This window comes from Podarcis vaucheri (genome assembly GCF_965113315.1).
Source record: "Podarcis vaucheri genome assembly, chromosome: 8".
Lineage (NCBI taxonomy): Eukaryota > Metazoa > Chordata > Lepidosauria > Squamata > Lacertidae > Podarcis > Podarcis vaucheri.
The window spans coordinates 55,382,280-55,454,368 of NC_138766.1; the positions used below are offsets into that span (position 1 = coordinate 55,382,280).

The following is a 72,089-nucleotide window of genomic DNA, read 5'->3' on the forward strand; positions in this document are numbered from 1 at the left end:
ACATAAACTACATGAATTTCTTTAGTAAATCATAGAATTATAGAGTTGGAAGGGGCCCTGAGGATCATCTAGTCTACCCCCACCCCCCGCATTGCAGGCATACACATACAGGGACTGAATCAGACCAAACATGTATATGCTTAAGTACTGACACACACACACACACACACACACACACACAAACACACACACACCACACAGGACATAACAAAGATAATCAGATACTGGGGACAAACCAATCATGTTTATCAGAGGTATACTATCTTTGAACATGGAGCTTGTCCCTTACCCACCATGAATGTTCCTAATCTTTAACCTAGTAGCCAGTCATTATTAAGAAAGATCTTCAAGTTTCTCCAACAGTTCAGCTGAAGAGAAATAGTTTTTTATGATGAATAGTTAGATGAGTCTTTTCAGCTATTAGAGATGCTGCTATAAAAGCTGCACATGCAATTTCTCACATGGATCATATAGGTTACTTGTTTGAACAATTAGAATTCTAACTCAAAATTAGATTAAAAAAAATGTTTAAAGCACAGTTATAATTTGGCATCAAAAAGGAGTCACCAAAATAAAATTAACAATCTGAGGAGAGTGTGCTTATATTTAGATTTAAGACTTTAAGTGCTATAAAAATGACGAGACAGAAATTAGCACCATGTATATAATAAACATATGTCAAATGAGCAAGTTAATGTGTTTTGCTACTGAGAAATGTTACTTTTGATTACTTGAGTATCCTGTTCTCTTCAGTCAACATGGCAACATGGAATAGTACCCAAAAAATGAATTCTGCAGTAAATGAAGTCAAAGTTTGTCATGTTGCTGTTATTGTGAATATGAAAATGAAAAATATTCAGTTATCCATTCCATGTCAGTTTTTTTATCTTCTGAAGCCATGTTTAGTAAAACTCACGTTCTAATAGATTTGTTTACTATACCAAAATATAAATGATTGTAAGAACTTTGCTTTTCAGTATTTCCCTAACAGTCAGAGAAATATTCTAACAAAATGCCACCCAAACAGGTGGTGAAAAACCATAGTTTTATTTTTGACCTCAGGTCTAAGAAATCAGCAACTCTACATGTAAAAAGAGCTGGTCATTAAGAGTTCACAAGAACTAATACCACTATAAATTTGTAAAGATTAGCTTTACATCTTCAGGTAGGCAGCATACTACAGAGCATCTTTGTTCATTTATAGAATATAAAAATGAAACTAAACAGTAAGTTCAAATCAACCATTAAGGAATTTCTCTAGAACTAAATACAATATAATAAAGCACATGCTTCAAGACTGCACATTAAACTGGATAGAGCAATGCAAGTTTCAAAAACATAAAAAGTTTGATTATCTAATAGGAGGTATGTGTGTGTTACAAATAATCAGATTTTTAAATGAAGAATTGAGGGCCACTGAAAAAAATGGTTTATGCAGTCTAGTCACCCACACAAATTATAGTTTATTATGAGAGTATAAAGCAAAACTATTTGATCTAACACACCAAAATGGTTAAAAAGGAATGTACTATTAAATATGAATTTTATTCTACAATAAAAAAAAATCAGCTGGATATGCCAAATGCAGAGATATACAACTCTTTGTTCACGAAGTTAAGAAAAAAGCAGTTACCCAAATGTCATTGATAAAAGTTTAATGTAGACTTGCTTATAAAAATGGGGGGGGGGAGGGTATCGAATTTACACCATACAATTGAGCTTCCTGGCTCTACAGACTATTAACTACAGGATGGCTGTGTCAAAATCCAAAATTTAACTTCAGAGATGTCTGCATGAAAGGAAAAGGAAAGCGAAAAACTTTTGCAGGAATCTAGATGCTTGACCTAGTTCTTAAAGCTAATTATAAAATCCTCTTTCATACTGGTCCAGATTTCAAGAATTTCTTCTAGCAGAACTGTCAAAATAAAAGAAATATTTATGACTTATATGCATATAATATCACCAGTGAGAGTAAGCAAATGAAGATCCTACATTTTGTTCACATTCTTAACAAGCATGGTAGCATAACTTTCATTCACCCATTTCCACCCCCAAAGTGTCAACACTGATCAGCAGAAAGTACATGAAAACCCTAATTGCTAGGGTGTTATATGTGGAAAAACCCTACAGATTGTGCTGATGTTCCAATGGTGCGTGTGTCACTTCCACCCATCTAACTTGAAAAGTTAAGCTAGTAAAAATACAGGGGGGTGGGGTGAAAGCATAAAACATGGGGTGTGTACATTCCTTCCCAATCCATATGAAATCCCACCAAAGCAGTGCAATTTACTTCTGAGTGAACGAACTTGAGATGCAGCTTCATACTTACTTGAGAGTAAGTCCTATTGAAACCAATGGGACTTCTCAGTAAACATGTATAAGATCAGACTCTCATTTCTAGCTTTCTGCTGTTCTCTCTACCAGGGTGCCTCTTTACCTCTCAAGCAGAGGTAGGCGGCCCTGTTTAGGGAAGTTTTAAATGTTTGATGCTGTATTGTTATTTATATTTGGTTGGAAACTGCCCAGATTGGCTGGGGAAACCCAGCCAGATGGGCGGGGTATAAATAATAATTTTGTTGCTGTTGTTGTTGTTGTTGTTATATAAGCAATTCAATGTTGCCCAGGGCATGGGATGATTTCTGGGTTAATATAGGCCCCCTACTACAGTCCTACCCCACCTAGTGGCCATTTTATTACAGATTTCAGCATCCCTTTTCCAACAGAGGCCAGTGAGGCCACTGAGACCATATGACTGGGCAATGGATTGGCATCTGAAGCCTCTCTCTTTTTACATCTAGACTGCAACACTGTTAGCTCATAAATAAAGACACATACCCAGAATGAGAAAAATACAGTTCTTTAAAAAATCAGGTAATATAACAGAAATTGTTACATAAACAAAACGACTTTTTTTTTACCTTCCATCTGTTTCCACATTCATTACACACAACAAATGTTGTCATAGGTTCATCAGCACTTCGAGTTTGAACCTAAAAGGGGAGAAAAGAACTCCAAGCATAAACTGACTAATATTATGCTACACAATTTGTTTATGAATTACTGCTTCTGCATATTTATTTGGAAACCAGACTCACTGTGTTCAATACGGCTTACTTTCTGTATGTGCGTTAAGACCACAGTCCAATTCTCATTTTTAACCCAATATTTACCTGTGTGTAAAGACTAAGAGGGTGGAATAGAGGGACAATCTCCCTCTTCAACTTCTTTGCCCATCTCTTTTCTCACCCACTCCATTTGTCATTCTCTTCTTCTACTCAGTGCCCTAATATATAATTTCCCACCCTCTATTCATCTTTTGATAGCTGGAAGCAGATGGCACTGTTTTCTTGCAGAAGCTCCTTTTGAGTGACACATCTTATTTGCCCCAATGTAGGTGGAGAAGGAGTAACGAGCTAAAGGGCCACTGAAAGAACAAGAAGCAAAAACGGTATGCTATAGTATACCCCAGCCTTAGGTAGAAATGGGAAGGCCTGAAAAAACCCCAGAAAAATTGGGGGGGGGGGACACACACACACACCGTTTTTTCCGTTTTTTTTCCAAAGCTGAAAAGAATAGTTTGATATAGTTTGAATATTTCACACACTTTTTTTTCAATTTTTCCTGAGAAAAACGGCTTTGGGAAAAAACCTGTCTCTCCCCCCCCCCTTTTCTGTTTTTCTTCCAGGCCTTCCAGCTTCCACACTTTGGAGCTCCCTGCCAACTGACACCAGGCAGGTGTTCTCACTATACTCTTTCCGGCAACTGCTCAGAACATTTTTGTTAGGGCCAGCCCATCTGAACACATAGAAGCTGCATGCGATTTACTTCCTTTTAACCACTGCTGACTTTCATCATCGTTTGAATACTCTTAAATACCTGCTTTTAACTGTGTTTTATCAATCATTTTAATGTTCTGTTGTATATTTTTGTAAACTATTTAGAAGCTCTCTTATCATCCTGCGGTTTATAATATATAATAACAAATTCAATTAAAAACACACACACTCCTTTTCCTTTCAAACAGTTTGAGCCTTAGTGCAACGTACTATTCAGTAACCGGATGCTGGTTACTTCTGAGCCTGGCATGCAAAAAAATTGCCTTATGCTTTGCCCCGGCTGTCCTCAAGTAGAGATGGGAAGGCCTGGGAAAAACCTGGGAAAATTGGGGGGGGGGGGGACAGGGTTTTTTTTCCTTTTCTTCCCCAAGCCGTTTTTTAGAAGTCCATGAGAAAAATGACAAAAAGGAAGAGGAAGAAAAAATGGAAAATGATAGCAGTAGTTCAGAAAATGAAATAGAATAAACTGCATGTATAGGTTGTTTCTTTTATTTTATTTTCTTTAAGCATTACTCAAGCATTACATTCTGTGGAGCTTAAATATTGAGGTGGACCTTAACTTTATTTGCTGTTGGTGCTAAGGGGCATATCTGATTATTTTTCATGTTGGTGGTTTCTTGCTTTTTTTTGTTGTTGCTTTTGAGGAAAAGGGGGGTGGTTACCTGTTTTATTTCAAGCATAATGCTTTTATATACACCGTATTTCACACAGTTTGTAAAACTACTCCATACTGAACTTTCCCATTTTTCCAAAATTTCTATTTTTCCTGGGGGGGAAATGGGGGGGGGATGTTTTCCCCCCTCATGGCTTCAAAATTTCCAGAAATTTTACATCTCTAGCCTTGGGGGCTGTGTCAGTCCAACGGGCTTTGATTGCACATCATCAGCATATATCTGAGGGATTGCTGTGGTGGTAGTAGGACAAGGCAGGTTTTTACAGAATATATAAACTCCACTCCTAAAATTTAATATCAGAAATACTAAGCCTCTCTAAAACAATCCCTTTCTCCACCTTTGGTCCCCACCATGCACTCAGCTCTCACCTCTGGCTCCTAAAAGCTGCCAGCATGCAACAGTAGCCACATCCCGGGAATGGCTTTGACTGGCCGGCTAAACCAGGTGAGGGTAGCCAATGGGTCTCAAGCCCTTGGTGAGTTAGGGATTTCCCCTGCATGCATGACAGGCTCCGGCAGATTGAGCAGAGGAGACCAATAGTGGGTCCAATGGTCACGAAGATGGTTTCTGTATGTCCTATCATTCTGGAAACGTAGCCCATCTAGGAGAAGGAAAATTCTGATCCTAAACCTCCACTGCCTCATGCGATATCTTGAGGAGAAGAAAGGGCTAAGGAGTAAACCCTACACAAATCAAGAGTGGAGTCTCTAAGATGGTTGGATGGCACCTAGTATGCCTCCTTCCGGTAACTCCTGCAGCCCTGCTGGTGCCAAATGTATTGTTCTGCCTCACAAATCAGTGAGGCCGCAAGAGGTGTCTTCTTGTCTGGACAGCCCAGGACCTCCATATACACTGCCCAAGCTTGTGCCCCGGAGAGGTCATTTTGGTACTGTTAATGCTGTGGTTTGACCTCACCCCCGGAGATGCACTCAACAAAAAATTGATGCCAAAAATTATGGAAGTCTGGCCAATGGTGAGAACTGAAAGGAAGTGCAGTCTAACAACATCTGCACAATATGTCCTATCCTTGTTTTAGAGGAACCAACAATTTTCAAGCAGCTTTTGAGAACAAAGGAGGTGGATGGGTAAGGGGAAGATGAAAAGGCCTAATGCATAGCAAGCAACTAAGGCACAGTGAGCGTCTCTACCTAAAATAATACCCTCTTGCTTACCTTGACTGATTTCTACTTCCCTCAGCTACTTGATGTATTCAGCTACCCACTCACAAACTAGCCCCCAAGGATTCTACTATTCATATTCCATCTTAATGTGAACAGCACTTCATACTCCAAGGCCCAGGCAGCTCCACATATCCATAATATCTCGATCATTTATACTTAAAAAATTAAGTAAACCAGTTCCAGTAAAACGGAAGCACCAGACAACAGACACTCTGAGTCACACATTTCTACCAAAAAAAAAAAAAATCCTGACAGCAGATTATGAGGAGCCTTAGCTGCTTCTACTATTTCAATAAGATCTAAAAAAAATAATAATTTGTAAGGATAACAAAAGTACCACCTGTAAACACTTATACATTTATGGCTACAACCAAAATATCTAGATTTACTGCTGTTACTCCAAAACAATTGGATGCTCTCAAGTCCATTCAAACCTTGACCATCATACACTCATGTTGTTATTTACCCAAGTACATACACAGCCTCCACTGTCTAACCACAATCGGCACTGCTTTCACTGCTCAGATAGGGAATCTTTCATAAGCAAGTCCTGTTGATGGTGAATGTGGTGAGGCTATGAAGGCTAAATGTTGGAGAATATCACTTGCCATACCTGGGTGTAAGTACAATTCTTCTTTTTACATTTGCCACATGTAAAGAGATCGGTCGGAGTTCCTCCTGTTTTAGCCATTTGATGCTCTCTTATGGCTTCTTTGGTAAGATTTTTTCTCATCTCTTTCAGTTCATCGCTTGCCATCTCCTGTGGTAAGGATACACAGAGTGATGATGAAATAGGCTTTTATTTTTTATTTTGTACTTACAACTTTCAAATACAAATTAAAGGTTAGTTATTGTGTAGTGTGTGGTATCCAACAATGTCTGTCTGCTGATGGAAGGAATCTGCCATAAGAAAGGAGGGAGGCAATTTTTGGCTCCCTGTGCCCCATCTGGAGTGCTCAGCTCCATAAGAATTATCCTATATGTTGCACAAGATCACAAGATTCCATTTTGCCTCCCATGTTTTGGGAGCACCAATATGCAGTTGCTAGGACCGATAGTGTATAATTTTGGAATGGTGCCATTGTTATGCAGATGGCATTCAACCTCATTCTTCATCTTTAAAAAATCCATAAAGAGACATGGTACATCTGAGCAAGTGCTTAGCTGCTGTTAGAGGGTGGATTAGGGGGGACAGATAATAATAATAATAATAATAATAATAATAATAATAATAATAATAATAATAATAATAATTTATTTATATCCCGCCCTCCCCAGCCGAAGCCGGGCTCAGGGCGGCTAACAACAATAAATTTAATCCAGACTGCACACAGGTAGTTGCTAGTGGATCTTACTACTTCTGGGAGGATTTAACCCATTTTGAGAGAACTAAAAACATACTTTTACATTAATGCTTTCTGGAAGATAAGCCACACATAAAAGACAACGTTCCTTTGCCTACTCAATCCCAACATGCAGACAGTATAGCTAAGGTTTTGTATTCAAACAGCACTGTTTGCTGCTAACATTTTTAGTACATCAAAGTATATTGTTTCCAAAATATCCAGCTCTTAGTTGAATGGAATTACACTCACATCTTAACCATGAAAATCAAAGAATGAGCTACTTACCTCTGCTGTCATTTTAGCAAACCTGTCAGGAGGTATATTCCCACATAAAACATTTTTCCTTAGATTAGGATTCTTAGTGTCCTTAAGATTTGCTATCCTGCTGCGTACCCTATTTTTGTATTTCATGTCTGTATTTTTTAGTTCTTGAAATATGGGTGCTTATGAGTTAAGGACAACACTTAGGAATAGCACAACACTGCACTCCATTCTTTTATGAACATTTCACCAAAGCTAGCCCTACATCTACATCTGTTTTTTCCTCTGAACTGACAAGAGCTTCCTAAAAATACAATACTGGCCTGCTGAGACTGAAGATGAATGTTAGACCACATAGTGAATATAATCTTAGTCCAGGAATGTAATCTTAGCACAGCAAAATTTACCACAAATCTGCAGATACTAGGCAAAGGTTCAAAGGATGTTTCTGTACAGCTGCTTCACTGAAATGAATGAAATTTGCAGAAGGCGAGTGCTTGGCAAACTGCACCCTTTACGAAGTCACAACTATGGAATGCCCTGCCTGGCACCTAATTAATGTTATTTAGTAGCAGGCAAAATCCTTTCTGATCTCTCATACCTTTTAAGGTTTTTAACAGCAATTATTTTAAATTTCTTGATTTAATTCTGCATTCCTTTAGTTTTTTATGTGTTGCTATTCTCTTGTTTGCTGCTTGATAATCGGCTTTAGCAGCATTTTATAATTGCTTAATGTTTGTATATTTGTTTTTGTGCATCTTATAGTGTTTTTAATGTATCTATTTTTCCTTTTGCCAGTGCCTAGAGAACACATGCCATTTGGCATTTATTAAGTATAATATATAAAATTTCATTTTAATATGTTCATTTTTTATGCTGTGTTATCTTTAGGCTTTTAATAATGCTTTGTAAAATTAAAAAGGAGAGGTCATTGTTCCAGCAGGGTTTTACTCAATAGTATAAAAACTGACATAGGAGTTGGCTAACATAGTTAACTATATTGCCTTCTGCATTCAAGGTGGTTCATAAAAAGAATTATTAATTATCAATTAACAATAAAGACAATCACAAACAATCAGAGGCACCTGTGGAGCACAAAAGTCACAAAATATTTTAAAAGGAAGCTAAGAGTTAGCATCAGCCTAGTGAACCAAAATAGATGGTAAAAAACTGATTGGACAGATAAGGATATCTTCTTCAATCTGAGAACCCAGCTCTTCCTCATCAGCACCAATAGCAATATAATCATCTGAAAGAGAAAGTGAGTTGTATGACTATTAATATGTATTAAAACATTTATTCAACACATTTCTCTAGCACCCTTTATCAAAATTTCTTCTAGAGCACTTAATGTGATTCTTTTGTCCCATCTTTGTGCCTACTGTCTAACACAGTAAGTGCATTAAGAGATGCTTTGTGATGCTGCATTCACATCAGCCATTTTGTGAACTCTTATTTGAGTTAATGAACAACTCTCAGGTTGTTAATTGGACCTGGTGACTTCTTAATTTTAAATTTAGCAACCTCTACACCTCTCTAGGTCCTCAGATGCTCTCCCTCCAAAAAGCAGATCATACATGCTCATCTGTCCAATATCCTTGAGTGAAAACAAAATTTATTCAGATTCTCTTTAATCTTCCCAACTAGAAAACTTCACTCCTTTGTTGTCAAGTGTTTGAGCAGCCTTCCTTGATAGGATCCTGCTGATAATATATTTTCTTGTGCAACACTTCCATTAGAAACAGTCCTTCTGTAGCTGAATGCAACTTCAGCTTGTGAAGAGCTTTGGATCAACTATGAGATCAGTCTGCAGAAGAGGATGAGTGAAGGGGGACTTTCCCACCCCTCCTTGCCCTGCCAACCCCAACAGCCTATCCCCCAAAAGCCTCCAGCTCTGAGAAGATGACTCTGCCTGCTCTTCTGTGATTTCTCCCTTTTCCTCTCAGTCTCCTCCATCATAGCCCAACCCATTAATAAAAATTCCCAAGTGGTTTCAGGAGGTTCTGGAGTCTGGCAGGGAGAGGCAAGAAAATTACTCTTTCCCCATCTCCTTTCTGTGGGTGGATCTCGAGACCCAACTCATAAAACTTCAGAATTAAGCATTCCTAACACAGGGTGAAACCACAGCAATCAAAGGCGGCTCTCTGAGAAGAATACAATATTATATGAAGGCTTGTCACAAAGAGCATTACTTGCTTCCAATGGACATATATGCTAGGGGTTAGTTATATTCATCTATCAAAAAACTACCTCACCACTCACACTGCAAAATAGCCTTACAACTACAATTGTAAGTAACACTAGAGAGGAAATGTCAAGCAGGATGACCTGCAAAGGTGGTAGTACAATCCTTACCTCCTGTTTTGAGAGCCGCCGCTAACATTTCTCGGCATTTCATCCGTACAGAATCTGATGTGCTTGGAGCTCGAGGAAAGGAGGTAATAAATGATTCTGAGGAAGCATTAGCTTCTTCTTTCTTACTGCTTGAGTTGCTGCTGCAACTGCTAAACAAAGAAAAAAAAATTTTTTTTAGTTTCATTGTATTTCTGCAATGTAACTGGTCATTGGTCAGTTTCTCTTTCTCTCTTTATTTAAGTATTATTATTGATTAAAGCTGTTTTCATTATATGCCAAAAATATAAAGATAAAAAAGAGGAAAGGGGGAAAATATTAAATATTAAAATGTAAATAGTAATAACAAAGGAAATAATAAAAACCATCACTGTACAGAGTTGCATCTAAAATATGAAACAGAGGTTGGGGCATAGCTAAGTACAGATACCAATAAAATAAAATAAAAATAAAAATGCAGTATTACATAAAGCTATTATTAAGGCAGTTTCATTACCAATCACCCTTTAGCACTAATTATATGCAAGCCAAAGTATTAGAAATGGCTTACATATTTTTATACTCTAATCTGAATAGAAATAAGAGGCGGCATTTGACACAGTTCCACAGAAAATCTTATTTTTTAAGGCCTCAATCAACCTTGTTAAAAGTTAAGTAATGCCTGTGTTTTGACTTATCATGAATGAGCAGTATGCTGGTATACTCACGTTCGCTCCTCTCCTCCCTGGCACAAGCAACTAACACAAGCCTTGGCTTAGCATCAGTTTAAATCATTGCTCATGGTTTGTTTCTCTCCAAAGCACAACTTGAAGGCAAATATCAATTTGGGCGTCCCAATCACTAGTATTGGTTCAGATGCCATGGTAGGCCAAGGCTTATGGTTTGTTGATCCTGCTCATGGTAGAAGAGGAGTGCAGCAGGAGTGCTTCAGCAGCAACTGGTTATTTACCATGTCACCTGTGTTAAGTCACAAATAAAAATGAAAGTACTACCTAACATCTGAGATGTTCTAGTTTGACCTACTGAAAAGAAAATGACACCAGACACACAAATTATAGCTGACATAACTGCAAATAACATTGCTAGACTCCACTGCACTCACACAAGTAGCAGAAAAGTGACTAGATGTATTCATTTTGGAATTTATGCTGTTTTACATTATAGCACAAGACAAAATCTACATTATTAGCTGTGTTCCAATACAAACTCCCACAGTTCTCATAGTTGCTGTGTCAAATATCAAGATATTATATTGTGTAATTCTAATGCAAGAAGTAAACTAAGATATAAACAGGGTAGGGTCTGTGGCAACCCTTACCTACCTGGTGCTCTCTAAATGTTATGGGCTACATCACCCATCAGTGCCAACCAGCATGGCCACACTAGCTAGGGCTGATGCAATCTGAAGGACATCAGTTTGGTGAAGAAAGGCCTATAGTCAGTTCATAACCTTTGCTATATGGCACAGGATTTTAGCTTTCCCTAGTATTAAATGCATCTTCAAAATACATGGAAAAACAAATCCCCCTCTCACAATGAATTTCTGTTATTTGAGACTCCCAGAAAGCATTGTTAAACCTCAGGATGGCTCCCTTTCTGGAGCAAACAGGCAGAGTCAACATCTTCAATTGCTTTTCCACGGGAAGGCTTGCTCTACTCCTTCAGACCAGAGAAAACACTACCCCTCCACTCCTTACTAGAATATAAATTATACTCTTGAGTGACAATAAAACTACAATAAAAAAGATAAAGAACAAAAGGGGGGCATTGGAAACGTCCCAAGAGGCACTCTCCACCACTCTCATATGTGTAGTGAGGCAGAACCCCTGAAAAGTTCCATGTACTGGTCCTGAAAGAAAGAGAAGGGTAGAATGCCCTTTGGGAGTCCCAGAAAAGAGCAAGTCCCGGTAAGAAAATTTCTGTTTTCTCTTCTGATTCCTGGAGGGCATTCCTCAATCCTGGGATGTAACAGTGTGATAATATTTCAGGATGATCTTTCTTGCAGACCAGCACCTTACTGTACTATGACTTTTTGCACAACCCCGCCTATCAAAGACTGTCTGCAAATACATATTTTATAATGCTTTCTAAATGTATTATAGTTGTTGTCTTACAGACATTTTTAATGAGAAAATTACCCTGGAATGTTGCTAATGCAGACACCCTCACCAAGAGTGAACTGTGAAAGTGGAAAGTTCCAAGGATGAACTTCTGAATTGTGACATGGCCTCTCTAATGCATGTGTCTAAACCTGCCCTGGAGCTGGGTCTATTTCCCCTGTCTTTTGTAAGGGAATTGGACATTAGATTAGGCATAAGAAGCTCTGTCTGAGACAGATGGATAAGCCCATTTGATTGCCTAGGAGACCTTCACTCAGTTCATAAATCTGGGGAGAAGATCCCTTCCCAGTGAGATCAGGAAAGGAGTGGTGAGGTACTCACCCACTCTATTTCACATTGCCTGTCTGCCTGGTGCCAAAAACATGCTGTGCAGGCAGGATGGGCTCTTCCAGGCCTTCCCATTTCATCTCACTTGGCACTGCTTGGTTGTGAGGCATAGTGCTGATAGGCTCATCTTCCAGCCATTTGAGTGTCTGACTGAGTGGTCATGCTTTGTCCCCTACCTGCCTGATATGAAAGTGGAGGGAGTCAGGACAAAACATGAATACCTGCTGTGGCACCATGGTGCCATTTCCTGTAGCTGCAGCATTCTCAGCAGCTGTGGCAGAGCTGTGGCTCATTGGTGACACTACTTCCTGCAGTAAAAGTTCCTCTGGAAACCACCAGCCTAGCAATGTGCTCCCTGTGACCATATGGTTTCCAGAGCTCCCTTTCTAATACATGCTGGTCAAAGTGGGAAGGTGGAAAGGGGGTGCAAGAACTTGAGAAACCAAAAATGTATGAAGGTTGGGTTTTTAGGAGCTCTAACTTAACCCAACCACTCTGCTCACTAGGAGGCAAGGCAGTCCATTTCCTTGAATAAGCACAGAAGATGCTGACCCTGACCAACTGCTTCTTTTCTACCACCAACACCAAAGATGGAAGACATACCTTTCTTCTCTTGCTTCAGGACTGTTTTGTGATGAAGAAGCTGCTTCTTTTTTCTTTTCTTCAGAATCCTTATCATTTGCTGGTCCATCTGAAATATATATTTATAAATATATATATACACAGACAATATGTATCATTTATAGAGCAAAGTGTAAGTACTTAATATATATTATCTCAGTAATTCATTCAACTACCCTACAAGCTAAGTCACCTAAAGCACAGAAAGTGAGGTTCCAAAATAAAGAAATAGTAGGTAGTTTAATAAAGTTTCTATATCAGTAAAGTACTTTCTTGTAAGAGCAAGTATGCACTTTATTGGATGGCCCACAAATGTCAAAACCTCAAATCACTGTGAAGGTTTGTCAATGCTAATCTATGGGTGCTGCTATTCCTGCAGTAATGGGGTGGAGGGCACAGAGAGGATCAATGACATTCATATAATATAGTGACCTAACCCAAGACAGAAGAAGAATATGAAGAGAATAAAGACTCTGAGACAAGGCTGTAGTATACAAGCCTATTTCATCAACTCAGAGGAAAAGTGTAATCTTACTCATGTATTTTATATAATCTAGATCAACAATTATAGATTTACAGTGTAAATGAAGCATGAAAATATCTTCTATATCTAGACTATTTTTAAGATGCTGAATGGTCGTATTTTATATACTCTTAATTTGTGCTCTACAATTTTAGTGAGAAACTTATATTTTGATTGATATAACCAATGTGTTATATATATATATCTTGCAAATAATATAAGAAATTTGCCTGCTCTTAATTGTTTTCACATTCCTCAATTTATGTATTTATTTTTGGAATAACTGCTTTTTACAAACTATCCACTATTGGTTTCTATAAAATAGTCTGATGTGCAACTATACATTAATATATATCTAGAAATATATCTAGAAATAGATATAGATATATAATAGTGTTATTTTCCTATTGTGCAATCTTTCCAAATTGTCCAATGAAAACCTCACTGATACTGTAGAGCATTCTCAATAACATCCAGCCTCCACATTCCACCCACAACCATGTCCCCCACCCATAACAACCAATTTGTTGCCAGGTTGTTTGTATTGCTTGCCCCATTGCATTGGAAATATCTGTCCTCCACTAAAAAGACAAAAGGAAGTTCAAAATGAAGGGAGGGTTCATGTATCAGAGTTAGTTGGTTTTGCAAGAACGACAGAAACAGACAGAAATCTATTAATCTGGAAGTTGTAGAAGGGGAAAAAAACATAGTTATACCTAATAACTTCTTCCACGACTTAATGAGAGATTTTGCTAAGGATGTAACTTCTTCATCTGTGCTTTGCTTGCGTATTGCATTCACTGACATTCCAATTCTTGTAGACTGAAACCAAGCACAAGTATCAACATTTAAAAGCAGGTACAGTGGTACCTCGCAAGACGAATGCCTCGCAAGACGGAAAACTCACAAAACGAAAGGGTTTTTGGTTTTTTGAGTTGCTTCGCAAGACGATTTTCCCTATGGGCTTGCTTCGCAAGACAGAAACATCTTGCAATTTTGTTTCCTTTTTCTTAAAACTGTTAATACAGTTGCGACTTGACTTTGAGGAGCAACTCATAGCACGCGGTGTGGTAGCCTTTTTGGAGGTTTTTGAAGACTTTGGTGATTTCTGAAGCTTTTCCAAAACTTTTCCGACACCGTGCTTCGCAAGACGAAAAAAACCGCAAGACGAAAAAACTCGCGGAACGAATTAATTTCGTCTTGCGAGGCACCACTGTATTTATATAATGATATTTAGAACCACTACAAGGATTTCAAATACAATTGAGAGAATACAAAACTGCATGAAGTCATCAGATATGGGGCAAAAACAGCAAATGATTTCCAAAGTAATTTATTTATTTTTTTAAGCCAAAGCCAAACATTCTATTTTTTCTATTTAAGAATTCTCCACATATACAAGAACTGGCATTAAAGTACTGTTTGCAGTGTTGAGATCCAAGGGAGGTTAGCTAATATTCTTGCCTCTAGGGCTTTCACCCTCTCTCTCTTTAATTAAGATCCTCTTCAACAACTACCTGGTTAATTAACAAGCATGCCTTTAAGAGCAGCAGAATTGCATGTTTTGCACTCCTTGCTGCTAGCCTTCGAGGGAAATTATTTTAAGAGAATCTGGTTTACTGAAAGGAGAAAGCCTTGATGGAAGCTGAGTTTTATCTGAAATTGTTTTTTAAATTGTTTTCTAATTGTCAGAAACTGCTGGTTTTAAATTATACATACATCCCTGTTTAATATGGATATAGTTTTAAGTATTATGGAGGCAGGTTGATCATAAGTAACTTGACAATATGGTTCTAGAACAGCATCTGTTATAAAGCAATACATTAGGCAAGTGTGATTTCTAAACTCAGCAAAGGCTTATAGATCTAGATCAGGGGTCTGCAACCTTTAAGACAAAAAGAGCCACTTGGACCCGTTTCCAAAGAGAGAAAAAAAACTGGGAGCCGCAAAACAAGCCAAATGTAAATAACCACACATTCTTCCCCTTCCCCCATTCTCTCTCTTTCCCCTGAGTCTATTTCAGATAGCAAAGAGGGGTATGGTACCTCTCATATCCATTTTTTGCAAAGCACTATGTGCATAGAGGGCATTATACAAATTAATACATAGAAAAGTGTCTGTCCCTCCCTGCAGTTCAAACTCCCTCTCTTTTTACTAACAGCACATATCCATTCCTTCTGCTGGTGCAACTTTCTCATCATTTCTACATAGCATTTATAAACCAGTGCCAGAGAAACTGGGTGAAAGGAAGGTGAGAGGGAAGAGATATGAATATTTATGTGTGTATATGTATACATACATACACCTACACAATTACAGGTTTGAAGCCAACTTAAAATAAAAAGAGCTGGTAAGCAAAGGAATCTGTGGTGCTTTCCATGGGATCAGGGGACATGTCAGCTAATACTCTTCCCTTTCTTCTTCATTTGCTTGTCTCTGCAGCAAATCTCGAGGGGGAAGGGAGAAGGGCAGGAATTGCATAGGCACGAGAGAACAGGGAAATCCCGCATGCAGGATTTTGGTGCCTAATAGCCCCCCTCCCTCTGCAATTGCTCTCGTGCTCCCCCGCCTCTCTCTGAGGCCGAGATGCTGCATCACAGCACCTGCTGGCTACCTCTGGACCCCCTCCTCGTCTCTGACGTAATTCACCCCTTCCTCCCTGACAGGGAGGGCGGGCCCATTTTGTAGTTCACCTCAGGTGCTCTCCCTCAACTCGCCGGCCACTCAGAAGCAAGGCACGGAAAAGGATCCCAAAGCACCACCGCCACCCCTCACACACACACACACACAAACCCCACCCCGCCATTTCCCTCAAGCGCACGCGCTCTCTCTCCCTCGCCTCAGGTGCCTCGCACGCGGGGCTGAGGAGAGCATGGCCTGGGTGGGCGGCTCTCGACGTCACGCGGCGCGGCCCGCGGGGCCTGAGGGCGGGCGGGCTGCTGACGGCGAAAGGGAGCGCGCCTGCGTGTGGACGCGCCTGTGTGTGGCCGGCGGTGGCAGTGGCAGTCCACCTGAGGGGAGAACCGCCGCTGCGCCCTGGCACGCCTTCCTGCCGCCGCCGCCCTCCTCTTCTTCCTCGCTACCTGCACCATGAGGGAAGAGGCGCCCAGAGCCGCGGCAAAGGTGTAAAAGAGCCACATGCGGGTTGCCGACCCCTGATCTAGATGATTTATAGATTTTTATAACTACTTGAGCCAAAGTCTTCACACTAAGAGTTATGAACTCATAAGCAAATCTTTTTCCTTCAAAGAAAATACACACACCGAATAAGGATAAAGTCCCTCTTCAGTGCAAAATTACAAACAATATCTTTCTTTTCAAGGACCTCAAACTATGGGATAAATAGTTTAACAATCCACTTTTAAGTCTTATCAATGAATACTTTTTATACTACTATACTTTTACATAACAACTGACCATATATTTTTTAATCCAACATGACTTCTGTAACATAACTTCCAGGTTTAATGTGAGCATGGCTAGATGACTGAGTGATACAAGTTACAAATAAACTTTCATTATAATTTTCAAAAATTATATTTTCTCCACTTATAACTGCTTGCCTTAGCTGATCTGAAAACCATGGGATTGGGAAAAGAAAAACAAAAACCTAAGGGCTACCAAGATTTATCTTGTGGTTTTGTTTTTTAATCACATTTTATTAATCAGCTTCACTTATACAGTACTCCAGTCTAGCAGTGTTAAAAGAGTACTACTGCCATCTACAGTTCAGAGAGAGGGAGGGAGGGAGAATAAAAATTGAACAAACAAGGCATAATGTGCATTTGTTACAAAAAAATTATTTTTGTTTAATCATATTTTCAGACTGCAGCTGTTATTAAATTGGTTCCATTTTAATCCTATTCCAACTCTAAAAGGAGGTTCAAGCATAAACAAAGTTCAGCACCAAATAAAGTAAAAATTGAGTCTAGTAATGGTGAGCTTGCATATATGTAGTATAGTACAGGTCTCCTTATACATGTTTTTAAAAGCCTCTTGTCTGCTTGCCTCTGGCAAGGAAGAATTGCCTCCAATGCAGCAGGAAAGGTTTTTGCAAGTTTGCCCCAGGCTGGTGCCAGCTAAATAAAGAAAATTCACGTCCTGAATTTCTATCGTAAGATGTGATAATATGCTTGCCATACATTTTTATCAGGGCAATTTGGAATGCATGTATATTGATATTCAGCTTTCTACTTAAAGAGTAACATTTCTGATACCCAGGGATAATCAGTCATAGAGATTCAAGTACCTCTTATATGCAATAAATATGCAGCAGCAAAGTAATTCCACTAACGTACACGTACATTCCCTTCTACAGGAACACATTCCCTTCCATGGGAACAACAATCTAAAGTGACTACTGAACAGGGGTGGAAAACCTCTGACCTTCAGGCCAAACGTGGCCCAGACCAAGCCTCCCCATTTGTTCTGTGAGGCCGTTTTGGGGAGACATGCCCATGCAGCCTCCGCCTGACATCATACATGATGTCAGATGCAGGGAAAGTAAGGGCAGGGCTTCAAAGGAAAATTTGTTTCCATATCTTTATGGTAGAAAATGTATATAAGAGGTACTGCAGCATTGGAAAGACATACCTGTAATAACTCCAGAGTCATGGGCATATTCTTAAGTTCTTTGAGTAAGTCAAGAGCCCCAGCCTGTAAAATACATTGTAAAAAGATTCAGTATGCATATTCTCATATACTTAAAATAATATTTACTATGAAACACAGCAGTTTTATTCAACACTAGTTCCACATTATGAAAACATGATAAACCTAAACACTGATAGATCAGCCTAGATATTTATTTCACAAGCATCTAGGAGCAACTGATAGATTTTCCAAACGTTAATCTGACTAGTCAATCTTGAGTTGGAGGCCCACTTTTTTGTGAGGCAAGCAGTTGTTGGGATGTGTGTTAAATAACTACACCTTCCCACCAAATCCTGCACAGATGTCATTGTTGTACATCTAGGTTGTAGTTAATTACAAAACCCACTTAAGCAAAACTTTAACTTGGCATTCCCAAGGCAAATACAATTTAGCTTGTGAGCAACTGTTCCATTAAATTTTCACCAGTTTTAATGATATAGTTGTTGTTTATTCCAAATTTTATTAAGTGCTAAAACTTTAATTTACTTAAAAATGAGTAGGAGGTGAGAAAATATATTTTACTAAAGCAGTCATATGAATATTAGATTCTACCTATATTTAATATAGTTAGTAATTTTAAATTAATATTTTGAAATTAACTGCAGGCCAATCCCTCAAGAGTACTGAAATGAGATTTTAAGAACACAGCACAGTAAGATCAGGATTTTTCATTATATGGTACAATTTGCACCTAAAGCAGATGGGCTCAACAAATGAAAGTTCCACTTTTACGTCAATTAATTTGGGCTCTCAATCCAAAGGCAACAGTTATCTGTATTATCACAGATTAAAAGCAGTTATGATTAGCAAAGCTAATTTTACTGTACTATCATTTTACTGTACTATACTAACCTCTCTGCTACTGGCTTACTTCTCTTTAGAAACCTTATAAGGAGATTCAATATTCACCTTCTAAAGAGAAAGGCCACTAAAAGTAAGTAAAAGGTATGTAATAAAGAAGTGCCAGGCTCATGACAAAGCAGAGACATCCTAGCAACTGAGGTCTCGAATGAAAGTATAATAGAGCCATGGGGAACCACCAACAGAGACTCCCCCATCAGTGAGCAAGCAGGGATACAAGGGATCAGGTAGTCCTTAGGATATCCCGGACTCAAGTTGTTAAAGGCCTTGTAACCTTAAACCTGGGAGGGTAACATATGGGCAGCCAGTGCAAGCTTTTAAGCACTCTTGTTATGTGCTGAGAGTAGTCTGCTCCCATCAACAGTCTAGATACAGCATTCTGCACCAGCTAGAGCTTCCAAACCATGGACAAGCATAGTCCTACCGCACAGAGCACATTGCAATGAACAAGTATTGATGTTATGAACACCCTTGTCAGGTTGTTTCTGTTCAAGAACAGTCACAGTTGGTGCAGCCGCCATAGCCAGTAAAAGGGGTTCCTAGTCACTAAGGCTACACAAGTCACAAAAGACAAAGACGGACCCAAACCTATATTATTTCAGGGGTGAGTAATCTCATCCAAAACTGGAAAATAGTCAGTATCTCAGACATAGGAACCATCCACCCACAGTACTTTTGTCTTCCAATGATTTAAGCTCAGTTCAATGGGGCTTACTCCCAGGTAAATAGGTACAAATCCATCTAAAACTCGATTTTTTTAAGGTTCTTTAAAAAGGTACCCCCCTTTCTCAGCATATTAGAATTTGTGCAACTAAACATAATCAAATATTTGAAGTTTTAATCCATCTGTTTACAACTGTGAAAACAAATTTGTCACAAAAATAAATACTATCATTTCTAGTAAAATAACTTATTTAATCTAACAAATAAATGACACCCTTAAAATGCAATCAAAGAAAGTAACCCTCCAAATAAGATTCTCAGAATCTTAAGCCTACACCAAATAAAACAAATTAGAGCTATAGCTTATTGCCGATGATATTTGTAATAATTTACATACAAAACTTAGCATAATACAACTAAATTAGCTCCAGAATGGGCAGAGTGTATTATCTTCCATTGTAATTGTGAAATCTACCCGTATTAGATGATGTAAGTGGCAGAAATCACTCCACCTGTTTCAGTCAAAAACTTGGAAGAGTTGTTTACTGACTTATAGCCATACAAGCCTGATGGTAGCTTTGTCCTCTCCTGTATTCAACATGTGTTTATGATACTATGGAAATGCCTTTCACTAAGGGATCTCAAAAACTGTAAAATAATGTAAATAAAAATGTGTAATGTGTAATGTAAATAAAGCCTGTGTTGAATAAACAGCAGGAGTTTTCACTGTTCAACCTGACCTACTATCTTCTGAAATACCACTTGAAAGATTGTGTAAGGGAATGTTACTTGCAGTAACATGACAAACAAACTAAAAAGTGTGTATGAAACTATTCTCTTTTACCTTGCTGCTTAAATAAAGATAAATGCAAAGCCATATATTTATTTGCAATAATAATAATAATTTTATTATTATTTATACCCCACCCATCTGGAAACTTAGTGCAAGAAGCAGTACTGCGATTAAGGAAATATATACCCTGTCTTTCACTTTGGGGGATCATTATATGAAAAATGAAAACAATTCCAAAGGAATGTTACAAATACTCAATAGATCCATCACAAATTCATCACTGCAGTCCAGCAGCCAAAATCCTTTTTCTCCAAATGCCTTGGTAAGTTCCTAGAAAGGGCATGTCAACAGGGAATATGGCAATTCCAAAAGACAGGTCACACCAATGAGAAAGCCCTATGCTTTCTACCATGCTTTCTACCAGATAAGCTCTCGTGGTAGTGGTAGTGTATATAAGGACTCAATACATGAGCTAAGGACACTTGGGGACGGGGCTCGTATTTGTCTATGAAATACCTTCCTAGACTTATTCGAGACCAAGCTCTGTTGAACTCAGAACTTAGTAAACATTCAGAGAACTAGACAGTAAGATGGTCTTAAGTGAAAAGAAAATTCAAAGGCAGAATAGATTTTTTCCCTCTAAAATCAACAGAATATAAAATTTCAACCAGAAACCAGAAGGATTTACATCTGAGAAAACTTTTTTTTAAATTGTAGCTTTATGCCACAGTCCCAAGCGTACTAATAATCAAATTCCAATGAATAGTGTGGGACTTACTCCTATGCTAAATTAAGATGGGGGTGCAATAACCAAAACATTTTACACAAGTAGCACTCCACTGTAGCCAATCAACATGGAAAACATGCTCACTTTTAAATAAGACCGCTTGAAATAAAATGCTTAAGTCAGTCATGACTAATTTAAGTCCCATTCATTTCAGTGGTTCTGTTCTAAACCTGACCTAAAGGTAAAGGTAAAGGGACCCCTGACCATTAGGTCTAGTCACGGATGACTCTGGGGTTGCGGCGCTCATCTTGCTTTACTGGCTGAGGGAGCCGGCGTACATTATAAGTACTGCTGTATTTGCTAGACAAATATTTATAAGAAGGTTTTAGGAACAACAATATAATTTGTATAAGAAATAAATTTGTCATAAAACTATCATAGGCGAAAATAGTTCAAAATTATTTTTAGAATCAGTCTTTACAGATTAGGTTCCATATTCAAGGATTTAAGAAGTATGGTACTACAGCTAGATATAAATTTGTACAAATTATTTGTAACTTCAATCCTATACATGTCTACTCAAACGCATGTCTCACAGAGCTAAATGGGGCTTACTCCCAAATACGTGAGTATAGGATTGCAGCTGAATGCACATGGAAAGTTGTTTAACACATACTGGCTCCATACCTTATAAGAGGAAAAGCTACTGCTTACCTTTTTTCTCTAATCTTACTCAACTGCTCTCGATTTTTGAAAATCCATATGTGCAAAATTACCTCTGCCAACTTGCACCTATTCATTACACAATAAGGTAATTTGTTACACTGGTTATACTACAGAACAAGTATTGATAGTCAGAAATATAACTTGCAAGGTTTAGTTTAACACAAGTATACAGTTTATGCTGATTATTTTTTTTTTTTAAGGAATAGTATTTTAATACATACTGGGCTGAACCAGTTGAATCTGTAGGTGTGAGATGTGTGGGTCAGCAGCAAGAAACTCCCATTGTGAGGCTTGGAAGAATACAAGAGGCCAGGGTATCCAACCCCAAATCCATAGGAATCGTAACACATGACTGTACCTACAACATCACTGTGCACTCACTTACCAAGTTAAAATAACTTTCTTTCGGTGAATGTGGCATACATAATCAGTAACAAAGCCTTTAACACAGCCCTGTATCAAGCATTAAGTAGTGTTCCGAAGGCATAATTCACCAAGCAGAGAAAAATATATGAAGTTGACATCTAAAATATACCATCTGAATTAAAAGTATTATAAAAGATAGTCAAATAAATCAATGTTTCTTAATACAGTGGTGCCCCGCAAGACGAATGCCTCGCAAGACGGAAAACTCGCTAGACGAAAGAATTTTCCATTTTGGAGGTGCTCCGCAAAACGAATTTCCTATGGGCTTGCTTCGCAAGACGACAATGTCTTGCGAGTTCCTGCTGGTTCCCCCCCCTTTTTCTGAGCCGCTAAGCCGCTTATCAGCTGATCCGATCAGCAGATAAGCCGCTAAAAGCCGCTAATAGCGCTAATAGCCCTAATCCGCTAATCCGTCAATGGGCTTGCTTCGCAAGACGAAAAAACCGCTAGACGAAGAGAATCACAGAACGGATTCTTTTCGTCTTGCGAGGCACCACTGTAGTTCTACACTGAATCCATATTTAGAATAAAGCTATAGAAGAATTTCTGGAATGGTTACAGATAAAATTAATTTTACTTAGTAGCACAGAGGCACATTTAGATGTAAGGCTTACCAAGTTATTCCTTCTGAAGACTAGCAAGGTTTAGGTTTTACAGTAAAACTCATTTTATATACTTACATTTTTAATCAAACACATTTTTAGCCCCACTCACTACTATAGGAAACATGACACTGGCCAGACCAGGGTTACCATTTGCAGGAAAAATATACAACTCTCTCAAAGAATCTTCATCAAGCCTAGTGAGGCTTATCTTCTCTGCATATGACCAGCCAAAAAAATATTAAAATACATGTGCACTCAAGAATACTGTGATATTCCAAGGAGCTGCTATAATTTTAATATTTGTTTGAGGAAGGCATAGACCACTTTCAGTGATGATGGAATGTCTCCCCCCTGAATTCACATGACATTATTACTATGAAATTAGCTGGAAACTTTTACCTGTTTCACTTACTGTAACTTTTATGGACAACTGGCCTAGTTCTCTATTTTTAAGAGTGAGAAACATGTTGATGGAGATTTCATTTTAAAATGACAAATGTAAGGTCAAGTTTATTGAACACACTTTGAGTGACACGTCTTCATCAACTGACTTGTATGCAGAAATGTTTAAAAGCAAAAATAAAGCCTAGTTTAATATTCAGGTGGAATCCTGTCATTTATTTATGGTTTTATCTCACTGCCTATTTAAACAAAGGACTGAAGCTTCCCCACCGCCCCCACACCCACAGTCAAGGGCAGTGAGGTATAAACACGTGGTATGATATCTAGCAAACATTTCCAAAAGGATGCTGAAACTTACAAGACACATAAGCCAGTTAAAACCAGTGCAGACTAGCAATTATTGTCCCATTGGAAAATGGAATCAAAGGTGGCGACAGATACCCAGAAAACATACCTATTGGGGAGGTGGCATGTTAACATCTTTGCTCCCCCAGCACCTCCTCCTACATCAAGGCCAGGTCTGTGAGAGGCAGTTGCAGCTGGCCAGGGAATCATATTCTGAGTCTATGATCTAGTTGAGATTTCTGCATTGCAGGGGGTTGGACTAGATCAGGGGTCTGCAACCTTTAAGACAAAAAGAGCCACTTGGACCGAAGAAAAAAAACCTGGGAGCCGCAAAACCACTGCAACATTTAAAACAGCGGGGAGTGTTGGGGCACACAATGCGCCTCCTCCCCTCGCTAGTATCTGCCCCGGATCCGCGGCAAAGGTGTAAAAGAGCCACATGCGGCTCCAGAGCTGCGGGTTGCTGACCCCTGGACTAGATGACCCTTCCAACTCTACGATTCTATGAGTAAGTCCTGGGCCGTGTGGGAATAACCTCTGGTTGCTTCAATAGTCAGTTCCAGAACAGCATTTGATGGGACACCAGAGAGCAAGCAGGGGAAACCGATACACCTTTGACCTGCTGTAGTAACTATTGTAGCCTTGTCTGCTTTGTTGTGCTTCGAATATACTGCAAGCTGCCTGGAGAATTCAGGTGAGTAAGCAGAGTATAAATACTCGTATGATAAATTTACTGTGTATGAATGAATGACTGAACCAACAAGCAAACGAGACTCATAACATATTTTTGCGTCCTTTCTTCTCAGATCTGTGAAAAGAGAAAGAGTTCACCCTTCTGACAACCAGCGCCACATTTTTAAGGCTACCAGCCTTGACAAGAATACGGGGCGGTGCAGTGCCACAATACACCACAGGCCAGGGCGTTACTTCGTGGGTCCCTGGACTGCCGGTTCTTTGGAGGGCAAGGATTCGGTTGCTCCCCAAGGATACGTCGCCCGTGAAAGTGCCTTGTTTTGACGTACAGCGTCGTCACCAGTCTAGAGAGCCCCCCAGAGGAACGGCTCCATCTGCCACACTGGCACGAGGGCAAAGCGAGGTGCTTCCTTCCTCTCCCCCACCCACATTCCGAAAGGTGACAGTTGAGGCCTCACAAAAGAGGATCCGCGCGCGAAATAAGCCGCCCCTCAGTTCTCGCCCTCAGGAAAAGAAAAAGGCGGGCGCCCAGCTGAGCGCGAGGCGCAGCTGATTGGTCGAGCGGGCGTTCAAGCCGAGCGCGCGAGGGGCTCGGTGGAACACCCCCCCCCCCTCGCTCGCTCTCGTTCTCTCTCACACATACACACACCGGCACTCGGTCCCTCCCGGCTCATCGCCTCACCGCGTTCTTTTTCTGCACCATCTTGTCCATCTTCTTCGCGATGCGAATGATCTCATCCTCGGCGCTCATGGCGACTGCCCGCGGCGCCTACGCTCCACGACGCGGGTGATGGGGAGCGAAGTTCAGCCGCCGCCGCCGCCGCGAATGCCTAACGCTGCCTAGGCTGCTGCTGTTACTGCTCCGCAGTGACTCCGGCGCCAGCAAAGATGGAGCCGCCAACCCACAGCCCGGGCCGCTCACAGCACATAAACCGGCCTGACCCAGAAGCGACAGCTCGGCAGCCGCGGCGCCAGGCTGCGCTCATCAAGCCTAGCCAAAGAGAGCCAGGCGGTGCTCGGGAAAAGCCGAAAACATCGATGGAGGGGAGGGGAAGGTGGAGCTTCACCGAAGCTCAAAAGCTGCGCCCGCCCAGCGGAAATGGAGGGACGCTGTGGGGCTGCTGTTGCTGCGCTTGGAAGAAAATGTCGCTTCTCCATCAGAGAGTTGGGATCAAGAGAGACTGGCTGAGGAGGAACCGTAGAAGCAGATTTAAAGCACACACCACCCCAGGAATCTCGGGAGCTGCAGTTTGCTATTGGCGCTGGGAACTGTAGCTCGGCGAGGAGGAAACTACAGTTCCCATTGCTTTTATTTTTGGGGCGTGTGGGGGAGGAATACCTTTCAGATGTAAAACTGCATGGTGTGTACGCATCCCTTGCCTTATGAGTTGCCCTAATGGTGCTTGATCGGGGTGGGATCTTATCCAGGTATAAAGCACAGAGGGTGGGTGGCGTGTAAGCGAAAAGAGGGCCGGTGTGGGATGCGGGAAGGTTTCTTCAGCTCAAAGTCGATTTTTTATATATATCGCCCCCGGCATTTACTGGATATTGTACCTTTATGTCTTGCCTTGCAGCATTTTCTAACTACTGCAGGGATTTCTTATCAGTTAAAAATTTTGTTATGCTCTTCAGCATGTGCTGTCTAAGCATGCAGAACACCATAGCAAAGGCTTTCCGGGCAGTGAATAAGAGTTGTTTCAAGACAGTTTGTTACAAGTAGCCTGTGCTCTGGTGACCTAGCAATTGCTGCAGAGTACAGCTGTCAGGTTAACTTTGGGGCAGCCAAATGGGATCATTTAGCACCAGTATCTTAAAAGGTCCAATTTAAGCTGCTGCTTGTTTTATAAAGTCCTGAATGACTTGGGGCCAAAATACTTGCAGGAACATTTTTACCAATAGTTATTTCTGAAGTCTACATTATTATTACTCACAGACATCAACTGACATTTTTATTTTACCCAAACTTTTATTGCTTAAAAAATAATTGTTTAAAAAATAAATACTAAGCCTTTAGCAGACCACCCTGGATGGGAGAAGCAGGTTTGCCACTTTGGGGTGCTCCTGGATTCATCACTGGAGGCTCAGACGGTTTTGGTGACTAGGTGTGCCTTTTTCAGCTCCAGCTGGTGTGCCACCTATTATTCCTTTTGGACGGAGATTATTTGGCCACTGTACTCCATGTTCTGCCAACTTCGAGATTGTATTAGTGCAGTGAAGATGACGCAGAAACTTCAGTAGGTCCAAAATGCAGCAGCCAGATTGCAGGCTGAGGTTCCATTTAGGTCTGATTTAATCCATTCTAAAACAGTTGCACTGGTTGCCTTCATTTCCAGGTGCAATTCAAGATGCTCACATTGGTGTTTAAAGCCCTAATATCTGAAAGACCACCTGCTTTTAATATTAAACTTCTCTATTGTAGCATCAGTTATCACCCTACAAACATTGCGTGCCTTTGCAAGCAGTTAAAATATCTTTCTGTTTATTTGCTGACTCTTACTGCAAGATTTAGTTTTTATTCTTGCTGCTGTTGTTCCTGAAATTATTACTATTTAGATAGTTAACTGTATGGATTTCAAGGGGGGTTATACACATATATATTGCAAATGGCTCTGAGATTTATAAATGAAAGATAATATAAGGTCCTTTTAAAAGATGAAATATTCCCTTCTCCATCTTTTGCTTTACTTTACATATATAAAGTCTGCAGCCTTTACTCTGCTATCAAGAACTGGTTCATGTACTGGTTGTCCAGAGTTTATTTCACAGTAACAGAAAGGTTACAATTTTCAATTACAAGAAAGCCATTTCAACAAGACTTATTTCTATAAACAAATATAAAATCAAGATGTTACCTTAACTGTGTATTTCTACAACTTAGGGAAAAAGAAAGCCAAATTAAATTTGTTTATAAAATATCCCAGCCTAAACATATGGCTTTATTAACATCCTATACAATACATTCTTAAAACTATATTCATTTTGAGTGTCAATAGCACCTATTTATAAAAAGATGCATTTTGTAGTTTAATGAAGTGCAATACACCTCACTAAGGCAAACATTTAATTAACAGATCTAGAATAACAAGTTAGAGTACTGTACTCCTTCAGCAATTCACTGCATTGACATTGTACAATACTTAAGGGAAAAATAAAGGCAACATCCTAACAGGGTAAAATGAAGCCAATGTTTTTTCCTTTGATGCAGCATTTACGCTGTAATATACATACAATATAATTAATATTTATCAGCAAGTTGGCAATTAAGTATTTCATCTAATACTGGATATCAAATTTTGATTTGACAAAATGTTACATGTCTATAATTTCAAAGTGAACTAAATGTGTATCTTATTGGAGTACTACCATTTTTATTTCAGTAGTTTCACACAAGTTGATAAAACATGAATCTAGTCTAGTAAATCAAAACATCTATTTTCACTACTGCTTAATAGAACATATCTATTCCATTAGAAATACTTTTTAGCAGACCAACTTTTGTTAAAGCAAGGATCCGAAAAAAAATCACACATTGCCAGAAAAATGACAGATTGCCTTCTGCTGCAAGCTATAATTTATATTGAAAACTATTCTCCAGTATAAACAGGACAAGCACTCAGGAGAGTCACACTGGTTTCATATTGAAATCCTGTGCACACCAGCTCTTGCAGAGGTCCTCAGCACTGAAATATCTTGGAAAGAAGGCTGAGTACAGAAGCATTCACTACTGTTTAAGGGCTGAATTCTATTCAGCAGAATTAAGTGGTCAAGCTGTTCCTGAAATGCATTGTATGAAATGCATTGTATGCAATGTAGAAATCCATTTCTACAAATGGAAAGGTGGCATGTTTCAGTTCTTCATTCAAACTCCCCTAGCACACAGCAAGTTAGAGAGACTGCTAAGAACCATCATACCTAATATTCTTTCATTTGAAATCTGAACTTGTGCAGACCAGGAACCACTTTACTGCCCAATTCTGCTGGTATATAGATGGCCCTGAGGCTACAGAAAGTCCAGCAAGGCTCAAGGAATGTGATATACAAAGCTAGATAGGATAAGTACTTACAGTCACATTACAAACATCCTTGGAACACTGTAACATCTGTAACTTAATAAATGCTTGTCTTCGTGCACATATGACTGTGTTGGATTGTATTCCTACGCTTGGATTATATGCATAAAGAAGAGAGATAATAGAAGAAACCCCAGAAGCTGTAATTTCAACATCATTAAGAATAAGATATGTATCAGCAGTGTAATGCCAAGACAGTTAGCAAAATAGTGGAACTTCAGTGATGGCCCGGAAGAGAGGGGAAATGTCCAAACTTTTCTACATATTTGATTTGCAGTACCACCAAATCTGCAATACTGCTTCTGAATACATTACATGAAAATTTTTGAAGCTGGCTATACAGGTTACTTAGGAAGCTTCAAATTTTATTTGTATATGTATAGATTAAAATGCAATAAGGTTTGGCAGGTTGAGCAAGGGAGAATATTTTATTTCTCAAATATTTGCCATAACTTTGGGATGTGAGAAAGATACTAGTCTGACAAAGACCTGAAGTCTGAAACATTTTAAAACAAAAAAGTCACACTGTTGTGCTAAGTGTGCAAAGAAAAATGAGTCCAATGACTTTTCTAGATCCACTTGTCTATTACATCCGTAGTTGTACCACAGCACATTCCTGCTTTTGCTATAGCAGAAGAAAGCAATTTACAATAAATTGTTCATAAAATATATTATTTTACTTTTAATTCAGAAATTTTACAAGGCTACTTAAGGGGATTTGAGAGCTTAAGTTTTGCAATACTTTAGGAGAGCTTATGCTAGGAATTCATTGTATTAAAGATTTATATTAAAATCATATTAAGTGCAGTTGAGTGGGAATCTGACTTAAAAGATCAGGTGCTTTAAGTTTTCAAAGTAGCCTGACACACAGGGAGGTGATAATACTGTATTTCATCAATGTGCAGGAATAATTAAAGACTGGACAACAGTCTTCTCTTGCTCATGCAATAATATTGATTAAACGTGATCTTTAAGTATATATACTTATCCTACCACTGCATGCTTACTCAGTTTTACATACTGCATATTGTATGTATAATACATTAATGCCAATTTTGCAAGCAGTAATAAAACAGGTCTGGAACATAAACCGTTCTCATTTAAACAATTATTTTAAAGAAGAGGTATTCAGTTATCAAGAGACAAATGTAAATTTGGAACAATCAAGCATGGAGGAGTATACCTAATTATATTCTAACATGCTTTTCCTCTGCCTTGCATCTACACTGCGGCCAGTGAAGTTTGAGCGGCCAGCGAAGTAAGAGCATTACTTCTCAAAGTTATATGATCTATTCATTGCAATACAGTTAACACTGTAGGCACAGAAATACTTTAGAAATGGCTGCATGAAAAGAAAGAATTTAGTACAGGTGACAACTGCTGCTGGTGCATTTAACAAAAGGTTTATCACATAGTTTCAGTCAATTGGAGGTAGTTGCTTGTCAATAAACTGCTTCACATCCATCATTTCCTGTTAAGGGATAAAAAACAGTGATCTGGTTTAATTACGCATATTGCAGGAATCAATACACAATAAAACCAAGCATATGGCTGCATTCCTTACAATGCAAAGTCATTCTTAGCCTGGAAAGCATTGATTCTTTTCCATTCAACCAAACTTAAAACACGAACTGTCATTTTACGGTACTAAAAAAGAAGTCCCACATACAGTCAGCCTGCCATTGTACCCGCATCATTTTGGACGAAGAGTCTTTCCAAACTGAGTGTTGTGACACGTTAGTGTGTTGGCTGCAGTGTGTAGGTATGTCACACAAACACTCCCCACGCTCCTTCCAGGGCTGGAAGTGGTCAGTTTACCCTCCGGTAATCAGTAAAAAACTGATTTACTGTGTTGCAAAATGATGCATGTCTAAAAAGTGTGTCACCAACATGAAAATTTTGGAAAGCATTGCTCTAGCCTGTGAGCCCCATTGAACTTACCGGGACTTATTTCTGAGTACAGATTTATGACTTCATTGCATATAATGCCAGCAGGTTCCATGCTAAGGAAGTTAGAATTATGTTCCAAAATACTGGATATTTAGTTGGTTCAATTCACTATACCAGAAAATGTGATATTACTTAGAAAGAGGAAGTGCAGGACAATGTTAAGTCTATTACAGTTGTATCCTATCCTTCAATTGTATCTATTGAATGAGTTTTTAAAATGTTTAATAACTTTCAACTAGTTCTTGAAAATAAAATTATATCGTTACAATTGTTTCAAGGCCTTATATACTAGTATGGCTTAAATGGAAAACAAAGAAACAGAACATCACTTCAGATGACATCAGTATTTTGCAGAACAATTACCTCAATACACGAGCTATGCATCATGCCCGAATAAGTTTTAAAACTTATGTTGCCAGGATTTAACATAGTCTTTAGTGTCTCAGAAGTGACAGAACCAAACATAAGCGGAACTAAAGGATCGCGGTCACCATGGCACTGGAAAATGGGAATGTCTCTGTTGACACAGTTGATAGGACCCTGTCAAAAGGCAATATGTTAGAACATTAAGAGGTGAAAGATATGCACAACTTTTTATTTTAGCCCTCCGAGCAGTTCACCATCCCTTTCATCTCCTTGCTCTATGACATAGGTTAGTCTGAGTCACAGTGGCTAGGTCAGCATCATGAAGTCAACTTTGTGGCTGGATGGGAAAAGGAATCTGGAAGGTACCCCACTGGCTAAGCCTTTCATACTAACACTTTAAGGAAAATAGCCTTTTCATGTGCTGTTCTAGTGAAAGGTCCTGAAGAAACATCCAGCTGATATCACAATGCCTTCTTTAGAAATGCATGAAACCTGTTTTAAGTTCTTGGGTTCATGAAATACTGTTTATTTTTTTCTATAGTCAAGATCTAAGAAGAGAAATGGACCAAACAGAATGCTCTTTAACTTGCTGTAAGCTGCCTTTATCACTGACTGTGATAATTATGCCTCTCTGTCATGAGAACTGAATGCAGAAATATAAATGGAAAGCTTTTTGAATATAACCAACCTCAGTTGTTTTGAATTTTAGAACAGCAGTACACTACCTGTGGAAATGAGGTCCGCAGCGGAAGCCAACAGCTGAGTGCTACAATACCCCCCAGCTTCTGATTTGTTGTGAGAGCTGTGTACAGCGATAAAGCTCCTCCCTAGTGAAACCAAAAGAGCACTCATTACTGCAATTACATATTAAAATATGCACACTGAAAATGCTGCAATTTCAGCTAGGCTTCCTTACCAACATTTAGAAACTGATCAAACAGCACATCTGCATTTTTATATACTAGAATCATAAGCTCATAGATCTTTACATTAATGGTTCTCAAAACACAAGGCAGACCTCCTTGAGGCAATATGTTCTCCCACTACCCCAACTCTCTTCAAGTGTGTGCTGTATTTGAATCTTTCACTTCCAATCCTTGGGCTGATTGTAAAACATTTGTTTTCCTATGGGCACTTCTACAAGGACCTGGAAGGATGTTGGAGTTCAGGTGGCCCAACTCCTTTCCTTTCATTTGGATAAAAATGAGCAAAGTGGCTGGGTTTTGGGACACTACTGAGGAGGTACAAAGGGGTCTGTGAAACTATTTTTTATAAAACTGTATTTTAAAAATAGCAAATCTGTCTTTGTTACAGCTTGCTCTAGGCAGTCTCTGCTGTACAGCAAACGCAACCATACTAACTCCCATGAGCAAGATCCATACTTAATTAAGCATATTAGTCCTTTATGATAGCTTGAGCTCCAAGGGACCACTTCATCTTTTGTACCTCATGCTGTTAACCTAGAAATTATAACATTTACAAGCCAAGTAAAAATAATCAACATATATTCTTCAGTGGTTGCTCCACAGATTGTGCATTCCTGTATCAGAGTGCATGCAAAGATCAGAACATTCTCTAAAAGGTCTGCAAGGTATATTTCAGGTAGAACTATCAGTGCCAAGAACATATGGAACTAACTTTTATTTTTAGCATATTTTATGAGTTTGAAAATTGCTGCTCAACCTGAGCTTTGAGGAAAGGTAAATAGGAGGTATGTCCAATCCACAAAGGCTCCAGGAAAACTTTATGCTGCCAAATGCTAAGCAACTATGATGAACATAGGCACAAGAAAATGTCACTAAAAATGTGATGTGGGTCTTTTGAAGGTCACAGAAAAAAATGGTAAGTGGAAAAACTATCTAGATTCTATGTTATACGGTAATAATAGCAGGTGTGTCATACTATAAAAGTCACTTTCAACTTACACAGAAATAGTGCTAGATGTAAAAAAAAGTAATTGGCTTTACCTGAGAAAATCCTCCCAAAATTATTCGGTTTGAGGGTATTCCATTCCTTACTTCTTGCTCAATAAGTGCTTTCACTGCAACCATAAAAAGCTAACTGTTAATGGTCATCACAAAAAAGTAGACAATTGACTGTCATGGAGAGAGCCACTGTGGGGCCAACAGGTAAAGATGAGACATTTATCCAATTATCCAGCCACAGGCATGGCTACAGATAATGAGATCAGAATCTTCTCTCTTGCTAGGCATATAAAGCCTCACCTAAAAGACTACCTCAGGACGAGGTAAAACAGGCAAAGGTTTAAACTGAAATACTTTATTGTCTCTTGTACAACTTGTATACAGTAAGATCACACGGGCACCCCCCACTCAGCTCTCTTAGTCTTAATTCCCCTCGTTTACTGACGCACACCCACCAAACCCGAAAGTCAGTTGCCCTGTTGTTATCTTTTCATTCAGCAGCCTAACAGCCCATGGATAGAAGCTGTTCTTTACCCTGTTGGTGGTGACTAATCATGCTTCTATATCTTCTGCCTGAGGGCAGGAGATCAAGAAAGTGCCGGCCAGGGTGTGAATCATCCCTGAGAATTTTCCTCACTCTCCTGAGGCAACGTTCTTCCGCTATTTCATCCAGTGAATTCACGGGACAGCCCATAATACGCTCCTAGCACTCAGTGAAATTCTACTGATTCTTAGGTGACAAATATGACTCCATCTACCCTAAAGTTATGGTCCAAGACACCTTCAAGAGGGTGAGCCATTTTCCCATGCCTTTCCACTTTGTCTGCTTACCTGTACAGTATATACCAATTTTTAACCCAAGGCTCCCAAAGCAGTGAACTATATATATTAATACAAATAAAATATATAGTAAGCACAGTTGATCAAAACAAACTGCTTAAGAATTGAGCCCCAAATACAGATCATGTAATAGGATTTGATTATGACTAGGTGGAGTGCATTGGAGGTTGCAGAAATCTCCCATTCTACTTTGGTTAGTTGTGGGAGCAAAGAAGTAATCAAAACCACCTTGTTAGCGTTTCTTCTCAAGTTCAGATTAGTGGTACCTCTGGATGCGAACAGGATCCATTCCGGAGCCCTGTTCGCATCCTGAAACGAACGCAACCTGCGTCATTTTGAGCGTCTGCGCATGCACGAGTGGTGAAACCCGGAAGTAACGCACTCCGTCACTGCAGAGCGCAACCCGAAAATACTTAACCTGAAGCTACTTCAACCCGAGGTATGACTGTACTTTAAGCTATTTGTCTGAATCCTACCTATTTGTCTGCAACATAAATGATGCAATTGCAAGTAGAAAAAGGGAGAATGAAGAGAGGTGAGAAATAGGAATAGTATTCAAAAAGTTGAGTGACATAATGGGATACAGCCCGTCCTGACTACAATGCCACAATGTGGCAACACCCATTCTATTAAGATTGTAGTCATTCTGTGGTTTGGATCAGAATAGGAATAGGGGCCCATTTTTCCTCAGAGGACTGAATTCTGGGAAGGCCCAAAATGTGCAGGGTGACCATACACATAGCTTTTGTGCCATGCACTAAAAAATTGGCTCCATTTCTCACTGTACAACACAGAAACATAGCAAGCTGCCCATGAAGATGTAGTTAAATACCAGTTGCTCGGAAGCACAAGAAGAGAAACCACTGTTGCGCTCATGTCCTGCTTATGGGCTTCCCAAAGGCATCTGGCTGGCAGCTGAGAGAACAGGATGCTGGACTAGATGGGTCTGATCAAAAAAGCTCTGCTCATGCAGTGAGCATAACATTGTTATAGATAGAACATACCATTCTCTGATGCTTGCTTAATCCCAGCTTCATCTTCCTGTGAATCTGGAGCGAGGCCAATGATATCAAACCTTAAATGAAACAATGTAGATAAATTTAGTGGGAAAGGTTTTAAAGCACTACCTGGCTTTATATTTATTTATTTATTTATTATTGCACAATCAGGAAGTGATTAAAAAATGTAATCCATAGTATTAGCAGAATAAAGCCTTTTTCTTTATGCTGTAATATAAAAAGGGTGACAAAACCTTTGGTACTGAAAGTCTATGTTTCTAAACTCTTACAGATAATCTAAGTGCTGAACTGTCATAGGTCAGATGAGGACTTGAGAAACAGCCTCTTCCAAGGAAAGCAAGCAAGGCAGCAGCTGGACAAGAACTCAAAGCTTACATGGGCTATAGCAGGTTTAGTCAATGTGTTGCTGCAGATGTTTATGAACTACAACTGCCATCATTCCTGATCATTTGTGATGCTGGCTAGAGGTGATGGGAGTTAGGCACCAACAGCACTTGAACTACCACTCAGCTACAGGAACAGCAGAAGTTGTATCATCAAGACAAATAAATTGAGTGAGTAAAGGTTTTAGGAGACTATGGTGTAGCAAGCTTAAAGGTTAGGTGACATAGTCAACAGTAGATTGGGATACAGAAACCTGAGGGGGAAATAGCCAGAGTATGTACAGGCATGAAAGACAGCCAAGGAAAGAAGAGGACAAATGAACAGGCATAGAAAACCTTACACAGGGTCTTAGGGATCAAAGCTGAATGCTTCTGGCAGGAAGGGATTGTTGGGGAGAAACAACAGTGACTGCAAAGAATTGTGGCTAAATGAATGCAGGATGGAGATCAAGAATTTGAGGAAACAGTTTGATGGATGGAGTTGAAGAAGGGAGAAGCAAGCAAAAGGTAGGGTTAGCTATACTGGTCACTTTTTCTGGTAATATGTCTGAGCTTTTAAGCACTTTGTGAACGATTATAAAATGATACAGCTTTTCTGCCACTAAATCTGTGTGTAGGGAAGAAAGCTGCCTGTCATCCAGCTTTTAAAAGTCTTAGAGCTCCAATGTAGGCAACTCTTAACATGAACATGAGCGTTGAAACCAACCACAGATCAGATCGAAACCAGAGAAGGTTACTGTGTCTTTATGATAGGCATAAAAGGCACATTTATGATTGAAACTAAACAGCAACATGTGCTATACAGGAGGAATACAAAGCAAACTCTGAACAAGGCCATGTGTCAGTACCCAAATTCATGTGAATGAAAGGAAACACTGGCATAATGGGCAGCAATATGTCTGACTATGTGCTCCAGGCATCCCCAACCTTCGACCCTCCAGATGTTTTGGATTACAATTCCCATCATCCCTGACCACTGGTCCTGTTAGCTAGGGATCATGGGAGTTCTAGGCCAAAACATCTGGAAGGCCGCAGGTTGGGGATGCCTGTGCTACACTAAACATAGGTCTCTTCCTCTTTATGAGCTGCAGTCCACAGAAAAGACACAACTGTGACCATGGTGCATTATATCATACATTATGTGAAATTAAGGTGACTATAGGTTCAATCAGTTTTTATTGCATCCATATCCCTTCCTCATTTTACTATGTAGTGACCAAAATCAATCTCCTCTCCTCTGTCTCCTTCAATATTCCTCCATTTGGAATAAATAACATTGTATGTTCAGGGACAGAGTATGCAACAAACCTAAAAAAAAGATTGCAAACTATTGCAAATCCGCTACTTACCAAGAAGGCATAGCCATGTTCATGTTTAAAGAAACTGGCATAACTGGCCTGGAAATTGGGGAGACAATTTTTTTTTTAATTAGCAAAAACATTCAAAACAATCATTTTCATGTGTTTCTGTAATATGTAAAAGGTACCATCACTAACTCCTGATAAGATCATATCACAATAGGCAGATCTCCTTAGAGAGAAACTTTGTAACTGGCCAAGACAGGAAATGAAATTTTCTGACCCTCTTACCCCTGCTCAAATACCTGTCATGTCTTGGTCAACAAATATGGTGTCCCATCACAATTAGTGCTATGTGAATGCTATGTGAATCATGTACATTTCTCCACCTGTGCTCACTGACCCACTAGAAGCCAATAGATTATTTCCTGGTATTTAACACATTCTGTTTTCCTGTGTTCCTTCTGTCATGAAATAAAATACATGTTATGGACCTATTCCTTCCTACCTTTTCAACCTGCCAGTTCCTAAATAAGACTAATACTGAGCATTTTTATCCAAGACTTGGGCATAAAGGGCTTTTTTCCATTCCTGAAATATTTTATCTTGGTTGGCTTACAGTACTTGGACAAGGCAGTATAATACATAACTTAGGATTCACCATGAAGATTTTGTGTGTTTGGGACCCACCTTCAGCCCCACCCCTTCATTGAAGTCATACTCCTTGTTTTGCAGTTCTGTCAAGTGGTACTTCCCAGGTGGTCCCAAGCCACCATTTGGGAATCAGTGTCCTATAATAAAAAAACCGTACATACTTATAAGATACATGGCAAAGCATGGACTGAATGTGGGATATTGAAGATTCTATCACTTTAAGTCATAAGCTTAATGACTTCATTTATAGCTCATGTTCTCTTTGAAATTCATTTTTGTGTACCTGAGAATGATCAAAGCATGGTTTTTTCAGGCTCACACCTAAATTACCTCACTATTTCTTCAGTCTCTCTCTAAAGTGTCGTGCTGCACTCTGCACCACAACCTGTACAATGCCTCAAGTTATTTAAGGATATTCCACAGGAGAGGAAATTCTAATGTAATCCAGAGCCCCTGTAATGATAAAACCTAAAAATGTTTCAGAAGGAAGCCTCTAGGAGCCTGCATTTCCCTGCTACCTTGTATTTCTTATTGTTGCACCATACTGTTAGCCACTCTGTGCTCCCACTGGGAGAAAGGGTGGGGTATATGGAAACAAATAAATAATACAGCTGGGGAATCTCTTGGATGCATGCTGTTGAGCCCCACAAGCAGATTTCTGCAGCCATTTGGTCATCTCAAGCAGCTAGAAATTCTAGATGCAGGTAACCAAGGATTTGCCTTCTTGTCTGTAACACTGGATGTGTGATGGAAGGATCACAATTCAAAGACAAAACAGACAAGTGAAAGGAAATTGTCTGTCACTGCTTGCTTGTTGGAAACTGCTACTCACTACTATCAAACAAGCAAGTGGTTGGCACATGAAAAATCTCCAAATGACCAAACTATTAATCAGAGAATTAAAACTGCCTTTATGCTGTGTGCAATTAATTAACTGAAATCATGGAAATATGCTTAATAGATGTGAATATTTAATTTTAAGAAGAACCAAAAAGCTGAATGTATAGCAACTCCTTGTTTCTCAAAGAAAACCTTCAGGCTGTCTGTTACAAAACATGTAATTGCCATCTAATTTTGAAAATGGGGTTGGGGGAAGAACAGTAACCAAAAAGGATTAATATACTTACGCATGTGGGCAAATATACTTTATGTGTGGGCTTCTGATTCCTGCAAATGCTTCTGCCCACCCATGCCTATTAAAATACAGACAAAACAAAAAACAAAAAGCTCGTCATTTAAAATCTTCCAGTTCATTTAAATATACCTATCTAAAGTCATTACTTATGTCATAATTTAACCACCCTCTTTTTTTTGTATATAAAACCCAACACTTAAAAGGAGGGTCCATTTCTATCAGGATTTTCTTAAAAAATTGATTTAATCAGATTTCCAATTCTTCAATGTTTAGATCAGTATTATTTTGCAGTTTATGCTGACTACAAGGCGAAGACTTCAAGACTGAAAATAAATAAGACAGTAATATAAAGCAAAAATTATTGCTACAACCAGTTCAACTGCACATTTGTTAATTAAATATTAATTTCAATATGTAACTTTTGGTAACTCTAAGCATCCAAAGATGGCAGTCCTGAGCAGACTTACTTGTTCCAGTAAGCCCCACTGGAACAAATAGACATTGAATTGAAGTGTATAAAATAATTACTTCTGTAGGGAGGAGCTTTAAGGAAGCACAGTGTGAAAGAAAAATATTAGAAGAGGAATCCTGTTTTTCTTTTCTAGACTAATTTCCAGCCATTAACTTAAATCAGGTGACAACCTGCATGTAAGTTTAAAAGGCTACATTCCATGGCACTATTTAAACCACTAAACACATTCTAACCTGAATCTTTACACCCCAAACCATACATAGATTCCTTCCCTAGCCAGGAAAACAGGGGAAAATGAATGGTGATGGGGGGAAGCCCAGCCACCAACCAGGGACCCTTGGAATAACAGGATGTTGGGAGTGGGGAGGATGTTATTTCTGCCACCCAAGTTGTTCCTGGAGACCTATGCTTTTCCCACCCTCCCTCTCCCTACGCAGGTCGATGAAGAGATTACACTCTCCCAAGGAGAACAAAAATGAAGGTGCATATTGGGAAGTGTTGCCCAATAAATAAACAAATAGTCATGACTGTTTAGTCATTGAGAGAAAAATAAAGGATAAAACTCCTGGCCACCCTGAGCTCAAAAGTGGGGCAAGAAAGGAAATTGGGGTGCCAATCCAGTTCTACATAGCATATTCTCTTGTAAGTAGCAAGCTGCATTTTTAAAGGCTAAGATCATATTGCAAGCTAAATATTTCACTTACCCAGTATCTCCTAATCCATGAAGAAATATGACCTAGAAGTTAACAGCACATTAATTAGACCATTTATTTTTTAAAACTATTACATGGCACAAAGCTATCTACAGTGAGAATGCACCTAACTCTTCAGCAACTACCCACATACTTCCATTAAATCTTGACTCCACATGTAAATAAATAAAGGGAGCTCATGTGATAAGGACAGAAGAAGGATATAACTGTTGTTCTCAAACACCAGAAGTCATCTATACAGTAAGGCTTCTTTGACAAGCATAAACTCACAGCTGGTTCACATATTTTTGTATTTGGAGAAGAATATGAACAGTTGGTTGACAGTTCTAAGACTGCTTTTAATAACCATCTTGAAAACATATTCCATATGGCTAGAATGTAAAGCTAGAATTCCCATAGCAGTGGAGTGCAGAGAAGTGGTTCAATTCCATCTATTTTGTATTCTATTTGCACCTTTAATTTATAAGCAATATTTGATTGGAGGTTACTGGGTTTAATTCTTGTCTATTGGTATTTACAGTTGTCTATAGTGAAAGCATTTGTTGAAATGTATTTGGTAGTTGAACTGTGAACCACATTCACCTTGGGCACCTGCTTGAGGTTCACCTTTTTCTTTTTTCACAATGAATCCATCATGTATGTAAACAAGTCATTCAAAACTGCCTTAGCACGGCAGCTCCTCCATGCACTAACTATCATCCTGAGTACTGGACCACCATGTTGATCAGTTCCAACCTTGTGATTGTGCCCATAGCACTGTAAGAAATGTAGTGTTGCGTTCCTCTGACTTGGTGGGACTTCCAAAGAATCATGCACAGGACTGCATTGCACATATTTTAAAGATGAAAGAATGTGGGGTGGGGAAAACCAGTACAGCAAGGCACACATAAACTGTTCAACATACAGAGCAGTCACCTCACAGATCACTGTGTGTGGTCCCTCCAATGCAAAAGCACCTATGAGAACCAAAACCCAATTTGTATTAAAGTTTGTGTGATCCTGTTCTGGTTTGACCTTGTAGTATGAGCTAGGTAGCAAGTTTCTGAGCTGGGAGCAAAGCCAGGAAGCTCAGAACCACTTGGCAAGAAGAAACTGCATGCTGGTTGATGCTCTGGTGGTTCCATTTTTACCTCTGCCCTCAAAATAGCACTACAGAATCAAACTGGCCACTCATATGTCTTTGAAATAAATTGTTCTTGTTTCTTCCTTTCTGTTCTTATAATGAATGTTTGTTTATTTTGTCCTTTCATTGTGATGAACCTTTCTATATTCCTTTTCCTTATAATTATTATGAGTCCTCAGGGATATAGGGCCCCACCAACCTAATTAGAAGTAGCTTGTGCTGCTCATCAAGTTATTCATTATAAATTCTCACCACCTAAGCAAATAAAATGCTTAGGTGGGACACTCCTGCATGGAAACTGACACTAAAATAACTCACTTAGCTCTACTTCGCGCTTCTGGTTATTCTGGTGCAAGTGTTCATATTCCAAACACTTTTGAAAGAGACAGCAAAAGGTGATGAAATGTTTTGTTGCAGCCAATGAGAGCATGTGCTGGCTTCCCAAAGCCTTCTCAGCAATTTATCCGATTGCCGTGACATTCAGTTGCGATTTTCCCACCTGCCCACACAGGATTTGACACCGAGGCCGTGAAATGCAAAGTATTTTTAATTTTAACACAAGAAATTACTACTTAGGGTCTTGCTCATAAACTTGGATTAGCACCATCTGAGGCAAGGAAAGGACCCAAGCGGCTGCACGGTCTTAATTAAGATTTTCAAGCGCAACAATGCTTTGTTCGGCTCATATTGTGAAACCTGGCGGTATTCGATTCTGAGCTTGGCCAGATTTTGTTTTTCTTCCCTGAAATAGGAGGAAGGGGAAGAGAACGCTGCTTGGTTTCTGCAAGAACTGCTTGCAGAATATGCATCTTTACCATATGTCAAAACCGCGCGTCTGTTCATACTGCGTGTACATAACATTCACCACACTTAAAAGAGTAAGCCCGGCTACCTCGAGCAAAACCCAGGACTTTTACCTACAAGGGGGCGGCGGCGACTGAGGCGCGGCTCAAGGGCATTACCGCCCAACGGGAGACAAGCGAGGGCGCCTGTCCAAAAGCCAGGCCAGGGGCAGGAGGCGAAGAGGGGGGAGGTGCTTACGACACGGCTGTGGGCCCTCCGACTCCAAAGCAAGTCGCGCTGCGTTCCGCGGGGCTTCCTCCCAAAGAGTCATTGAGTTTAGGAGGGCGACACCCAAGACGCCTCCCCCCACCCCCCCGCCAGCCCCTGCCTGGTCAACTCCCCCCCCCCAAAAAAGACCACCCCCTCATTACGAGAGGCGCCAGGCGCTGCCGCTCCTTCTTCACTCACCGCGGCGGTGGCCTTTCTGGCGGCCGGGACGATGGCTGGCAGCGGGGCAGACATGTTGTTGCCGCACATACACTGGACTCTCCGACCCGCAGGGTGGGCGGGGGGAGGCCGGTGAGAAACCGTCGCGGGAGGGAGGAGGAACGGGCGTGGCGGGGAAACGGATTGGAAGGAAGAAAACGGGGAGGAAGGCTGGGCCGGGCCCGCCTTCCCCGCCTCCTACGTCAGCGGAGGCGAGCGAGCGCACGCCCGTGCGTGCCTTTCTCTTGCGTGTGGCGTCAGCAAGCGAGGGCGGCCGTTAAAAGGGGGGGGCGTCCCAAAAGCGTGTAGGCCTCTTCGGGTCGCTCGAGCGCCTGCTTTGTTTCTGTGGGATGGATTCGCACACGGGTGGTGGTGGTTTGTTTTTTTATTAAAAAAAGCACCACAACGGCTTCTGCTCAGCCTGCTTCTAGTTTGTTATTGCCGCCGCTTTTTGTTTTCTTCTCTCAAAAGGATGAGGAACGGGGTTTCGACTTTGTGGCCCGCAGCCAGGAATGATGGGAGTTGTAGTCCAAGCAACTTCTGGAGGTTTACCGTCAGGTCCCTATCCCCCCCTCCCCTCCCCCCAGGTTTCCCCGCACCTGCTGTAGAGTGGCCGAAAAGAAAATGGAAAAGGCAAACCATAAAAGCTTCAGAGATAAAAGAGGTACAGAAAAACATAACCAAAAGTCTTAGCTTTTAATCTGCCATTGAAATCCAGAATATTGCCGTCCTGCCAACAAAAGGAACAGCCCGGACACAGCCTGGATTCCTGCTTTTTAAAACTGGTCTTTATGTAAGAGTAATTTCAGAGGTTTTAAAACTGCCTCGGTAAAGTTTTCAAGAGCAGGATATAAATAGACAGGGAGCTGCATTTGTATTAGAATTTGCACTGCAGAACTTTATTTTTATTTTTTTACAAACTTCAATGAAAATATTAAAAACATTTACCAAGCAGAGTGCTTCTTCCAAGACACTTAACATGTACAGATGTTAAGGCTGGTATGCAGTCATCTAAATGGCATCAAAATAAACCTGGGAAATCTTTTACATTACAGATTAAGCTCACATCCACAGGGCATACTGTAGGGCTGTTTTTAATGTTTAGAAACACGCAAATACAAAGATTTTCCGGGGGGCCCTCCCATACACAAAATAAGAGCACAAGTTCTTTATTTCTGTCTTGCTTCTGGGTGGGCTTGCTAGTGCCCAGCACTCGGGGCAAAGCTTTGTGGCACAAATCCAGGGCCCAATCAGCAGAATGAGCAAGGTTGGTTTGTGTCATTTTGAAATAAGTGAATACTTTCCCATCTACAGAGAAATGGGATTAATAACATTCCAGGTGTAAACTTACTCTTCAGGACTGTTAAAGTGGTATAAAACCACCTGAGTGAGATTGTACCTTTCTGCATCTGGTGAAAGGGGCTTCACAGCAGTGGAGCTCTGAAATGCCACCCACCTCTTGAAATCCAGCTGACACCAACATTGGCTGGCTTTTTTGCTGCTAGCTAGACTTATTTCTTCATCCAGGCTTTTAATGATGTGGTTTCTTGACGCAGTAAGGCTGTAATTCTACCCACCCCCACCCCCCTGTTTACCTGGGAGAAAGCCCAGCGGGGTTACATCTGGGTAGACATTAGGAAGGATTTCAGCTGAGGCTACTGATTTTGTAGTATGGAGGTATGACTGACTTTCTATTTTCATTTTTTATTGGAATTGCATCGCTGTTTTCACTGGAATGGTTAGCTTGGTTTTATATTTAATGTACTCCACCCTAGAACCACTTGCGGTTCAGAAATGAAATAAATGATAGTGACAGCTGTTTTGCAGGAGACAATGTATTATTGTTGTTGTTGTTGAATTTATATACCGCCCTATACCCGGGGGTCTCAGGGCGGTTCACAGAATATAGTAAATGTAAAAATCCAAATGCAGCGCAGCTGTGATCTGGCAGCGGTGTCAGCGTGCTTCCGCCTGCAACAGAAGCGAAGTCTGGAACCGTTGTCCTTCAGACTGAGATGTGATGCCCATTCCATTGAATTCAGACACGTTGTGCTTCCCCTCTCTCAAAACAATGGATAATAATAATAATAATAATAAATAAATAAATAAATAAAGGATTAAAAATACATTAAAACATCAGTTATTAAAAACTTCCCTAAACAGGGCTGCCTTCAGATGTCTTCTAAGGTTCAGTTACTTGTTTATTTCTTTGACATCTGATGGGAGGGCGTTCCACAGGGTGGGCGAGATACCAAGACAAAACGAGGAACCGGGAGAGGTGCCTCTCTATTATTTCTTTTCTCTACAGCTACAGCATGGGGTTGATGGTGTTTCTGCGCCGGCGCAGAGCCTGCTGATTGGTTCTCTCTCGTGGGCTCTCCCTCCTCCCGCCGCGCCGCCGCTTCCTCTCTCCTTCTTTCATTGCCCTTCGCTCGCGCCGGGGGAGCGATGGCAGCGCGGGCTGGAGGAGGCGGAGGGGGCCGCGCCAAGGCCTTGGAGCTGCTGCGGACCTTGCCCAGGGTCAGCCTCGCCAATCTACGGCCGAACGATGGCGCCCGGAGTCGGGTGAGTTGGAAGCTGGCGGGTGAGGAGGGAGGCCTTGGCTCCGCGGCTGCCTCGCCTGACGCTGCAGCGTTAGGCGGCCTCTGCGCTGCTAAGCGATTTTCCCTGCCTCCCCTCCCTTATTCATTGCCGCCTGCCCTTTTTTTGATAGGGTCACTGGTGTCTCTAAAGGGACCCAGAAGAAAGGAGGGGCACGTTTAGCTTATTTCCCGTAAGTGGCCCCCTTGTGTGACTTCATTTTCTGCACACGGTGGTGACAAAAGGATGCCTGTGTGCATGTTTTTACTGGACCCAGTCATATTGCATCTGAGTACAGTACACAATATTTTACCTAGAATCCTGTGGCATCTTAAAGTCTGCTCAGTTTATAGTGCATGATATTTACTAGGAATGAGCGTGCTTCATCTGAGGCATATGTAATTACAAATCTTACAGGTATATGTATATATACACACAAACACTGATATTTAAAAAGCTGTGAGCAGTGTCTAATGCCCATATATTTCAGTCATAGTTTTTAGCATTGTTACCCTATTCTGTCCAATTCCCATATTCTAAAAATACTGAAACACTAGGCTACGTAAACACTATACTTTCAAAGCACACACATATCCTAGGAGCTGTAATTTGTTAAGGTTGTTAGGAATTGTAGCTCTGAGGGGTAAACTACACTTCCCAGGATTCAGGGGGTGGGCGTGCTTTAAATGTATGGTGTGTCACTTATGGGAGAGTAAAGCAGTTAGAATGCATGAAATCTGGGGAGGAATGATTTTTTTAATTGAAAAGGTGAAGTTTAATTTATGCTGCATTCATGATGCAAAATTCTCTATTCCAATTGCTTCACGTTTTATATAAATAATAGTAGAAATGAATTGAATTAGTCTGTACGTGCAAGGAACAATATACTTTAAAAGTAAGCTGACACCAAAATATGGAAATAATCTCTTGCTCACGAAATCTTATGCCACAATATGCTAGTTTGTCTTAATGCTATGGGACTTTTTGCTGCAATGGCTGGAGCTTTTCCAGTAGGAAGCATGATTTGTGGAATAACCGTTAGTCATTTTTTCTGTATGTAGCAGGGAACCCATTACAAGTTGTGGAATTTATTTTTAGACTATTATCCGACAGCTTCCATACCTCTGCCTCTTTCCTACTCACTTTTCTACACCACTCACCTTGCTGTGGATTATGCAAATTAATGGGGTTTTATTTTGTGGTGTGTTCTGAAAAGTCAGACCTTATTTCCTATGCATGCTTACTCAGTATTAAGTATCACTGTATTCATTGGGGATTTTTTTCCAAGTATGTGTGCACAAGATTGTACAATCTTCTATGATATTTTTTTTAAGGGGGGTACCTGTGTCACAGAACTATTCTTTCACAAATAAACAGAATATGTGTTATGTAACAAACTGATGTTTGGCTATTTCCTTTAGGAAAAGAGTCGGCGTGAAAAGTCTCAATGGAGGAAAACAACTCACAGAAGCCAATGGAAAAGAGGAACTCGTCCTCGATTAGGCTTTGAAGGAGGCCAAACTCCATTTTATCTAGTTATTCCAAAATATGGCTACAATAAAGGTCACCAGTAAGTTTGCTTCCATGATCATTTTCTTTTTAAAATGTCTGTAGTCAAAATTTATTGAAAGCACAATCTAAACTCCTAGCTGGGAACAGTGGGGTGGACTGCTGCATCCAGAGCCTTCCAGTTGTGACAGTGAAGACAGAAGGTGGGGGCAGGAGGTAATTTAAATTATTTTTGCTGCACCATCTCCAGACTGGTGTAGTTGAAGGACACAGATTGGGGCCATTGTTAGTAGCTGGAGCAGCTTTCAAAATCAATACACAGCACTATTTTAGGTCCATTAATTTCATGAGTCTACTCTGAGTATAACATACTTGGATATAGCCCAGTGTATTTTTCATTTTTGGGGGGTGTCTTTTTAAAGTAAATCATGGTACAGTATCACTACATGCAGACATGTAGAAAAACCTAAAAGCGCTGCTGTTTAAAACACATGCATATATTTAAGAAGGTAAGGCAGAACAAAGATGAGATTTTTCACGTCTTCGCCTAAATTGTTGAGAAATGAAAAAGAAACTAATGATTTATTTTTCCAGCCTCTCACAGAGGAAAGAGGATTGGCAAAATGCTCTTTTGATTCAAATTACTATTTGTTCCACCATTCTCAAATCCCAAATCAGACCTGAGGTGCCTAGATAGAAGTAGGGGGTGTCTTGATGCGCCAGTCATAACAGGCGATGAGGTTGTGCATTGCACTCAACAGCAGAACCCTACTCAGTTTTAATCTGGCACTGTACTTGGTTGTGTACAGAAGTGAAATCAGTTGGTGCACAGCTTAATCTTTTGCAGCTAGAGTCAAGGAACACTGCTAATAATGCTATCAGCAACATGATGAAAGTAGATTGGAATCCTATTATAAGGAAGGAACAAGAAGCCAAATTTCTATGACAGTATGTGAATATTTGACATGTGCGGAGACCATCCATGGTCCGGAAAACCTATCTTGTTCATGCAAGAGATAGTGTGTATGGAGTGAGAATCTCTCCACCCCAGTTCAAGCGGCCCTTCGCTCATGCCTCATTGCAACCAATATGTTTTTTATTTTTTAAAAAACACAACAATGATAAAATTCAGTGGGATTGCTTTCCAGGTACGATTGGGATAGGGAACCTGGTACTTCCCAGAAGTTGTCGGATTCTCAGTAGTGTGGGATTAAAGGTACTATAGTCCAGCAACCTCCCTGTGATGGATATCTTGGGTTGCACCCTTTGCACTTAATCCAGTAGTAGAGCAGATTTCACTCACTTTGGTGAGACTTTCACAGGAGGAGCTTTGCAGTGCATTTTGTGCTTAGTATATTCTCATTAGTTCTGAAACTCTAAAACAGTTTTCCTTTGTTTGTACAGCCTCAGGCGCCAGTATCCGCCTCTCACTCTCAAAAGGCTACAGTACCTGATTGACTTAGGTAGAGTTGACCCCACACAACCAATAGACCTCACGCAGCTGGTAAATGCCAGAGGTGTAACAATACAGCCACACAAAAGAGATTATGGTATCCAACTTGTGGAGGAGGTAGGTCTGTAATGCATGATATTTTAAGCCATTTAGTTTTGGACATGCTCTGTTTTTTTGTTTTGGTTTTAATAGATGAAGACAAGTAGGTATCACTCCACTAGAGAGCAGTATACATTATCAGATTGCTTGGTTTTGTTTTGCTGGGTAAGACACATTCTTAAATCAGATTATTTTAACAATGGAAAGCATGGGAAAAGAGATGAAAGTTAAATCCTAGTTTGGTGAGTAGATGTTTGATCAAAATTCTTGGTGTTGTCAGGTCTTGCACACAAGTTTTTTAAATGTAACATAGATTCCAGAGATGAATGCAGCAAAGTGGGTGAACATTATAAAAATAAATTCAGAGTCCAAAGATGTAACTCATTCCTGGGCCATATGGCATTTTGGATTTGCAAAGCAAAAGCAATCTGCTTTTGAAAGTCCAGAGAATTTCAAAATCTGTTTGTTGTATGTCAAAGGAGTCTACTTTTAAATAGCAGAAGAAAGCAGCCAAATGATTTTTTCTAGTCTTACAGCTACTTCTGTGAAAACAAATATTGCATCCTGTCAGATTGACTTGCTGGCGTGAATAGTTCAAAGCGAATAGGTTTTCAGTCTTTTTTATATGGAGATGTTTTTGATGAAATTCTACATTCTGTTGTCATGGCAAATGCTAAATAATTTCTGTGATTCTAATTATGAAAGGAAGTGGTGAACCCTACTGAGCATCAATCTTGAGTGCAGCAGGATTGCTATTTCATATTTTCAACTGGGCTCCACAAAATAGCAGCTTAGAGCCTACCCCATGTTTCTCAAGACAAATCCCCAACTCTCAGGAGAGGATTTTTGAAGGGATACAAAGTGGAAGAAGGGATGGGAAAATTTCTTTCTGTTTGAGTTACACTGGTTTGGATACCAATATAAGGTATCCTTTGCTCTCTCTCTTTTGATGAAGAGTAATGAAAATTATGTTATATTCCATGCACTTGAACGTCTGAGACCCATAAAAGGTTTTCAGTTCTTTGCTGCACATTATAGAGCATGATAGCTGAATAATATGAGCCTGTTGATCTTTATGTGACCTAACCACTCTTCATGTGAACTTGTAGGGTGCCGATACATTTGCAGCAAAAATTAATATTGAAGTGCAGATAGCATCTGAACTCGCCATTGCTGCTATTGAAAAAAATGGTGGCGTTATTACTACAGCCTTCTATGATCCAAGGAGTGTGGGTAAGAATTCTCACTGCCTCTGTCTGTCCAAGTGTTCAGTATTTTCTGTTTCAGTGTTTATTTTCATCGCAGCTCTTTATCAGCATATACAGCTAGTCTTTTAGATGGTTCTTGAGGGCAACCCTTGCATTTTTCAGCAACAACAAAACTCAGAAATGAGCTATGAGCAGAATTTCACCTGCCATTTTAGCTGGGCTGATGTAAAGGGTTGGCATTCTTAGGCCTGCGTCTTGCTAGGGAGCTCATTCAAAAGCATGGATCCCCCTGCCCCTGCTGCTCTATCGCCTTTCTCTTGCTTCTTGAGTGAGCAGCAGCTGGAACAAGATGAGGAGGGAGCAGTACTTTTCTTGCCCTCTGAACAGTCATGCAGGCTGAGCCCAAAAGAAAAGGGCAAATGAATGGCCGGCAGTTATCTGTCTGGAAATGGTTGTTATAGGTGGCTTGTAAGCAACACAGATATGTTAGCTTACAAGGTGGGCTGACTGAGCACATCTTGCCCATAGACCCTTCCTAAACCTGGCACTGGCACTGCATGCTTTCCTCAACAGCATGTCTTTAAATAAACTGATGTTAAAATTGCATGAGGGTCTCTGTTGCTCCCCCCCCCCCATCAACCTTTCACTTCATGTGTTTTGATTGCCTTCAAATCAGAGACCATTCCTCATTCAAATGAACTCCTGGATTTAGTCTATTGTGCCTCCATAATAGAATTCCAGGTGCTTCCCTTCCTGTGCTTTCCTTTTGCTATAGGAAAAGTAACTACTGCAAAAAGGTCTTGCCTACTGCACTTTTTGCCCTTTCAGTCCTGTAGATTTATTGCTTTATGTGAAGACAAGTTCTATGTAGGCAGCTACTTAAGCTATTAGCAGGGTTGGGGAACAAGATCTTCCTCAGCCCTGTCAAACGTCACCTCTGAGGACATTACCTAAAGTTAACATTGCTTTTGATGTTAATATATAGAGAAGGCATTACAGTACCCTGGACTGTTTATGGCTTTAAAGATAAAAAAATAATATCCAAATTTAGACCAGAAACAAATGGATAGCCAATTAAGGTCATTCCGGATTAGTGCTTTATGAACTCTGTGGTCTGGTCCAGCCGTCTGCATTTCATTAAAATAAAAAATGTTTTCGAAGGCTGTTCCATGTACAGCACAATGTGGTAAACTACTTGAGACATTAATAGGGCACATAAGACAGGGGCTAAACCCATTTTATCACAAATGGGTGCAGTAGATTTGTCAGCCAGTAATCCACCCCTGTTTAAAACTCTTGCTTTGGCAATAGAAGTACTTGCAAGCTATGGAGAGGAGTGTGATTCCTTGTCCAGCACAGGCATATTTCCCCATATCCAGATCAAGTGGCCCATTTGCCACCAGTAACTCAGTCTTGTCTGGATTCCGCTTCAGTGTGTTCACCGTCATCCAGGCAGTTCGGCCAGTTTCCCTATGGAAAATAAAGGGAACAGACTTCATATTCTGTGTGCTTGACGTCATATCCTCTAATTGCTATAGATGAATTCAATACAGAAATCTGTTGTTGTGTAAACCTAATAGGCCCAAATAAGTTAAGCGGCACCTTTTCCAGATTAATTCTGAATTTTGAATGTCATTCCTAAGAGATTTCCCCACTAGAGGTATAGCAGGTGTATATGGTTTGGGGCACTTTAAAAAATAAATATTTATTTCTAAACCACCCTCCATCAGTTATGACCTAGGGAGGCTTACAGTCAAACACCAAAGCATTACAACATTAACATTCAATCAATAATTTCAATCCAATTTATAACCATATAATCAGAGGAGCTGACAACATCTATCAATTTGTAGCTGGTCTCCTCTCCAAAGGCCTAGAAGGAAGAGGTAGGTCTTCAGCCAGTGCTTAAAATCCACTTAGAATCCTATGACTGTGTCAGTCTTACCTTCAAGGGAAGGGTGTTGCATAGATGGGGAGCCACCACAGAGAAGGCCCTATTCCTCACTCAGCAGCAGGATGTAAGCTAAAGAACACAATGTTCATACTACACCCACCTTTCGGCAATGAAATCACAAATGCCAGAGTAGCTAATACTGTATTTTTTTGTTCCATTATTTTGCACATAGGTATTCTTTGCAAGCCAGTGCCCTTTTTCCTACAAGGCAAGCCTATTCCAAAGCGAATGCTTCCTCCTGAAAATCTTGTCCGTTACTATACAGATCCTAGTAATCGTGGCTACCTGGCTGATCCATCGAAGATTTCAGAAGCAAGACTAGAGCTTTCCAAGAAATATGGTTATGTCTTACCAGATATTACAAAAGATGAACTCTTCCAAATGCTGAGCACACGCAAGGACCCCAGACAGATTTTCTTTGGCCTTGCTCCAGGTTGGGTGGTAAACATGCCAGAAAAGAAAATTCTGAAACCAACAGATGAGCGCTTGCTAAAATACTACAGCTCATGAATGCTCAGGTTGGAGGCAACTGTTAAAAGAACTCAATACACAAAACTGTATTGGCACTATTTTATATTAATACACAGCTAGTCACAGTACAAATAAAATAATAAAATGTTGACTGTATAATAGTTCCATAATCTGTTTTTTAAAAATTCCTCCTTTATGTGAGATAAGTTGATTGGTATCAGGATTTCCTTCTGAGTATCTAATAAATGTGCTTTTCACCTGCTTACAATCTGCTTTATAGTGTACGTATACATACAACACCATCCTTTAGCTTTTCAATTGTTTCTTGAATCTTATAATCTAATATTTTGTTTTAAAATAGTAATCTCTGCAACTATATGTAGGCATCATAGAGAAAACAAATCAGCTGGCACATATGAGCCTCTGAATTCCTCTGACTGGTGTTGTCTGCTCCCTTTTCTCTAGCCTCACAGTCACCTTTCTCAAGCTTTAAAGCATGCTGCGGTGATGTCCCTGCTTCCTCTATTGGCTCTTCTGCTCTGATCCACTTATCAAAACTACTAGGATGTTTCTTTTGATGTTGTAGCACAAAACTCTGCTTGAGCAAGGAGCTAACCAGATGGCACAGAAGTGGCTTCTTCATATATTTTTCAATATATGAAGAAGCCACAACTCAGTCTAAAGGCAGGTTTCATATTACTATGCAGTATAATTGTGGTAGCTGTTGATGTGGATACACCAACTACACTGAAGCAGCTCAACTCCAGGTTTTTCAGTAATAGTCATGTCAAACTCCCATGCCTCAGCAGGGAGTTAGTTCCATGGTCAGGGGGAGGGCATAACAGAAGCCCTGTGTTGTGTGCCTACCAGATGTATGAGAGATAGGGATGCTCTTGAAGAGGGTATATTACATCTGCAGGTTTTGTAAGAACTTTTTTTAAAACTGCTTGAATAACCAGAGCGGCTTTTTGGGGGACACACAAGAAATTTTGCCTTGTTAATCCCAGTACGAAATTATTTGATCTATGTGTGTCAGACCAATGTGCAGGTTGAAACTTAAAACAATCCAACACACTTCCTTTTCTTAGAATGTTGCAACACAGTTCTCTGTAGTTTAAATGAATCAAATGTACAGTATATATAAATATTTTGGAAAGAATACTTAAATAAGTATTAGACAGAAATCTGCTTTAAAAATAACTTGCAGATTAATGCCCCAAATGGAACAGAATTATGGGTAAAAACATGCAAAAGTGCCAGGCAGTAGTTCCACATACCCCTTCTTTTTCATTAATTAAACCTTTTTAGTTGAGTAATGGTGGCAGCCCTTTGAATTGCAAGCTTTGATCTGCTTGCCAAGTGCCAGGCATGTAGTTTTTGTAACTTCTGTGCCAAAGTAGGCATCTTTCTTTAGGGTAGCACCTTTTGCTAAAAATAAAGGCCTCCATTTAAACCCAGCACATAATGTAAACACATGTTTCATTTTAGAGCATCCTGTTCTGTATCCTGATGATTATTGGGTTAAGTGATACCTCTTGTTGTTGCTGTGCTGCTGGTTTAATGTGGAGAATGTGGGGCGAGGGGAAACATTTATTGCTTTCCCTTATTTGTGCTACAGTCTTCTTGGCTTTTTTATGAATCAATTCACAATTGTACTCTGGAAATGGACACATTCAACAGGAAAGCTACTAAACTGGCAGCAGGAGAGGAAGTTAGTCATCTTAATGAAGAGTGGAAGACAAAAGTGTTATATTATTTGTATATTCCAGCTCAATAGGTTTTTCATTTCCACTCAATTCTTTTTAGTAGGATGAACAACTTGGGGTGTGTGTGTGTCCTTAAAAACAAAACAGCATACTTTGGCTAGTGCTGTATTCTAAATAAACCTCAGGTGAAAGGGAAACTGATGAAATGATAATGGGGAAAGAATGAAAACAGGAAACAGATGTCTAGTGACGTGCACTGATTGGATAGTGCTTATTTATTAAGCACCATCTTAGTCACAAGGCAGCTGTATCCTGACACCAATATTATAATGGTATCAATACCTTAAGAGCCAAAACAGCCACGTTCCACAAAATCCGGTCATTTTATTTTATAAAGGTGATCCTGTAATTGACTTAAAATTGGAGGGGTAGTATTGGCTAAACACACTGCCTTTCTGAAATGCAGCCCACCACTAATACTACCCTTTTTACACTTCTTGGTATCTTATAATAATAACTTTTATTTACAAGTTTTAAGTTTGGCAACACTGAAGAGAATTTGCTATTCATTACGTTCTCTCATGAGACCAACAAAATCTTAGGCAGCACAATAACAATTTTTCAAAGGAACAAGGGTTCTAGCAACAAGGTCCCTACTGCTCTCTAAAAACTACTCTTTCCTATGTTGCCCTGAAATGTTCCAAAATGCACCTAAAGCGAAGTGCATTTTTCACATGTTCAGGACGATTCGCTGTTTTGGCTTTCCTGTTTTGTAGCATGCACAGAAATCTTGGAATGCCATAACAGGAAAGGCACTTTCTCACTTGCCACTGGAGAAAGGGTATACAAGAGGAATATTTGCACAATAATTTAAAATTTCCCTGAGGTGGAGGAAAATTTGCATCCCAAGCTGCAAACGCTGAAGAAAGATTTATTTTGCTTTCAGGTAAGATTAACGGTGCTACAGCTGGGAACCTACTTGAAATGACTACCATTGTGTATACTTAAACAAAAGCTGTGAGAGGCCTGTTGCTGGATAGCAGAAGTGGGGAGCAGGTGGCCCGCAGCCTAAGTTCCTGAGGTTGGGGGCACTTTGGGCACTTTCCTGTGTCAGCGAAGGGAGGCACCTAGGGATAAATCTGATGGTGAACCAGTGTGTCTCTGAGGTTGTGGAGGTGATAGCACTGGTATAAACAAACCTTCCAGTTCTAGCATCTCTGGGGGAGTACCCACATCTCGGCCCAGTCCCATGTCCCAGGATGTCAACTGAGCAAATAGCTGTACTTGCCCTGCTCTTCAAAATAAGATTGCAGGGGACATAGCAATTGCTGGAACATCTTAGCTTATGCATAGCCTTGCATCATATCTCTGCAATGCCTTGTGGCTTTGTAACCTGTAGGCCCATGTTGGGATGCTGTACTGACTTAAATAAATCATTTAAAACTGCCTACTGTGGTGAAAGTTCAATTCCAAGTCAGGCAGGGAGAGCCAAGAGTCCAAGGCAGTTGGTGCAACAGGCAGAAAAATCATGAAGTTGTCTTCCAAAACCATCAACAGTTTGCAAGTGGTCTAGGTGGGCTGGTTGGGAACCACTGTTATATATACAGTATGTCTATACAGCAGTAAGTTCCACTGATCACCCAAGTAACTAGGGTTAGGATTTCAGCCTAAACTGGATACCACCCTTTGCTTTATGTTGCTTACTCCTGATTTTGATAATTGGTAGTCCCCCCCCAAAAAAAACACACCAAAAAACAAACCCTCTCTGTTGTGGCATATGCATTTTAAAATTTTATATCTTACAAAAATATTTTTTTTGCCCAACATGTGCTCAAAGTGGCTTACAGTAATAGACTGGGATGGGGAAATAAAGTTGCAATGATTAAAATGAGCAGTAAGCAAGATGCCAGTAAACAAAATAACTCTAAAACATGAGTATCAGCCAGTCAAAATCAGGCCTCTGAAAGGAAATGCCATCATCTAGAAAAGGCATCCCCCAACTCCAGATGTTTTGGGACTACAACTCCCATCATCCCTAGCTAATAGGACCAGTGGTCAGGGATGATGGGAATTGTAGTCCCAAAACATGGAGGACCGAGTTTGGGGGTGCCGGATCTAGAAGATTAAAAATAATCATCTCCTAGATCTTCCAAAAGTAAAACAAAGAATAAGAATTCCTTAGTTCTTAATGGAGGTCATTCTCAAGCCTGTGGGCAGCAGCTGCATGTAGAGCTTTGAGGATGCTGTTGTAGTTGAGGACTTCTGTAAAAAGAAGAAGCAGGAGAACACTAGGGGGTGATATTACACTTAGTTTATGGTGGGATGGTGCTCTTAAAATCAGTCATTGTCTACTCCATTGGTGGCTGGTGCTTTACAAATAGCAACAAATTCAGTTTCTTTTTTTTAATGAATATTTTATTAATTTTTCACAATAGACAAGCATACATAAGCAAAGAAAATACAAAATCACAAAAAACAATACAGTACAAAGAAGAAGAAAAATACAAACATTAAACACATCAAGAAAAAAGATAAAAACACATATAATAACAAAAAACAAAAATTCCCTCTTTCTTAATTTCTCATTTTCAATTACCGGTAGCTTATTTTCCCGACTTCCTCACATCTCCCGTTCTTGTATCCCTTTTTTAAAAACTAATTCAGCAAATTCATATCCTATTAATTTATCTGTTGTTGGTCCAATCTTACATTTTACTTTGTTGCTAAAGCTCCTGCAATTCATTTCAATGTCCTTAACATTCATAAATTTTACAGTATTTCTGCAAATAAATTTTAAATTTATTCCAATCTTCCTCCACCGTCTCCTCTCCCTGGTCTCGGATTCTGCCAGTCATTTCCGCCATCTCCATGTAGTCCATTAGTTGCATCTGCCAATATTCCAAGGTGGGTAGATCTTGTGTCTTCCAATGCTTTGCGATGAGAATTCTTGCTGCTGCTGTAGCATACATAAAAAAAGTTCTCTCCTTCTTTGACACCGATTGGTCTACTATCGCTTCTCGGCCTTTTGGCTAAGATCAAGTGTAGCAACAAATTCAGTTTCAGTGCCTTATGAAAGGGGTTTTTTAGAATGTGTATGAATACATTTTGACTACAAATACTCCAAAAGATATTGGCTATTTATTAAAGGGGAAGCAGATTGAAAAGATAAAAGAATTTCAGGGTGGGGGCATGCAGTGAGGGAAAAGATGGAGGTTTCTGGAAGCTAGTGGCTGGACAAATGAGAATCCTACTGTTCTGAACTTCCACCCCTAGTCTCGTCATAAGATTTACAGTCTTTGAGGGTATAGGACACAACAAATAACCCACTTGATCTGCATTCTACTTTCTGATGGAAATTGCCCAAAATTGAAGAGCTTTGAAGAAATTAAAAAGATGGGATTAAATTGATTAGAATTTCATCAAGTGAATGCCGTCTTTGGAAAAGATAAAAGATTGAAGGGCTTTGATAATGAATTGTCAAATCTGGAGAAAGATATACAATAATCAAAAGACTCTATCTAAAATGCATAGATTACTGATAGGCTGGGAACTGAAAGATGAAGAAATAAAAAATGGGATGAGAAAATGGGATCAGCACTTAGGCCACGTGATTGAACTTGATAAGTGGAAAGAATTATGGACAAAAAATATAAGATTCACAGCTTGTTATTTAATAAGAGAGAATCTTATGAAAATGCAATACAGGTGGTACTTGACCCCTGTAAAGCTGGCAAAAATCAATAAAACCCATAATAATGTGTTGGAGGTGCAAAAATCAAGTAGGAACCTTCTATCACATGTGGTAGGCATGCCCAGAGATTTAAAAATTCTGGGACATGACCTATGAGGAGTTGAAGAAATTATTAAGAAGTACATTTTGTAAAAAACCTGAAACATTTCTCTTGGGAATTTTGACAAACAATTTTCCCAAAGAAAAAATAAGACTATTTCTCTATGTTACATCAGCAGACGGAGTATTGGTGGCTAAATATTGGAAGGAGGAACACATACCCACCCAAGAGGAATGGTTGTGTAAACTGAGTGAGTACTTGCAACTCACGAAGCTGACAGATATAATAAGAGACAAGTCAAATAAGACTGTTAAGAAAGAATGGGAGTACCTAAATAAATATCTGATGAGCCAAGATTCAGCAGTGAAAACCTGGTTGTGTCTAGAATAACTCTGCAAAGGAAAAAAGCTCCCTGATACCAAGATGAGGGATGTATTGAAATACAGATAAGTGGGTTTTAATTAGGAATAATGAACTGTTGTGAGACTAATGGAAGTCCTAAGAACAAAAGAATATGAATACCTAAGAAGTGTCAGATTCATAGGAAAATAGACAATATGTAAGAGGCAATTGTTTAAAATATATGTGCTTGGTTTGCAAACTCTTAGCTTAATAATGAATGATTTTTTCTTTTTTTCTTTTTTGTAATCTTTTTTTTTAAAAAATCCCTTTTTCACGTTTGTAAGTTTTGATTTGTATGTATTTGCAAAATACCTGTAACTCAAAAAAGAAAGAAAGATTTACAGTCTTTAAGGGTGTGGGGCACAACAAATAACCCACTTGTTCTGCATTCCACTTTCCAGTGGAAATAGCTGTGGACTGTGTCCTTACAAGTCATTTAATGATACCATATATTTTTCACAAGCAACAATATTTCATATTTGGAAATAATCCTTTTTCTCCAGTCTGAGTTGGGGGGGGATCATACTGAACAAGCTCTTGGAGATTTAGTTTGACTATACTCAAAGATCTTGATTTTCATTGCAGTAATAAAATAGTGATTCCTGGAAAAGACTCCTTCAGCCTACCTGGTGCTTGATCAAAGAATCACAAGCCTAGAGATCACCCATTCATAAATTGTGCATGGCATGAGACTGTGCTCCCCATCTGATACTTGTACATGAAACTGATTTCAGGGAGGAAAACGACTCTTCAGAGAACAGTTTTGTCAAGGGAGCATTCAGCATGCCTTCACCTGTGTTTGCAAGGATAAAATGCTCCATTCAGGGCTTATGCCAGAGGTCAGTAGCATTAAAACATAGGAAGCTACCGTATACCAAAGCAGGCCATTGATCCATGTAGCTCATCAATATCTGCACTGACCAGCAGTGGCTCTCCACTGTTTCATACTGCGAACTTCACACATCCACCTGTAGATGCTGAGGACTGAACCTCCTACATGCACAGCAGATGCTGTATCTCTTAGCTACAGCCTCTTTCTTGCCCTGCCCCACATTCCAGTATGGAACCCAATGCAAATCCCCGCAGCCTTTTAACCCTGCTCTCCTCCTCCTCCTCGATGTTCTTGCTTGTTCACTTGCCATCGCTGAGTGACCAAATGATGAGAGGAGTAACTTGCCTTTGTCCTCGCCTTTTCTCTTTCCCACATTTTCTCAGAGGTGGTTCTTTCTGGGGCTAGAGGGACTGGCAAGTGAATCGATAGCAGGAGGACAGCAGACAACTTTGCCCAGGGGACCTTCAAAACCAGGAACTGGCACTTCCTACATTTAAAGTTACAATTTCAGTGCTGTCATGTGTGGTTTCGAACTGATCCAAGCTCATTGCACTTTCTCTCATGCATTATACCACCCCTGTAGCACAGTCCAACTAAGGCCACATGCCCACCCTAGATTTAAAGCACCATGATATCATTTTAAGCAGTCATTGCTTCCTCCAAAGAATCCTGAGAACTGTAGTTTGTTAAGGGTACAGAATTGTTAGAAGCTGCAATGGCCAGAGTTCCTTGTGAAGGGATTACCTCATTATTAAACCACTCTGGGAATTGTAGCTTGGAAGAGATAGGGGTCTTCTAACAACTATCAACACTCTTAGCTCCCAGAATTCTTTGGGGGAAGCCATGACTGTTTAAAATGGTATGAGACTGTAAACTCACGTACAGTGGTACCTTGGGTTACAAATGCTTCAGGTTACAAACTCCGCTAATCCGGAAGTAGTACCTCGGGTTCCCCCAGGATGAGAACAGAAATGGTGCGCCAACAACACAGTGGCAACAAAAGGCCCCCATTAGCGAAAGCATGCCTCAGGTTAAGAATGGTTTCGGGTTAAGAACAGACCTCCGGAACAAATTAAGTTTGTAACCCGAGGTACCACTGTATATGATGTGAATGTGGCCTTTCTGTGATAATGTAGCACTTCATGAAGAATGATGGTCACTCCAGTGATGAAGTGTTTCAGCTCCTGGTGTTAAGCCAGTGGGTGGTCGCAACCTCTGAATTGCTCCCTGGAAGCCAAGGCATGGAAGAAAGGAAATGCCCCGCCCCCTATATTTAGGAAATCAGAATGTGGCCCCTTTTCACAGTGGTGGGCTTCAGTGTCTCAAATTTCAGCAGTGCCCTGAGCAATGCTAATATTCAGCACCCTCCACCTCTCAAACTCTGTTCTACAGCATTGTTGTGGCACCCCCTGCAGCGCAGCACCCAATGCATTTTCAGCATTTGATGTAAGAATACCTCACCCCCACCTCTACTCTTAATGCACCTGGAACAGCCAAGGACAGCTTTCCAAGGAGCGTGTGTGCATTTGGCATCTTAACATTTAACATAGTAAATTGTAACTATGAAGGACAGGTCTCTTAACTGGTGTTCTGCAGATAACAGTGTTTACTAACTCTGAAAAGGGAGTTCAGGAGATATTTATTTTGATGATTTCAGACACTGGGATAGGCAGGGAATACCCCTTGAATGAAAAAAAAAGTGGCCTTGTTACGCTAGTATTTTAGGAGAGCGCTGATTAGTAAGTCAACATTTGCTGGCGGTAGATGGATTTTTACTCGGATCCATCAGGGCTCTCCTTATATCCGTACAGAGAAAACATGCCTACTCAAGAGTAAGTCACACTGAGTTCAATGGCACTTGCTTACTCCCAGGGTAGGGGATTGCTTCCATAAAAGTATTAAACCTTAAATGCTTATCTTTGGAGGCAGGAGGTAGAGGTTGAAAAGCAGAAATGGAAAGCGTTGAGCTGTTTTATGCAGTCTTATAGAGGGTTTTGTTGGTTTATTTTATTAGTAACTCACTTACTTGTCAAATTTCCTTATCAACACTCATTAATATCAAAGTACAGAGCAAATGATGAGCTAAGACAACAATTCAAAACAATATATAAAAAAGAAAATAAAGCTACTGTAGGAGAACAAGAGAAGACTGCAGAGATGTTTAAAAGGCGGTCACATGAAAAGTCTGGATGAATAAAATGTTTTCCACCCACTGCCAATGGGTCTCATTTGCTAAGATTTCTTTCTCCAAGTCTAGCTATGTCCAGATGTGAAGTGGCTCTCTCCCCCCCTTTTTTTTTTTTTGCTGTCAAGTTTAGTAGGAAATCTATACAGCAACAGTGAGAATGTTTATTGTAGAAGGGGAACTTTTGCCCTCTGAAGTCACCTCCTACTAGTCACCAGTAGATTTCTGATATTCTATCACAGGAAATTCCTGGTGGCCCACAAAAGCAGTCCCCTGAGTGCAGCTGCTGGTCTGAAAAGTCCTGTGCTCATATCGCAACGGTGGAGACTCCGCCATGTCCATAGTGGGATGGAGCACCTGTGCCTTGCAAAATCCAAACCATATCTTTTCTCAGACAATGTTAAAATGAACTATAGAAGGGACAAAGGTCAAGTGAGTCCTTATTGTGCTGAACTTCATTGAAAACAAAAAAAGGAATGTATTAGAGGATGTGCTTTGTCTCCTATAAGGTACTATAGGATTATATTTAGGCTTCATGCCTTTGAAGAACAGGGTAACTCAACTGTGTAATTGCTGTTCTTGGTTCTAGTGAGGAAGTTATAAGTCAGTGGACCCAGAGCAGGAAAAATTAGGTGATGACACATAATAGTTTAGAGACAGGGCCTTATTCTTAATAATCAGTTTAGCTCTTTTAGCTTACAGCCTTTAGTTTCTACATCCTGTAGAACAACTACTACTACACATAGCATAGGCTGTGTATCAGCTTTTTCTCAATTTGTTTGGCTCAAAGCTGGTTTGGGGGAAAACACCTCAAGAAGCAGTATTTCATAAGAAATGACAGGAAAGATATGTATTGTGATTAATGCTATGTATACACCAAACCAGAGGTTGGTGCACATTGGATGCAGAGTAAACAGGAGTGTGTAACTAGCTCAAGTTGGAGGCACACTCGTTTGCTTGAGGACACACAATGAGCACATCGCCTAGCAGTGTTTGAACTTAGCTTCCCAGCTATGCAACTATTTCAAGTGGTGTTCATTTAATGAAAGCAGCACACACCCAATGAAGTGAAGAGCCATCTGAAGTCATTCCAGCACTCAGCTGGTTTAACATAATGTATTATCTAAATTGAATCTGCAATGAAATGGTGCAGTACAGAGTGCTCCTATTCACCACTCCATGCAATACATACATCATTTTATTTGCATGCTGCCTTTACATAGTTCAAATGATGCTCAAACCACGTTCCAGTAATTCAGCCATATTCTTCCCCATGATGCTCCCTTCCATTCCAGCCCCTCCCCATTTTATATTCCCCCCGCCCACCCACATCAGTCAATCAATATTCTGTGGTAACTGTACATGCCTAGTACTCAATTGGCTATTTTTACAGGTTTTCCCTTCTTAGAGCTTTTTGTTTCATAAAGATTTTTTGTACTTCTGCAAACCTAGGTTTCCTACCTCATCTGTTTATGTAGTCTCTTACACATGTTTGATGTAGTTTGGGCTACATAAACAATGACACTCAAACTTGAGCACCAGGAATAGAAGGAATGGTGTGCTTGATATTTTAAATGGGGGTCCTAGTGTCCTAGCATGCTCTAGTCCATGGGGTCACGAAAAGTCAGACACGACTAAATGACTAAACAACAACAGTGTCCTTCGTCTCCATGCATGCCCAAAAACTCTCTAGGTTCACTTCACCTATTTGCTTCCACTAGACCAGGGATGGGTAACCTGTGCTAGATGCTCGCAACCTTGTTGAGTTAGAAGGCCCATAACAGTTATGTTCTATGGGTGGCCTCCAGTTTTATGCTGGTGTTGCTTCTCTTCCCTATACAGTCTCTAGGAATCTGGACTGTATGTATTTCCACCTGTGTCACAGTATCACTCAAGTCAGCCAGCTGGGATTGACTTTGTTGCAATGGATAAGATCTGGAGACTCTCTTGTTTTTGCTGCTGCAGATTAATATGCCTACTCCTCTTGCAGAGTTTAGGCGCGGGAGGCTGTCAGGGATTTTATTTTTTTAATAATAATTGCACAACACAATGCCATACAATATACAGGATGCAAATATCCCAAGGCACCTTACACAATGACTCTAACAAAAAAAAATCCCCATTAAAGAAACAAAATAAAATGCTCACATTGTGAAAGCCATACAGCCAAAAAAATAAATAAATGAAACAGTCTGTCTTTATCACACTGTAGAGAGTTTCCTGGGAAAATCTTTCCCGGGGAGATGGAAGTGGCTTTATATTTCATGTATTGAACGACACTGGAAAATCCTTGGAGCATGTAGCCCAGGATTGCTCCAGACTATGATAAAATTCCTATGTGGGAGTCACATCTATGTAGAAATTTTAATGGCTCGCACCTGTAGATTGACAAGTGTGATGGCTCTACATATACATCAGTGCTGTCTACATTGTATGCACTGGGTAGTCTCAGCTAATTGTATGTGCACAATTTATTTGCATTTACATTACATTTTACATTACATTTTTATCTTGTCCTTCCTCCAGAGAGCAGTGTACAAAATTCTCTTTTTCCTTCCATTTTATCATACCAGCAAACCTATAGGATAGGTTAGGTTGAAAGAGAGTAACTGTCCCAATGTCAGTTCAGCAGGATTTTGAACCAGGGTCTTCAGTCCTAATTCAAAACTCCAAATGACTTCATTACACTGACATGGAGGATCATAATATAAGAATGTTTTTGCTTTTGTGGGATAACAAACTGAAGGGTGATATGATGCCTGTGGCTTACTTAATACAGTATCTCACCACATTATAAAAATAAAAAAGAACTCTCAACATATGTCAGATAAAGACATTTGATTTTATCTGTAACGGAGGCTGGTTGAAGTTGTGGGACATGTGTCTTTTGAGTTTCTGCTCTAATAGCCTGTTTTAAAGATACCTTGATGTTGTTAACTTAAGCCCTGGTCATTTTAGAAAGAAAGAAAGGTAAATGTAGAAACCTACCTCATACCGAGTCAGATCATCAATCTCTGTATTGTCTACACTGACTGGAAGTAAAATCCCCAGGGTTTCCTAGCCCTAGCCAGAGATACTAGGAATTGGGCCTATGGAAGCATACTCAGAAGTAACCCCATAGAGTTCAGGGCATAGGATTGCAGCCACAGCCGCATGAGGAGGCTCAAAGGAACTTACAGTCAAAATCCATCCTTGGGCATCTCTTTTGGCAACCTGTCAATGTCTATCTGGTTTCTGCACAGCTCCTTCAGTTCACAACAATTCATGGAAATTAATAAACTTCTTTATTGGAAAAGGTCACCGGCAAATAGGGACAATTTGTCTCCCAGCTTTCAAGGACAATGCTCAAGGATCAGCTTATAGAGTACACAACAACTTCTACAATGATTTTACTGAATATTCTAATTACCCTTTTTTGATACTTTATTAATAGAATCCTGTTTTTCAATTGTTCTAGGAGTTGCTTTGGGAGACGTAGAGATTTTTTAAAAAGCATAGAAATTCCTAAATAATCTTTCTTTCCCCCAGCTATGCCACAGTAAGCGAGTTGAACGGTTGTTTATCTACACTGGACCATCATGAATTGCCATGCATGTAACAAAAAAATTAGGAGCCAGACACAGAGTCAACATTTTGCTACTAAGGTGTATCCCTTGCATTGAGTTCTATAAATGCTGAAGTGTTTTCTAGACTTTATGCAAAGCTGCCATTGAAAATACATGCAAAGGCACTATGAGGATGCCTATTAACTGCAGCAGCCATTTACCTCCATTACAGTCATGTGGTAAGGTTGACAGTATATACAAAGCTGAGACGATAAGGAAAAAAGATTAGGAGTAAACTATAATAATTGACAGCAACATCCTGCCCCTCAGGCAGAATAACCGTGAAAAGTATTTCAAAAACTCTGGAGAAGTGAGGGTTTGCATCTTGCTTTGACACCTAACATTGCTTTCTGCAGGAAGGACGAAACACATCTGGAATGCAGCTAAGAGGCTAAGTATGCTGAGAATGTCTCTGACACAATATTATGTCCAAAACTTATTTACTATGATGAAATGGAAGGTATGTTCTTTGTCCCTTAAGTTAATGTTTAAGAAAATAAACACTCTTGCAAATAGAGCTCATAAATAGAACCCAAATTTCATGAGCATGTGTATATATTAATTATGAAATCAAAACCAAATTTGGTTTGATGAAATTGTTAGGGCACTTACAAAGTCACTCATGCACCAGAAAAAATGGAAAGTGCAGGTTAAGGCCATCAACTTGACATCTGCTACATCAGCAGTAAGCATGTGTACAGTCACACATATTATGATTGTACAGACCTTAGGCCTGTGCATGTGCATTTTAGCTTGGCAGTCAAAACCAACCCTCTTCTATGCAGGATGGGAAGAACAGTGAATCTCAGCAGAGAACTGGAGCATTGGGCATGTACCTTTTCATGGCTTTTCATGTATGTGTTCATTTCAGTTCTGCAAATGTTGGGCTTCCTCTGGACATGCCGGTACCTATTTATACATAAATAAATAAAAGTGTGGCTTTATTAGTGTGGCTACCAAGTCCTGTGTTATGGTGTTTCGTGTTTGATTGTTTAATGTACTACAGTGATACCTCACCATATAAAATCACACAAAACAGCCAAAAGCAGAATAAATTGGGTGTGGGTGTGTGTCAAAGATTTATCATATACATTTAAAGCACATTACAGTGGTACCTTGGGTTACAGATGCTTCAGGTTACAGACTCCACTAACCCAGAAATAGTACCTTGGGTTAAGAACTTTGCTTCAGGATGAGAACAGAAATCGCAAGGCGGCGGCAGCAGGAGGCCTCATTAGCTAAAGTGGTACTTCAGGTTAAGAACAGTTTCAGGTTAAGAACGGACCTCCAGAACAAATTAAGTTCTTAACCCAAGGTACCACTGTATATTGTTTCCTTTTCTTATTATATTTCTTTTGTAAACCACTTTGGAATGTTTTCTGATGAAAATCTGTATATGACACTATACTGGATGCCAATATGCTACCTGGTCAGATTGAAGGTGTTTGTCATACTATATAGAACCCTAAACAGTTTGTGACCAGTTTACTTGAGGAACCACCTTGCCCCATATTTTCCCATATTGCCTGACTATGGTTCACAATGGAGGAACTTTTAACCTTGTCTCACAATGCCCACTGTGGCACCACCAATGTTATTGAACTCCCTTCCAATATATTAATTCAAAGTGTTAACTTTTAGATGCATGCTAAAAAAAAGTTTTTTTAATCAAGCTTTTTGTGAAGTGTGATCGGCTTTGTATTGTTGCATACTTTGGGAAATGGGCATGCACCCCCTCTTGAGCAAGTGTCTAGTAATACAAACCACCTTGTTAAACAAACATTTATTTTAGAATCTTGTTATAAAATATAGAATGACAATCTGATCTGAGACCTCTTGAAGTGGGATCCCAATGGACTGTTCTGATTTGGAACAGCAAACAGTGAAAACACTTCTTTATTGCTACTATATTCATTACTAAAAGGAAGAATAAATAAAGCACACAACTACCATAAATTTTCATACTTTCTAGTGCCAAGCTATTTTAAGGCTGCAAATTGAAAGTGAATTGTCTACAAGTTCACGTATTGATGATTAATGCAAGGAATGCGGAGACTAAAAATATCAAAATATAGTAGCTCTGTTAGGATGAGACATATGTTGGAGTAGGTTTGGTTAGCAAATGATCTCTCTAATATGTAAGCAGTGAATACAAACACAGAGTCAGACCAACTTGTTTGAACAGTGTTCTCTCTGCCTTAATTTTTCAATTATGAACTCCTGTACAAAGAATTTTAGCTATGAACATTGGAATCTTTACCTGAAACCCAAGAGAGAGGATGGATTTAGGCTTATATCAGGCCTAAAATATGAGAAAACGTGTGCAGCCTGTGGACTATATTTCCATCTGGGCAACCTTTGGTCAAGTGCTGGATGAGGCGATAAGCAAAAACGGACAGAGCAATGGATATAAATTTTATTGTGGTACAGTAGAATAGTTTCTGTACACACTCACACTCCCTTCCTTCCAGGCAACCAGGAAAAACACTCAAGGAGGGTGCAAAGTGGGAATAGCTCAAAAGGAGGTATAGTGTAAGGAAGAGTCCTGAGGGTCAGTCAGAGGACCACGTTTTGTTCCCTCTCCTGAAGTTACCCACCCCTAGTTCACATGGATTGGTTATAAAAAGCCAATATAACTATTTGCAAATAAGATGTCATGTGATGATGGAGAGAAGAGAAAGAGATCAGACTTCTCTTCCTACGTGATATGTACACTGTAAGGATCCCCTGCCCCAGGACAACTGTAATTTAGAATTAAAAAATAAGATGTGTAGATTCATGCTACATGCTAGCAAAAGTCTAGTTTGGTCCGAATTCAGAGAGCCATGAAACATCAGAGCCAGTGCGAACTTTTGAGCACAGGCATTGTGTGCTGGTGATTGTCTGTCCTCATCAACAGTATAGCTGCAGCGTTTTGGAAGGTAGGCAGATTTAGCATGAAAAATACTAACAGATAATAGTTGGTCTTCTTCATGTGGAAAAAATAAATATTAGAAACTTGTGCATTACCTTTCACTGTGGTTACCTCTGTCAGGTAAAAAAGTCCTAACAGGAACAATAAAAAAGGGTGCAGGACTTCAAATGGGAAAGATAAGGTGTGCTCCCATTTTTTGCAAAAACAACAAAAAAGAAAGAAAGAAGGAAGTTTGGCTGGTAAGCAGAAGTCTGAAGCAGGAGAGGGAGAGAGGGAGAGGGAAAGGGAAAGGGAGGGGGAGAGGGAGGGGGAGGGGGAGGGGGAGGGAGAGAGCAAGAGAGATGATGTATCAGAAAAGGGTCTCCAGACCTCAGCACCTTAAAATGCTACAACTGGTCCTGCCAATCAGCCATCCATTTATTCCAGCCGGACTCTCCTAAAGTCTAGCCAACACTCACAATTGGGCAAATGATAAAGAGCAACTCCCTTCAGCAGTTGTCTAGCAAGATACATCCTAAACACCTACGTGGAAGTTTCTTGGACCTTCCCTCTGAATTTTTTTTATATACTCCAGCGAACTTAAGAGGGGCCATTGATAGGCAGATGTCCCTTCCTCCTCAATAATTTTATACGGGTTCCAACTGTGGTATATATTCTAAAGAGAGCAAACCATTTTAAAATGCTAATGTTGGTGTTTCCAGTGTTGCCTGTGATGCCTGTGATGCAAATATTCCTATCAGGCTATCCATTTCCATTTAGCTGACGGCAACATTTGTTAAGGCATCAGGACACTGACAGTGGCAGATGTATTGTGGACAGTATGCCCCTTAACCCTAGCTCCTCAGAAAGGGCCTCGAGATTCATGATGACTTGTCTCTCTCCAGTTCAAGTTCACAATGATAAATCTAGCCTTTAAGACTTTTTACAAAAGGTGGGTGTGGTGTTGATAGCATTCATGATTAAGCGTTTTCCTGTGTCAAATATAGCCTGTAATATACTACAAACAGACCCTTGATTTTTATACAAACTGATCTGGCTGCTATCAGACCCTGTGATATTTTATACTAATACTTAAAATAAATCTCAACACAGGAAAGAAAGTACAGAATTATTGTTTTAAGCTAACTGCGGGAGCTTATCATCAAAGTGGCAGGGCTTCCATTGTATTCTGAGAAACTGCTCACTACCCTGGTTATAGGGGTTAGGTAGCATGTAACAGACTGGAAATTCCCAACATATATTCCATGCGCTGCAGTTAACTCCTTTAAATAATAATAGCAGTACTGTTATGTATGTACTCTAAAAAAACCTCTTATCAAAAGCTACAAATTTGCAACTAAATCCTTCTTTTGAAACAATGAAACATCTTTTGTAGCCAGCAAATCTGTAATCTATATGAGACTGGGGAAGAACATTTTTTATGGGAAAGTGACATGAAAAAATAAGAGGAAGCTATGTTGGTCCATTGGGTGGATGCGTGGGGAAATCAGGCGATGCTTTTATTAGGGCTAACCAAAATGTCACAAAACAGTGAGCAAGAGTGACAGAATTATTCATCAGTGGGATGATAAGTAAAAACTAGGTGGGTGAAGGGGGCGGGAAGCTGGCTTGATGTTGAAGCCACAATGTCTACATTCCAGATGTAGGAATGTAGGAGGAGAATACAATCATGATAGGATTTGACTCTACTTGGAGCTATGCAGATCTTCAGCTACACTTAGGTATGCTGAAAAAATGACACAAATAATGGCTGATCCCCCCCCCCCATTTTGAAAATATCAGGAATTAATCAGATCCATCTCTAGCCTGAAGGAAAAACACAACTTTGTTTTGAGATAGAATACAAGGGCGGGGGCGGCGGCGGGGGGGGGGGACATGGCAGTCCTCAGTCATTTAAAACAACAAAAAATTGCATTATAATTTCAATCATTTTTTACTAATCTTTACTAATAATTGAAGATGAATCCTGTTAAGACAGAGGTTTTAAGTATTCTGAGTTCTTGGATCTGCATGGTGGCAAAATGGCCTGTTTTGGTAGACTTGTATTCTCTTGGAAAGAGAAGCTCCATAGTTGGGGTGGTGGTGGCGTGGGGGGTTATTCCTGGATCCAACATTGTCACCTTCATCTACCTCTATTCCTTAGCCTAAGCTTTGTTCACAGTTGTGATGATAAAATAGAACAACCTCATGTATACCACACTTTCTTGGGTAAAGAATGAGATGGAAAAAAATGTGATAAATATGTGATTAGGGTAGCAACCTGAGTTAAGCCGTACCTCCTGTGTACTCTATTAAAATTCAATGCACTGTTTTACAGCTTGTTTAAGTATAAAATAGGTTTGTGATTGATCAGCTATGAGGTTTTGGAGATGCAAGTTTCCTACTTAAGTATTAATACATTGAGGAAAAGATATACCTCATGGCAGTGTCTGAATGGGTGCACAAAGGTGGATTTAGGTCTGGGTATTTGGCTCTGTAAGATTTGTGCTTGTACTAAATATAACACTCAAAGGAATTCAGAACAATTCACACATTCTAAAGTCCACATTCCAAGTGGTCATTCCTGAAAAGCAATGTTGTAAATTGACTTTTTACTCATGTTGGCATTAATGAGGACCAAATAAAGTGAGTGTAATAACTCTGAAATCTGACATAACAGGGAAATACACTGTGTAAATTGTTGGGTTTTGTTTTAGATTGGGACAGAATGAGAAAGTGACAAAATAGCATTAGTAGATTGTAGGCTTATCATCAAATTTAAATCAGCGTGGCACCAGAGATCAGAATGAGACGTGATAAATGAGCTATGGATGGGACGTGAGAGACTGGTGTGACTCATAAGACTCACCAGAGCGAGTCTTTCCAAGCTCAGTCCCCACAAAATAAAAAGAGGTGGTGAAACTGTTCAAACCTTTTGTGAAGAGTTTGCCAAACATCTTCAGCACTGCCTATCTCATTTGTAGGGAGTCCTCCCTAATTGTTATCTTGGGCTAAGGTGGATTCTGTAATGCAATCACTGTTAATCATAACATGTAAAGCAAATGATGAGACAAAATCAAGATGTGAAGGAACTGCCATCGACACATGAAGCAAGAGGCAGTTGGCTGAGACCTCAGAGCCCATGTCTGCCTTCTCAATATAAAAAGTAGTGATTATTCAGTCATGTGGTGCACAATCCCAGTTTGTGGCATGGATTTTAACAGCCAGGACTTCATGACGTTGAGCCTTGGCTCAAGGAGAATTTGAGACAATCTCACTGGGCTTTTAACTAGGTCTGTGCATTAGCAAATCCAAAGCCACCATAGTCTTATTTGTCTTCTCCAGCTGGGTCACAAGTTGCCCTGAGGCTCTCATTTCAACTCATCTCTCCTCATAAAGTAGGCAAGGCAACCAGACGGTCAGCCTGATTGGAAGCCTCATGGCAGCTAAGTCACTAAGTCCAATGCAAATTATTTCCCATCCTCCATTACTCAGCTGCTTTGTAAGATGCTGGGAGTGGGGGAATTAGAAGAAGTAGGTGTTCCAAGGGGCAGGTAGTGGAGGAGCCATAGCCTGCAGTGCCAGCACAATGCTTCATCAAGCTTAAGTCTCCACCCTAAGACTATGTACCCCTAAACAACCTGATAGGGACCAAAACAGCCAATCTTCTTTCCCCACCTTCACACATTACCTGAAACAATGCCCCAGCACAACTCCAGATTAGAAAATGGTAATTATACTGATAAATTGTTCACCAAGAAATGGTTTGAAGTTTTTTTTTCAAAGGCATTGTTTGCAATCAGGCCAGTATCATTCCCATTGTGTGCTTGTGTACTGTTGCTGATAATGACGTGCAGGCCAGGAAAAATGACCCTCCTCTCAAAGCATCTAAGTTTTGAAATGTTTATCATGCAGCCCTGGAGTCACATGCAACTCGTCAGACTATAATAAAACTCAAATCCTGTTAAAGCACTGCTGATTAGGATGGAGCTTAAAACTGTGCATTTAGCTTTTATAGGGGATTTAGGCCAAATCCTCAGCTCACCAGGAATTTTGCCACTGCTTCTGGCTTCAGCAGGAGCAGGTCTTAAATATTTGTTTTTCAGCGTTTGCTGAAATCACAGTGGAGAAAAACAGCTAAAATTGAATATATGCAAATTCCACTGCAAAGATTCATTACAATCAGCTACAGTATTTACAATTGGAGGTGGGGAACTTGAGCATTCGTACATTAATGGAAACATTGTGCTCATTCTGAAGAGAAGAGCCACAATTCTGCAATGGTAAATAATCCAATACATAAATATAGAAAGATTTACCTGTGTACATATGAAACCAAAAGCAGGTAAAATACTTAAACTTATGCCAAAGTTATGACACTTGGTCACTGCATCTGCTTTTCTTATTCCACCAGGGACATGTTGAACTTAAATCAAATAGAAACAAGGGGTGTGTGTGTGTGTGTGTGATTTTACTTGCATCTGAACTTAGCATTGCAGTTCAATAAATGGAACAACAACAACAACATTTTTATTGTTTATACCCCACTCATTTGGATGGGTTTTCTTAGCCACTCTGGATGGCTTCCAGCACATATAAAAACATAATAAAACGTCAAACATTCTTCACATGAATACCTTTTTATTATTAAAAGTTAAGGAGTCAAATAAGGATGACACAGTTGCAAAGGTATGTACTTCTCAGTTATTTCCAAACAGTAAGGCTTGATCATTTAACTTACAAGCATTAACTGAAGGAAAGTTTCTCATGCCAGCCTCCTTCTGTAGTGACCTGAGCTTCCTCCCCTCACATCCAAAGAGGGGCAGGCTGATGGTGATGATTGTTATATTATTTATCTTACCTTTCTTCCAAGAAGCTCAAGATGACAAACATGGTTCCCCCTCTCTCCATTTTCTCCATACAACAATGCTATGAGGTAGGCTAGGCGGAGAAACAGTAACTGGCCCAAGGCCATCTAGTGAGTTTCATGGCCCAATGGGAATTTGAACCCTGGTCTACAGGAACTAGTCCAACCCTCTAGTCACAATGCCATACTGTGCAGGAAACTGTGTAGAAGGGGGAAATCACCCAAAATTGGGTGGAAGTCCACCTGATTTTGGAGGAGTCTTCCCTCCCATATCAGCACCTCAGCCCACATTATTCAGTATGGCCCCAGATGCTACAGAAATGCTTTTCAGGGGGTACATGGGTCTGTAGAAGAGGAGATAAAGGTAAAGGGACCCCTGACCATTAGGTCCAGTCACGGACGACTCTGGGGTTGCAGCGCTCATCTTGCTTTATCGGCCGAGGGTACAGCTTCCAGGTCCAGCTTCCGGGTCATGTGGCCAGCATGACTAAGCCGCTTCTGGTGAACCAGAGCAGTGCACGGAAACGCCATTTACCTTCCTGCCGGAGCGGTACCTATTTATCTACTTGCACTTTGACGTGCTTTCGAACTGTCAGGTTGGCAGGAGCTGGGACCGAGCAACGGGAGCTCACCCTGTCGCAGAGATTCGAACCGCCGACCTTCTGATCGGCAAGTCCTAGGCTCTGTGGTTTAACCCACAGCGCCACCCGCGTCCCGTAGAAGGGGAGGAGAAGATGGAAAAAACGTGCCTTCGATGAGCGTCCTTAGATTAACTTGTTTTAGGATCTAAGCATGTGGTGTGTTCTCACCACAATTACAATCTTTCTTACCAATATTATTTTCAATTCTAGGTCAAGAGAGCAGAGGGGCCTTGAAGTTGCCCATCAACAGCACCTAGGTAACAGACTGAGCAGGCAGCATGCCACCTGCTCACAGTCTTCCCCACCATGGTGAATGAAAATATTATATTTCTGTTTACATTATAGTAATTATTTCTAAATTTGCATCTATACATGTAAATTAGCCTATGGAAATTTCATGCTAATCTGTGCTCTTTCTCTTTTGTTTTAAGTGATGCATTTCCTCTTTTTTAAGAATGTGCAAGTGCCCATCCTCCTTACCTTGGATTGCAAAATAATCTATTTACCTTGGTTGGGATGGTTTCCACTGGCCAGTCACTTA

At 40.0% G+C, this 72,089-nt stretch overlaps 3 protein-coding genes and 1 long non-coding RNA gene across 4 annotated transcripts; 1 reads left to right on the forward strand and 3 right to left on the reverse strand.

Moving 5' to 3' along the window:
* Window positions 1–1,640: 1,640 nt before the first annotated feature.
* On the reverse strand, window positions 1,641–26,723 carry LOC309538405 (transcription elongation factor A protein 1-like). The gene is given in 12 exon segments (XM_082233968.1): window positions 1,641–1,915; window positions 2,919–2,990; window positions 6,305–6,451; window positions 7,323–7,463; window positions 8,480–8,547; window positions 9,654–9,802; window positions 12,701–12,788; window positions 13,958–14,063; window positions 17,835–17,897; window positions 21,653–21,657; window positions 21,660–21,730; window positions 24,818–26,723. Coding segments are annotated over 12 exon segments (975 nt in total). The 5' UTR covers window positions 24,874–26,723; the 3' UTR covers window positions 1,641–1,906.
* Window positions 21,738–23,101, reverse strand: LOC309538506. Its single transcript, XR_014222250.1, has 2 exons — window positions 22,585–23,101; window positions 21,738–22,247 (listed from the first exon to the last, which is right to left on the reverse strand). It is a non-coding gene; the product is annotated as an uncharacterized lncRNA (long non-coding RNA).
* Window positions 26,724–26,876: 153 nt separating the features above from the next.
* On the reverse strand, window positions 26,877–41,565 carry LYPLA1 (lysophospholipase 1). The gene is made up of 9 exons (XM_082234041.1): window positions 41,335–41,565; window positions 38,952–38,983; window positions 37,768–37,833; window positions 36,038–36,085; window positions 34,291–34,361; window positions 32,489–32,562; window positions 31,247–31,348; window positions 30,519–30,695; window positions 26,877–29,676 (listed from the first exon to the last, which is right to left on the reverse strand). The coding sequence occupies exons 1-9, from the start codon at window positions 41,401–41,403 to the stop codon at window positions 29,623–29,625; spliced, it is 693 nt and encodes a 230-aa protein (XP_082090167.1). The 5' UTR covers window positions 41,404–41,565; the 3' UTR covers window positions 26,877–29,622.
* A 2,104-nt stretch (window positions 41,566–43,669) lies between these two features.
* Window positions 43,670–50,785, forward strand: MRPL15 (mitochondrial ribosomal protein L15). The gene is made up of 5 exons (XM_082234005.1): window positions 43,670–43,917; window positions 45,354–45,502; window positions 46,846–47,011; window positions 48,103–48,226; window positions 50,328–50,785. The coding sequence occupies exons 1-5, from the start codon at window positions 43,801–43,803 to the stop codon at window positions 50,663–50,665; spliced, it is 894 nt and encodes a 297-aa protein (XP_082090131.1). The 5' UTR covers window positions 43,670–43,800; the 3' UTR covers window positions 50,666–50,785.
* The last annotated feature ends 21,304 nt before the right edge of the window (window positions 50,786–72,089 follow it).

Bases quoted from the DNA above. Each gene is read 5' to 3' on its own strand.
- LYPLA1 (XM_082234041.1), bottom strand. From the start codon at position 41,403: ATGTGCGGCAACAACATGTCTGCCCCGCTGCCAGCCATCGTCCCGGCC. The intron at 38,984-41,334 runs GTGAGTGAAGAA...GTTAACTTCTAG, and splicing joins CCAGAAAGGCCACCGCCGCG to GTCATATTTCTTCATGGATT. The intron at 37,834-38,951 runs GTAAGTGAAATA...GTATTTTAATAG, and splicing joins CATGGATTAGGAGATACTGG to GCATGGGTGGGCAGAAGCAT.
- MRPL15 (XM_082234005.1), top strand. From the start codon at position 43,801: ATGGCAGCGCGGGCTGGAGGAGGCGGAGGGGGCCGCGCCAAGGCCTTG. The intron at 43,918-45,353 runs GTGAGTTGGAAG...TATTTCCTTTAG, and splicing joins ACGATGGCGCCCGGAGTCGG to GAAAAGAGTCGGCGTGAAAA. The intron at 48,227-50,327 runs GTAAGAATTCTC...TTTTGCACATAG, and splicing joins CTATGATCCAAGGAGTGTGG to GTATTCTTTGCAAGCCAGTG.